This window comes from Triturus cristatus, chromosome 8, assembly GCF_964204655.1.
Source record: "Triturus cristatus chromosome 8, aTriCri1.1, whole genome shotgun sequence".
NCBI classification, from domain to species: Eukaryota; Metazoa; Chordata; class Amphibia; order Caudata; family Salamandridae; genus Triturus; species Triturus cristatus.
In genome coordinates, this window is record NC_140591.1 from 1,482,772,942 (window position 1) to 1,482,845,030 (window position 72,089).

Consider the following 72,089-nt stretch of genomic DNA (forward strand, 5'->3'; position numbering starts at 1 on the left):
GTGTGGTGTCCTTTTGTAGTGCTTACACTGTATTACTGTTGGTTATGTGCAAATGCTTTACACACTGCCTCTAAGATAAGCCTGACTACTCGTGCCAAGCTACCAAGGGGGTGAGCAGGGGTTATTTTAGGAGTGTAACTCCCTTATCCTGACTAGAGTGGTGGTTTCTGCCGGGTTTTGGCGCATGCCCTAGCCTACCAAAAATCCCATTTCTAACAGTGTTCTTGTTGAGAGGTTCTAGTGCAAAGCCTTTTCCATGAGCCTGATTCAGAAAAGATAATTTACACTTGTGTAAGTTTGCTATTTTTTCTGGCATTCACAATCTGCAAGATTAATTTTACTAATAGTAATGTTATGACTGAGGAAACCCCCCCAGTCGGAGCAGAGAACTCTGCGCATAAAAAGATAGGACAGGTCTATCTTTTTATGTGTAGACTTTCTGCTACAAGTGAAGAGTCCCAGCAGTCATATAATTACTATAGTAAAATGTAACTCCTAGTTTGTGGATAGCATAAAAAATTGTAAACTTTCACAAAAGTGTAGGTTTAGCTTTGTAAATCAGGCTCCATATGTCTGACCCTCTTCCTGTCTTATTTCAGATCTTTTGAGAACCAAAGTGCTGAGGTGTTGAGTTTTTGTATTTTAAGTTTAAATGGAGAGCCTCATCCACTATATCTCTCACAGTACGACTGTAGTTGGTGGCCTTATAGATCACACTGACGTCACTGTTGGGTTGTTGTAGTTTACAAGACATATCAGGTGCTAGAGAAAATGTGTCAATATGTTTGATGTCCCTAATCCATTTTATGGTATTTTTTCATGACTGGTTATTGTTTTAGTAGAGCTGATGGACAAAAGAATAAGATGATGGTCAGACCAGGCTATGGATGTATGAGTTTCAGGTGTTAAGGTATACCCTTTCTCAATTAGGAGAAGGGCAGACACTTTCACATGATTAGGACACCTCCTCAATTGAGAGAAGGTATTATTTTTCAATATGGACTTTAGTTGATCACTAAATGAGTATTTGGGGTCTGTCCAGTGGAGGTTTAAGTCTCCAATAGAGTGCTTTTAGGATTATAGTGATTTGTTGATTAACAGCTCACAGAGTAATCAATGAATGAGGTATTCTGGAGGATGGCAGATGGTATAAATTCTTTTTGAACGGTCAGCTCTGACTTCTACTCTAAGGCATTGGAAAAAGAGGACGTTTTCCTGCTGAAGGCATTTCACTTCGAGGAATCCTCTGAAGATGAATGCTACCCCGCCTACTATCTTCCCAGTCTAAATGCTTGATCAGGTAACCATTCGTGACAAGCTGATTCTTAGAGGGTTACAAGGCTGCTTTTAACCATGTCTTAGTTAGGAATTTCATATTTAGATAGAGATCAGTGATAGTTTCTGAAATATCTATATAGTGTTTACTTGGTGATCTGCATTTGTGAAGGAAGCATTTTAAGGGGGATTATACTAAGTTTGCTTGTAGATGTGATTAACATGATAATTATGAGGTTGCTAAGGTTAGAACCTTGTTTGGATGGTAGAGGTTTGGTCCTTCTATGGCCCACCATAGAATATATGTTGTGGTGTCTAGTAAGTCCACAGTGCTCTCAGAGGTTTCATACTCAATTAACAGCAATCTTAAAGTCATCTTATGAGAGATTACTGGCTGTTCTATTTGTTACCTGAACTTTCTGTCATGTCCTGAGATACAGCAGATGTGTGTTTACTGCTGACTCTGATGTTGTGTCAGTTTTGGTTAACATGATCACTAACTCCTTGCTGCTCCTGATTGATCTGTTAGTCATTTGTATGCCCATGCATGGGCAAGCTAAATATTTATCAATCATTTCTAATTGGGTGTGGTGGAGTTTTTTCTAAGTATTGATAAGCAAGTCATCATTCTCCAGAAGGCTCAATAAAACATTGTGGGTATGTGAGCTCTTTGTGTACTGAGTATGATTTCTTGGGTGGCAATGATGAGGGGGTGGGTGATTTGGTGAGGACATTTTGTGAATACACTCAAAACTTGGGTGATATGTATTGGCGGTTGGACACATGAGGGTCATGGTTGCTTGTGGGTTCACTATGGGTAACTTCGCTGAATGGGGTAGTGTAAATTCTTATTTCTATCTTCAGGATGGGGGAACATGCTGTGTAAAAATGGGAAAACTGGAGTGTAGAGTTGGAAGTTTGAAGATCAGATCCAGAGGGTGATCTCAAGCTGGAATCCTTCCCTCCATTGGCTCCAGACTAAAGTGGGGAGGGACATCTCAATCATTATTCATGTCATAGGTGACATGCCCATTAAACGAGTAAGGTAGCAAAATCTTCCAAGTTAGTATATGAAGAGCGTATCATGATATTCATGTGTTAAAATTCGGGATGGTTAACTCTGCTTGCAAAGACTTGAGAGGGAGATTTTCAGTTTGTGGTGGTAAGAAATGTGGAGAAGGAAGTTGAAAATTTTAGGCCAACCAGAGGTGTTGTTAGAGCAGAAAATATGATCAGTTTTCAAGCATCCTCTACTGATGCAAATGTATGGGTCATTATTACAAACTGGGTTTCTGGTTGGCAGAGATATGCACCCTGCCCAAGCCAGAATCACAATCCTTGTCAGGGTAAGTCGCCAAAACACCCTAAATGAATCTGTGCTCACCCCCTGGTAGCTTGGTACAGAGCAGTCAAGCTTAACGTAAAAGGCAATGTGTAAAGTTCTTGTGCAACACTTCATACAGTAAAACAGTAGAAAAACCACACAAAAAGATACCACACCTCGTTAGAAGAATATAGCTTATTTTAATGAACAAAACAAGACCAAAACAACAAACATCCAATTAGTAGAACCAAAGCTATGAATTTCTAAAGAATACATTGAAATACAGTGCTTAAAAGCATAAAGCCCCAACCGGGGCTGTCTAGTCACACTAGACCAGGTCAAATCCAAAGTTTCAGGCCCACTGCAATGGAGCGCAGGTCGGATACAGGGACACGCATTAGCCTGCTGCAAATTACCTTTTTTAAGTAGACATCGAGGATGAGATGTGATGCGCTAAGGAAGCAATGCTTTGTTGATGATCCTTGGGCTGAAGACAATGTGTCGACTCTGAGGCACGCTAAGTCAAGGATGTGTCGGAAGCGGGTTTGTGAACAGTGCAGTTGGCAAAGCATTGCAGTTGAACCTCACAGTGGCCGCAATGTGTTGTGGTTGATCCTTGCAGCAGCGGTGATGCTACACAGTCGATGGGCGTGAGTCGGTTCTGAACTACACAACGGCATCAATGCATGAATGTTTGCTCGAGCTGCAATTTTTTACCCACTTCCAAGGGTCCAGGACAGGGTTGGCAGCACTTGGCAGGGCAAGACTCAAAGATTGCACAGTCAATGTGGTGAAGCAGGGTGAGTTGGAAGTCTTTGATGTCCCTGAGACTAAAAAAGAGGAGGCAAGCCCTTGGAGTCACACTCTGGGTTCTGGATTCAAGTAATGTGGGTCTAGTCCTTCCCACCCAGTCAAAGAGGGCATCTGTAACAATGATGATCAATGCCCTCAAGATCAGTTCGATGCACAATAGGGTCCACCTCTTGATAGCCTCAATTCTGTCTGCGATTATAGCACAGAAGTTTGAGGTGATCAAGTGAGGGAAGGAAAGAGAAGGGAAGGGAACAGCTCGGAAGGAAACCTGGAATAAGCACAACATACATTAATCACTCCACAGATTGTTTAACATAATAAAAATGTTCCCTATACTTTAAGCTTTACCTGTAACACAACAAATATTACATTTCTGCTCTTGTATTTCCAAGATGAGGAAGAAGCCGTTTCAAAGTAGCATGCGTGTCCTTATGCTTGTCTAATGACCAAGCTAAAAAGATGAAAAGTAGATCTGATTTATTTATACTATTCGCACTCAAACACATAGTACCTTTATATGAGGGAACATTTACCCACCAAAAACAAATAGAAAATGTGCCTCAAAGGTGAAGAACCAAACTTCCTGGACTCCACTTGACCCCCTGTTAATTTGTGTAAAGCAACAAAACAAAAGAAACCAAATGCCAAAATCTTCACAAGAGAACACGTTTTTCAAGCACAGCTCTTCTTTCAAAAAAATGAATTACTTCTGGTAAACAATCCATGTACATTTCATCATACACTAAAGAACATAAAAAATATTTATTTCTCTATCATTGTTCCAATAATATGACCTCTTGGTCCAGAAAAATAGATAAGGCAATGTTATTTCAGGATGGAGTTTGTAGAAAACAAAGGGGCTTATTTCGATGTTGGGCAGATGTTGCGGAAACAGGACTGACCGCCTAACCACGATGCGACCATACATGGTGCAGTCGAATAATCCCATTCCTCTATAGTAACTCATGTTCTGTCCGTAAGCCAGTCATAACACAAACTCCCACAGAGGATTGAGAGTCTGTATTTATCCCTGCACCCCGTGGCAGGCAACTCAAGGTGCTTGCCACAAAGTGCAGGGATCTACAAGGGGTACCTATGGCGCCCCCTCAGCCCCAACCACAAGCCAGAAACAGAAGGGGGCCCCAAACATGCTTTCCAACAGGGCTTTTTCCGTGTTGGAAAGGCTGGCATGGAAACCCTGCCTGAAACCATGCATTGTAATCCAGAAGGCGGAAACGCCTTCCATTTAGATTACGGGCCGATCTTAGACTGACAGACATGCTCCTGGAGCCCATCGTAAGCCAGCCGGAATGACCATATTGTTCAACTCTTGATTTAATTAAGCAGTATCTGCATCCTTGCAGTTTGAGAAAGCCAGCAAATAAAATAACTCCTCCAAGATTTACAGCTTCTTATGGTGACCTCCACACCAATTATAGCTTTATCTGATTTCAAACTGAAGAATTTGGAAATGTAAAAGAAAACACTCTGTTGAATTGAATATAATTAAATACAGCTTTTCAAAAAATCTGCACTGTTATTGAAAGCCCGCCCTAGAAAAATCTTTACTCTAATATCACGGAGAAAGCACAGATTTAGACAGAAATCAATGAAAGTACCTTTACCACCTCACAAGTACGAGGATTTTCAGGAAAACAGCAGAAGTTCTGGATAGGATCCAGAGATGGAATAATCTGCCTCATTCCTTAAAGGTTTTCCGGGTTATTGTGAGTCATTAATTGCAAAAGGTTATAGAGCAATTAACCTCTACAATGATTAATGGGATATATAGTTCTGACCTTCACCATCCGAAATTCTGCTTCTATGATGCCCTATGAATTCTCTCATAAACTCCACCATCTTGCGAGCTTATGAAATAATGTCAGTACCTTCTGTTCTCCAGTAATCTCTACAGGTAGATATGCTATTATGGAGATGTTTTGCTTTGTGTCAGCGTTCATGTCTCTTTTACCCCTGACGCTTCTTTTAGCTGTAACTGCATCAGGCAGCAGGTCAGCACAGCAAACCAGGTGTCCAGCAGAGTAGCAGTCCAGCAGAGCTGCAGTTCGTTCAGCACCACAGCATTCCTTCTTCCTGGAAGAGTATCCACAGCTTCAGAAGTATATTCGGTGGTGTTAGAGGGTCAGTACTTATATGCACTTGTGCCTTTGAAGTAGAGGAGACTTCAAAGAGATGTCTTTGAATTTCATGGAGTCCAGCCATTCCTTCCCTGATTCTGGACTTACTTCAGGGGGTTATGTAGCCCTTAGTGTGGGGACAGGACACAGCCCATCCATGTGATAGTGTGAGGCTGTGTCTAGCCCTTCCCTCTCATCCTGCCCAGGATGGCCCATCAGGATGTGAATGGCCCATAAAGCCACAACAAGGCTCCATTTGTGTGGCTGTCTAGAAGGAATGCACAAAGCCCAGCTGTCACCCACCCTAGACATGTATTCAGAGAGTGGCAGCAAGTACCAAAAGGCTAAGTAATGTAAGAAAATGGCAACTTTCTAAAAGTTGCATTTTCAGATTTACAATTTAAAATCTGACTTCACCATAAGTTGTGATTTTAAATTGTGATTCCAGAGACACCAAACTTGGGGGTCCAATCGCTTCCCAACTGGAATTTACACTTATAAAATGTAATAAGGTAATCCCAATGTTATCCTGTGGGGCAGATACGTCTTGCCGCAGTGAAAAACGAATGCAAGAGTTTTTCACTACTAGGACAGGTAAAACTGAAAATAAAATGTCCTATTCAAAATATACTTCACCCTGCCCTTGGTCTGTCCAGGGCCTACCTTAGAAGTGACTTCTATGTAATAAAAGAAAGGTTTGGGCATAGCAAGTAGGTTAACTTGCCAGGTAGACATGCTAGGTGTAAACTGCATACACAGGCGCTCCAATGGCAGGCCTGATACAGGTTTAAAGGGCTACTTAAATGGGAGGCGCAATCAGTGCTGCAGGCCCACTAGTAGCATTTCATTTATTGGCCCTGGGTACAGGTAGTGCACTTTACTAGGGACTTATAAGTAAATTAAATGGGCCAATTGTGGATAAGCCGCTGTTACCATGTTTTAAGCAGATATCACATGACTTTAGCACTGGTGAGCAGTGGTAAAGTTCCCGGAGTCCTAAAGCCAACAAAAACAAATTCAGCTAAAATGAGGAGGAAGGCAAAAAGTTTGGGGGTGACCCTGCAGAAAGTGCTAATTCCAACAGTGATAAGAGTTTTAGACAGTTCTTTCATAAGTCTGGGTTTGCAATTTTTGGTAGCATTGTTTTGAGTAATTAGGAGCACAGTTAATCCTTAAGGAGTTTGGTCCCACTTTCTTTAAGGTCATCGAAGGGGAGCAGTTTTTGAGACCAGCTATTTGCCTGAGTAATGGGTGGCTAGTCCAGTGAGATTCTGAGTTAGGTCCAACATAATAAATCAGTGCCATTACAACGCAAGTTGTTACAACGACTTGCGCTAGATGGCACGCTGGACTTAGGAATAGTATGATTTACTATTCCAACTTCAGTGTGTGCAACAGTAGGGAAGGTGTTGAAATAGTAAATCATACTATTCCTTAGTCTAGAGCACCATCTAGCGCAAGTCGTTGTACTGACTTGCGTTGTAATGCCACTGCGTTGTAACAACGCAGTCGTTGTAACGACCACGTTGTGAATGTATCGCGGTGTAAAATCCGCGATGTAAAGGTTGTTTCCCATTTTGGTCTATCATATTCAGTTATATATACAATAAAGATCATCAACACTGTGTAACATGCTGTGACCCTTCCCTGTCTTGTCCCTTCCCCGCCCCCGTCCTGCCCTGTGTGTCCGTGCGCGTGCTTCCCGGCGCGCATTTGGAATGTTGGGGATGCTTGTGCGTAAGCGGTTATTCCAACGGCATTCCGTAATGTAATATGAATAAAGCTGGTCGCTTACTTTATTATCTCTGTCGTCACGTCATTACATCGTATTTTTGGCGACGAGGATGGGATCAGGACCTGTTACTGGATCACGGCAGATCACCAGAGGCTCCTGACGTCCTGTACACTCTCCCACCGAGTGTTTTGTGAGGCGGACTTCCTCTCTTCGCTCCGCCTCTGTGTGACGCCCATTAACCCCTTCGCCTCACACCATTTGCCTTCCTTCAACCTTGTCAGCCCCGGGCAGGAGCTGCAACGAAACGTGAGTGAAGTGAAAATTGTCTGCCAACTAAAAAAATACCACAAACGGCCACCGGAGGGAGCCTAACGCCTTCTTAATCTTTGCTTTTGAGATTTAAAGCATCTTCCCAACTAGTACCTGCACTGTGTCAAAATGACTGGAATAATGAATGCGGTGGCAATGCCCAGCACCTTCCTAGAAGTCCCTGGGCCACCCGCGGAAAATTGGACACAGTGGGTAAAATGTTTTGAGAAACATTTGGAGGCAATTGATGGGACTGAATATAATCCTATGAGAAAACAAGCAATGATGTACAATTGTTTGGGGGCAGAAGGAAGGAGATTATTCGACCACATAACTCCAATCGAAAAAGAGGAAGGGGATGAAGAATGGGATGTATTTAAGGAGGCCAAATTGAGAATGAAATACTATTTTGACACCACTATGAGCGTGATAATGGAGAGATATAACTTCTACTACAGGTACCAAGCACCAGGTGAGGCGATTGAGTCTTACGTCGCAACATTGAGAATGTTAGCTACAACGTGTGCATTCAAAGATGCAGATGAAATGATACGGGATCAGGTGGTGATGCGTACCACGTGCGTGAAGGCGCAGGAGAAATTGTTATGCCACAAGAATCCGAACCTAGAAAAAGTGGTTTCTACCATCAAAAGCATGGAAAGGTCGGCCAAAGGTGTTAAATTGCTGCGCAAACCAGATAATCAACAAGTGAGTGTCAATCTTGTGCGAAAGGAGGAGGAGTCCGCATCCAACAAACCACGCAAGAATTTCACTTGGCCTAGGAACCCCAGTACCCATGTTGGAAGGCCGAATTGTTATCGTTGCGGATCCATCGCGCATATGGCAACTAGCAAAGAATGTCCTGCAAGGGGCAGGATCTGTCAGGGATGTGGAAAAATGGGACATTTCCTTAAGGTTTGCAGAACTTCACGTTCTAAGAAAATTTACACGGTAAGCGAGTCAAAGACTGATGTAGACTCAGATGAAAGTGAGCTACTGGAGAACCTGGTGCTGCTGGTTGCCATCATCAACGGTGAAGATGCACAAAACCAACCCAGGTGTGATGTTGGTGTGAATGGTGAAGATGTCGAGATGTTGGTGGATACCGGGTCAAGAATAACAATTCTGTCTAAGGACACATACAGCGCACTCAAGTACAAGACACCGTTGGAATCTAGCAGAATCATTCCAGGAGCATATGGCGGATACAAGATAACATTAGAAGGGGTCTTCAAGGCGGATTTGTCGTTTAAGGGACAGAACACCTCCACAAAGGTTTTTGTAGTGGACTACAATGTAAACATTCTGGGTTGGCTGGAACAACAAAAACTTAAAATGATGATTAATCCTTGTCAACCACCGTATGTATTCAGCATTCAAGAGGATGGCCTGGAGACTATTCTCAAGGAATTTGAGGGGGTGTTCAACGAACAATTAGGATGCCTAAAGAACTTTGAACATCAGATTATCCTGAAGAGTAAAGCATATCCAGTGAAACAGAAAGTCAGGAATATACCCTTATCAGCTCGCACCGAAGTCAAGACAATCCTGGAGAAGTGGTGCAAGGATGGTATTATTGAACCAATCAATGCATCTGAGTGGTTGTCGCCAATGGTTATCGCGAGGAAAAGGAACGGAAAGATCCGTTTGTGCATTGACCTTCGCGAGCTGAACCGCCACGTAGTAGCTGATTGCCAACCTCTGCCCTTGATTAACGAAATGGTGATGACGTTAGGTCAAGCGAAGATCTTCACAACACTAGACTTCAGCGCCGCCTACCATCAAGTACAACTGCAAGATGAATCAAAAAAATACACGGCGTTCATCACACCAGAAGGAGCGTATCAATTTCGCAGGTTGCCCTTCGGATTGTGTTCGGCTTCGGCTGTATTTCAACGCATAATGAACCAGTTATTCAAAGGCATGGAAGGGGTCAAATCCAAAGAATAAGGATGAACTGGCATCTTTCTTGGGCATGTGTGAGTTCCATTCCAAATTCATACAACATTATGCAGCCAAGGTCGAACCGCTTCGGAAGATGGTGAAGAAGGATGCGGAGTTCATTTGGGATGAAGAATGTGAACGAAGCATAAAGACCATTAAGATGGAACTTGAGCAAGCACCGTCTCTGCAGTCATTCGACGAGAAGTTGAAAAGCACTGTAACAACAGACGCCAGCCAGATCGGGTTGGGGGCTATGCTTAGCCAAATGACTGAGAACGGGGAGAAAATCATCGCATTTGCGTCCAGGAAGCTAAGGGGCCCGGAGACAAAGTACTCAGTGATTGAACGTGAATTATTGGCTTGTGTTTGGGCAGTAACAAAGTTTAAAAGTTTCCTGTGGGGCAAGGAATTTACTATCCGCACCGACCACAAACCGTTGGTCAGTATACTTGAGGGAAAAGGTTCTAGCCAGCCTTCGCCAAGAATTGCGAAGTTGGCATGCAAATTGCAGGAGCATCAAGTTAAGATGGAATACATTCCCGGCCGTGTGAATATATCGGCAGATTATTTATCACGTGCCCCGAGCGAGGATGATTCTGAATGCGAAATGGATGATGATGATGTACTTGTTGCGTGCTTATTTGAAGGTCATGATTCAAATGGTACCATTACTAAATCAGAATGGTTAGAAGCTATAAAAGATGACGCAGTGTTAGAAACACTTAAAAAATATGTGATCAAAGGTTGGCCACGCGAGAGGGTACTTGATGAAGCACTCAGACCCTACTGGAAAATTAAGGATGATATTGGTGTTGTTGAAGATGTCATTCTCCGGGGTGGAACTTTAATAGCACCAATGTCCATGAGAAGCAGGTTGGTGGCTTTATCCCACGAAGGGCATGTAGGAATGACAGGCACCAAACAGAGGTTGAGGGAAGGATACTGGTGGCCCTCCATGGATCGTGACGTCGATATGTTTGTTACTCACTGCTCAATGTGCAATGAAGCTGACAAAACTTTGACGACACGCCATTGCCCCATGACCTCCGTTGAACTGCCAGAAGGTCCTTGGATCAAAGTTGGCATTGACTTCATAGGTCCCATGAATGCCCTGAGTCTAGAATTGCGTTATGCCATAGTGCTGATTGATTATTTCAGCAAGTGGGTGGAAGTCAAGTTTGTGTCTCAACCCACTACACGTGAGGTAATTAACTTCCTGAAGGAGTTATTTTGCAGAGAAGGTTTTCCTCATCAACTGGTCTCCGACAATGGAGTGCAGTTTGTATCCTCTGAGTTAGTCTCATTCTTTAAAAAAAATGGCATAGAGCACGTAAAATCCTCTTTATATCATCCACAGGGCAATGGTCAAGTAGAACGGGCCAATCGCCTGATTAAAGAAACCATCCAAATGGCTTTGAAGTCTCATATTCCTGTTGAGGCAGCACTACGCACCAGGTTGTGGTCATACCGTACCACCCCCCACAGTACCACTGGTAGAATCCCATTTGAACTCATCAGGGGCAGGGCAGCGATCACACGTTTGCAACCACATTGGTCATTGGCTTGGAAAAAATGGGAAAATGAAAACCATAAAGAAAAAGAGAGTAAGATGAGAAGTCTGGTAGATGAGCGCCAGAAGCGCATGCGCACTAATTATGACACAAGAAATGCTGTACGAAAGATGTCCGTGAAAGAAGGTGACGTGGTGAGAGTGAAGTATCCCAGGAAGGGGGCCAACATGAGCAAGTATAGTGAACCCAGGCGCGTGGTCAAAACAAAGGGTACTGCCGTTCTCCTAGACAATGGTCAGTGGTGGAATGGGTCGAAAGTTGCAAGAAGCAGGATATCTGAGCCTGTGAGCAGGCCCAGTGGCTCGCAGGACGCTGGTCTGGTGTCCTCTGCTGAGTTGTGCCTGGGTGGAGCATGTGGGGGGAAAACTACTCCTGTGTCAATAGAGGATATTCCCAGAGTATCTCTTCCTGGTGTGGCCACTGGTCCTGTTGATACCATTCGTGATAGGAGAACAATTGTTCCGCCTGTAAGATTCAAGGATTACGCAATGTATTAGCTCTTCTAGGGAAAGCATAAAAGTATGTGTTTCCTTTGCTTGTTTTGAAACTATGTATTCCAGAGTTACTTATGAAAAACGGGAGAAGATGTAACATGCTGTGACCCTTCCCTGTCTTGTCCCTTCCCCGCCCCCGTCCTGCCCTGTGTGTCCGTGCGCGTGCTTCCCGGCGCGCATTTTGAATGTTGGGGATGCTTGTGCGTAAGCGGTTATTCCAACGGCATTCCGTAATGTAATATGAATAAAGCTGGTCGCTTACTTTATTATCTCTGTCGTCACGTCAACTGCTCCAATTTAGGAAAGACTTGAAGTCACACATTATTGATGAACACTACATCACAATACATTAACCATCCACCACCCAGTTTCATCTGCTATTACTCATTGGCACTATGCTTATATTTGACCATGTACAGTATCCTTCGGCCTTTAGATAGCTTTGTGCTATAGAAATATAGAAGGAAGTACATATACATACACAAAGATCTATACAGGTAGAATTTTGAAATGTCCAAGAAAGAATTTGTGTCAAATTTAGTATGAGGCATGTCATTCATGACAATCAAGTTTGTATATAGTTTTGATGGGTCAGGAATATGCCACGGAGTAATACAAAAGTCTTTTTTTAGTGTTTGTTATGACCATATGTCCAAGCAAGTCAGACACTGACCAGTTGAAGTCTTTCTTCTTCTTCTTCAACGTGCTGCAGGCTCTCTCATTTTGGCTGCCTGCTGTTAAGGCTCTCCTATGAACCTAACACAGCTGTTGCCGTGAGACCACTGCTGCATGCCCAGCCACCCTGGATTCAAGTTGGAATACGGCAGGCGGTTGCACCACTGTCTTGGCAGTCCTCCTGGAGCGCCGCTGTGGCGGTCCTACAGGAGGACCACCAAACTCGTAATATGGTCCTGAGTCTCATTTGGTCTCACTGACTCACAAAGTCTCAGTCGTTCTCACTCAGACCCACTGAATCTCACTCATTGTCCCTCATTACGACTCACTCAATCTCACTGTCACTCACTCATTCTTACCCAGTCTCTATCTGACTCACTCTGGCTTGCTCAGTTTCATCAGTTTCACTAGGTCTCACTGCCTCACTCAGTTTGACCCACTCCCTGTCAGTCTCACTTAATATTACTCTGTCTCAAATAATTTCACTCAGTCTCACCTAATCTCGTCGAGTCACAGCAAGTAGAATGAGCACCTTAGTTAAAATTGAGGCAAAAAATAAAACTTCTCCCTCTGAGTCCACTAACTCCAATAATTCAACAACAAGAAAAGTTCCAAGGAGTTGAAATTAGTGAATGACATGCACAATGTTAATCAAAACACGTCTGTTCTTAGTACTCTTTCTTCATTTCTTCACTTCCTTTATCAAAAAGAGAAAAGGAACACAGCGGTGCGTTTCATCCTAACACATAGGGACTTCTTCAGAGCTGTTAAAAAACATGTAAGACAATATAATATAAGCAAAAAGACAATATAGATGTGTACAAAATGGATAATGAACACACATGAAGTGACATAACATTATGCAAGTGATAAAAACAACATAAAACAATCTGTGTCACAAATTACACCAACAGTGACCTTAATTGATAAAAACAGACCAGGCTCACATAAAAGTACACACTGTAAAGTTCAGCTATGTCGCGAGAAATGTTACAATTTTTGAAACATTTGTTAAACAAGATAGAGTGCTAGACCATATCCATTTTCACCCATAGTAAATGTGGACTTTAACCTGGTGTAGACCATACTTATTTCGTCAGATATAAGCGGGTGGCATAGGTAAATAGGATATTGACATAGCTAAGCCATAGGAATTTGTTTTTAAAGAAGAAATGGCTGCTGCATCAAGTAAAGTAGACCCACCACGCTATTTCTCCACATTATACAATATGGACTAGTTTCCTCTTCCACCAAAACTACATCTCATATTCTGCATATTGAAGAAAAGACCCAAGGTCGTAAAAGAGTAGTCATGCTTGCCAAAAGAATATGAATCTTGTCCTAGGTCCTTGAAATTCTATATAGTGTTCTTCCTTATTTTGATTCAGTGTTGGTAGCTAGAGAAAAGGATTGTGCATTCTGTAAGGACATGTGGTCTATTGCCAATCCACACTTCACCAACTACCACAGTACACAAAGACTAAAAGCTTTAATATGTACAGAGGAAGATTCATCCAATGTGACAATGTTCCAGATCAATTCTTAAAGTGTACATGCCAGGATATGCAGAGGGGAGGTAAGGCACACGTTACACATTTATTTTAGGGTGTAATTATATTGTAAACACCACTAGTTACCCAGCCCTAATTCCGTATAGGGCCCAAGAGACAAACTGGCAGGCACTACACAAATCCTCTCAAAGAAGATGCATATTATTTATGTACCTGTAGCCAAAGGGGTTGCACTCAGTAATTATAAAGGGGCACATAATGTCAGACTGCCACTGAACTTTGCATAAGAAGTACCTCAGTGGCAGTTCAATCCACGTGCAAAGAGAGGACCCTACGAAGCGCAAGCAAAAAACAAATGGCTTGAACTAACCAAAATCTCATAGAACCGAGGTCACAACCAGAGTCAGGCAGCATTCAGTTAATGTTTCAATATATAAACCACTAAAATTAAAGACATAAATAATAACACCATAAGACGATGTGACTTGAGTTCTTCACATGTTCCAGAGCACGATAAGTATGATGCGCCAAGAAGAGAGTTCCTCTAGCTTCAAGTCATATGAGTGCAGCACTTGTAATACTATAAGTGGCCCCTATAAGATAAATCAGAACAACTCGAGATGGCAAAATTCCCATTGTGAAAGATCATGACACCTAGTAGCACACACCATAGTGCCATTAATACAGTAGCCCAACATATGGATTCACAACAAATCTCCCCTTTCCCTCAACATCAAAATTAAGCAAAACTTGCAGGCATACCCTCTGATTGTGTTTCCTCAATGTGCACCATAAAAATAGAAAGACAGCGTGGCTCTCGTTCTCCACATGTTCCAGAGCGCTTTAAGTAATATGCGCCAAGAATGGAGTTGCACTTGCTTCAATTTATATAGGTGCAACAATTGTACTACGATAAGTGACCCCACTAAGGACAAACTCTATTAAATGCTTTAGATTTCGCTTATGTGCTTATTAATAATAAGACGTTTTTTGTTATAAGTTGTAGCTTGCTGAGTATTTGTACAATATAAGTACAGAAAGTCTGTAAAAGTTGTATGACTTGTTTATGTACAAAAAGGCAATATATTGTGCTGTTAGTAGTGGTACAGTGTGCGTAAGTAATAGCAGCATTTTGAAAAATTAAATGAAAGAGGGAAATATAATTAATTGATGTAATAGAAATATTATATGTTTAGAGGAGTTCTGACAACTTTTAGGCCCGGTGCCACTGCACCTGCCACACCATTCAAATCATGCCCCTAGTGCCTGCAAGATAACTGCATTTGTGACTGTCTGTTTTGAAGTAAAATATAGCAATATTTGGTGCTTAAGGGACTTTTGACAGTGAATGGGGCTTAAACAGTGTGAACAGCTTTATTAGAAGTATTGTATATACATGCAGCTTGGGGAAGTTAAAAAAAAGTTTCACACAAAAGTGAATGTACACAGAAATTCAAGGATGGGAACTGATTAGAGTCCCCTTTTAAGATATATAAAATACAAGAGATTTCACAAGCACAGCACAAGTGCTGTGCAGCTCAATCCTTCAAATATTGTGTGCTACAAAAAATGACATCAAACAGCTTTTCCTTTCACACTCAGTTTACCTCAGCAAGATTGGCACATCATTTACTTTACTTATGTTCCTCTGAGTGCAAAGTGAGAGGAGTTTTTAAACACCATTTCTCAATTTATCAGAAGACATAGCCTGACATTTGACCTCTGTCTTTGAAGCGCAGCAAATGTGAGAAGATAAATACAGTTTGGGAAACACCGGTTTAAAACATGAAAGAGCAGCTTCTACATTTCCTAATAAATCGTTTCCAAAACACTTGGTCGCTGGTTTTCATTCTAGTCTCTGCGAACAGCGCTCACTACTGACTAGTTTGTTGTCACTCTGAAAGTGATCTTTGCTCGCTGCATCATTTACTAGAGATGTGTGGAAACGAGGGATGGACTTTGCCGTGAAAGAGAACTTTACAGCACAAGCTTATCTTAGTGGTTACATTTGTAAATAAATGGCTTACTAGAACGTTGGGATATTTAAAAAAAAATCATTTAATTTTAACGTTTATCATTGACCCTTGGAACAACTTATTTCCAATAATAGTTCAGATCATGACCAAACCAAGGAAGAGAGTGTGAAATGACAAGTATGGAAATAATTTGGTTAAAATACAGATTGCCAGGTCAAAAAGTCAATGGTTTCATGTACTTGTTAGATGAGTTCAATTGTTCAGGATTCACATGTGCCGACTTCTTAATTCTTCACGAACCACTGAACATCCTTAGTATGTTATGTTCTATTACTATATGGGCACACAACTCGTTTCAATGACAGTCGTAAAAAAAAAAAACACTGCCATGTAGTATGAGGAGGGGCTAATTGGGGAGTATGATCAATTCATTAAATTGATAGTGTAGTATGAGAATGAACTGTAAACATATACATGAAAGCAAATATGTTTGAGTGATACATATACATACATATACGTATAAGAACGACATAATGACATCATAGAGTTATGTTTAAGTTACACGTTATACGGAAAGAGCACTTACTGGATTTGAGTTTACAAAATACAGTGATATCTCGTTAGTTAGATTTGGGACCTAGCTTATATATTGAAATTAAAATTAAAATCAGTTTTGATTTGTTGGGAATGCCTTTTCCCCGTCAGTCATTTTGTGCTTCATGAACTGTCATTTCCCGTTTGTGAATCTTACTAGGAATATATCTCCAAACCTAGGGGGCCAATTTTGCAAAGAATCACTAGAGAACTGATGCAGCTTATGAGTCACTAAGAAGAAACAAGTATTACGGGAGTGGGGAGGATGTGGTGCAGCAGTCAGAGCTGCTGACTAAAGAGCTGGGGATCCTGGTTCGAGTCTCGGAGGCACAACATCATGTGATTCTGGGCAAATCACTTAATTCGCTGGATGATACACTGCACCCTATAAATCTGCTACAGTCGAAACAGCAGAAAGAAGCAAACCTTTATTAAAAAATAGTTCCACCAAAGTGGATGTTAACAGTATTTCGGATACGGTAAACTGATAAGAAAAGAAAAGGAGGAACAAGCATTGGGAAATTCAGGAAAATATGCTACAGCTAATAGAAATGGAGGTAAAGTGAGTGGCAAGCATAGGAGCCAATGAAAGGCCAGGAAAGTGAGGGGGCGGGATGTAAGCCCATTTTAAGTTTATATTAAAAACAATAGATTTAGCAAGCGCTGTGCAGGTGAAACCTAAAAATGGAACAACCCGAGATGGTAGAATACTCATCATGAGAGACCGTGACAAACATTAGCGCAGACTGTAGTGTCATTAATTAAGTAGTCCAACATATGGAATCGCACAAAACCACCCCTTTCCCTCAAAATCAAAATTTAGCAATGATTGCAGGCTTATCCTTTGATTGTGTTTTCTCAATGATCAGCATCAAAATAGACATTTAAAATGGAAAGTTGCACATGCTCAGTGTGATGAAACGTTTTAACAACATCATGTAGCGCTAGGGGGCGCCGGACCAACATGGGCGCTTAGCGGTGCGGCTCCGGACGCCCGGCCCCGTTCCTCCTTGACTGCTCTGTCCCGAGCTGCCCTGGCCGAATTCCAGTGGGCGCATTGGGGCACGGAGCGGACCCGCGTCCCAGGGTCCAAGTTTGGAGGGATCCGGTCCTCCCCGGGCGCCGCCAGACGACATAGAAGCGGGCCCGGGCTGAGGACGCAGCGAGCCCGGAGTAGAGAACCGGGAGGGCAGCTACTCGAGCCCGCGGCGCCCACGAGGTGCCTGGGCCCCGGGACTCCGGTGGCAGAGGAAAGGCGTTTTGCAGCTGCGATCGCGGGGGCTTTCCCCCCCCACGAGGCGAGAGCTACCCCTGCCTGGGGTGCCCGGAGGAGCTTGAGGGGGCATGGAGCTGGTCCCGGGGGGCAACTTGGTACCAGAAGGTAGCTGGTGAGTGCGGCGCTGTGGAGGCAGGCAGCAGGCCATTGGAGCTGTGCGGGGGGTCTGGAGGTGGCCCTGGGGGGGACCGGCGTTCCTTATCTTAGCCCCCCGCCGGTGCTGCCTCTTGTGGAGGTGCTTGTCCCGGCCCGTGGGGGGCCGTTGAGCGGCGTGAGGCTGTCTCCGATGGTCAGGCCGCGGGTCGGCGGTCAGGAGATCCGGCTCCATTTCCCTCCTCCGCTCGCGCCCCCGGGGCCGCCCCACAACGCATGGACAACCGTCTGGAGTGAGGGGGCACGGAGGCTCTACTGAGGACGGTGGTACTGGCCGCGGGCAGCGGCGGGTGGCGGCATGCCACCCTGGGCTCTGGCGGGCAGCGGATCGGCGGCGGTCCCTGGGGGCTGATCGGCTGCTGTGTCGGGCAGCACCCCGGGAGGTGATTTGCGGGGCTTGCGACGACAGGCTGCCCAGGCGAGTGGAGGCCTTGACTGCACGCTCTCCCTCCTGCCGTCCATTTCCCCGGCTCTGGTGGGTTCGCCGAGATCTACTGTGGGGCCCACCGGCGGGCATGGCCGTCCCCCACTGCCTGGAGGGGGGCCACCATGGGCAGGGACAGGGCCTCCAAACCGACACCTGCGGCCACCCAAACCAGGATTGATCAATTTAGGACCTCCGAGAGGGGGACCGGCCTGCCCGGGGAGGCAGCATCGGCCCCTGCTACGGATCTGGCTGCCATCTTGCAGGCCATCAACGCGTCCCGCTCCTCCCTGGAGGGTATGGTAGGGGAGGTTAAGGTGGATGTTGCCCTCCTCCGACAGGACTTGCGCAATGCCACCACCCGCATCTCTGAGGCCGAATCGAGAATATCGACTGCCGAGGACGACATCCGCCAGCTACAGGATCAGGTACGGGAGCTCACCACCAACTCTAGGGAGCTGCATCGCCGGGTTGAGGATGCAGACAACCGGGCGCGGCGCGGCAACCTCCGCTTGGTGGGATTTCCGGAGGGGGCTGAGTCGGGCCGGGCAGATGACTTTCTGGAGCGCTGGTTTAAATCCTGGATGCCTGCGGACAGCCTGTCAGCCTGGTTTGTTGTGGAGAGGGCCCACCGCTCCCTGGCTCCTGGGCCTCCAGGGGCGCCCCCCGCCCCTTCATCCTAAAGAGCCTTAACTTCAGAGACAGGGACGCAATTCTCCGTGAGGCCAGGCGCGCTGAAACTCTTACATATCAGAATCACAATATCATGATCTTCCCGGACTACACTCGGGAGGTCCGGGAGCTGCGGTGGTCCTACACGGAGGTGAAGCAGAAGATGCGGGCTCTGGGCCTCCAATACCAACTTCAGTTCCCGGCCCGCCTCAGGGTCATCTTTCAGCACAAAGCCATATTTTTTGATACGCCTCGAGCAGCTTGGACTTGGCTGACGGAAGAACATCCACTGCATCGATCTGGACAGGGCTCACCGACGATGGGTCGCAAGGGACAGGCAGTGTCCAGACCGTCAAGACCCCGTCGCCGGCGGCGCACAGTACCCCGGGAGCGCGCGGAGTGAGAGGTGGTGGCCACGCACTCCATGGGACGGCCGCGTCGGGCGTCTGGAGCTTCACCTGCCTCTTCGGTCGCTCCTGCCAGTCCCGCTGCTGCTGGACGCTGGTCAGGGTCCCCCCTACGGGTGGGCTCTGCGGCTCTGCCTGCTGCACCAACGGACACCTCGGACCTCTCCCGCAGTCCAGTTATTTGACTCTCTGTTGCTAATTGTGGTTTGTCGGGGGGGCTGGGAGTGGCCAGGGCTAGCATTTGGACTTCCGTGCTCCTCTTTAGTTACAGCTCTCGGCCAGGGCAGGTGATTTAGTCGTGATCCGATCTACTGAGGGGTCCACTACGCGCTCAAGCCCGAGCGTTCTAGCTTGGTAGTTGTTCCACAGAGTTAGGGCGACAGATGCTTCCGTTTTTGAAGTATAGGGTGGGGGGTGGGGGGTTGGGGTTGTTTTGGGGTTGTTTCTTCCTCCTAGGGGGGATTATGTTGGTTGGGGATATCCTCCTCACGGTTGCTGTCCTAAGGCATCATGACATTCCTGACCTGCCCTCTGACCCGCTTTCCCGGTGTCTCTCCCCTTGGGGAGGCCCTGCGCCTGCGTACCCCTTGGTTTCACTGTTAGGGCTTTGCTCTACGGACGCCCCCTTTCCGCGTGCCCTGTGGGCCCCTGGTTGGGGATATGGCTGACACTCCCGTTCCTAAGGCTGCCATGCGTATCTTGTCTTGGAATGTCAATGGCCTTCTGGACCGTTTCAAACGCATGGCGGTCCTCAAGTATGCACAGCGCATGGGGGTTGATGTCCTTCTCTTGCAGGAGACCCATCTTCTTGGCAATAACTGTCCCTTTCTTGCCCGTTACGGGTATGATAGGGTGTGGCACTCAGGCTTTGCTAGGGGCTCCCGGGTGGCTATCCTGCTCAGGCGGACTATTCCCTTTGTTCTATCCCAGGTGCATTTCGAACCCAAAGGTATGGCTGTTGCTGTGTGTGGTACTCTCGAGGGGCGGCCACTCACCCTATTATCCTTGTATGCGGCGCCGTCCCTGTTGCAAGCCGCCCTCTCATACACCGCAGACTTACTTCCAACACTCCCGGCGGGCACGCTCGTCTTAGGGGGGGATTTTAACGCTGTCTACACGCCTTGCATGGATGCGACGGGCCCGATCTCCCTCGCTAGAGCCGCTCGCGTGAAGCAGCTGTCGAGCTGGGCCGAGGCCCAGGGCCTGTACGATGTGTGGAGGGTCTGCCACCCGCAGGCCCGCCAGTACACCCACACCTTGGCTGCGCACCATTCGCATGCCCGGATTGACTTAATCTTCGTCCCTTCTACCGAATGCGCAGGGGTTCAAGATGCCCGCATTCTTCCTAGGGGCCTCTCGGACCACTCTCCACTGCTTCTGGCCCTTGGCCCACCTCCCTTTTCCGCCCGCCCGGTGTGGCGCTTGAACGCTTGGTTCCTTCAGGACAAAGACTTTCGGAAGTCGGTAGGAGAGGAGATTTCTAGCTACTATCACCACAATGTGGGTTCTGTTTCTTCCTCGGCCGTCCTTTGGGAGGCCGGTAAGGCGACTATTAGGGAAGCTGACAAGGGGCTTGTGCAGGAACAGCGCCGGAGACGCCTCCAGCAGCTCACGGAGTGTGAAGCACAGGCCTTGGAGCTTGAGCGTGACCAGGAGGCGCGGAGTGATGCTGGGCGGGCGCGGCGGTTGACCTTTCTGCGGGACGAGATTCTTATGCACTCCATGGAGGCGGCGAAAACTCTATGGCGCTCCTCAGTGGCTCGGGTATACGGCTGGGGGGATAAGAACGGTACACTTCTCCACCGGCTGGCCACGTACCCCCGGGCAAACCGGATTATCCCTGCCATTGTGGGCCCTACCGGCGAGACTCACACAGTCTCCGTGGCGGTGGCTCAGTCCTTTACCAATTATTACTTCACACTATACCGGGCTTGGGCGCCGGGGATTCCCCTTACGGAGCTGCTGGGGACGAGTGGAGCGGGCCTGAAGTGCTTGGGACGGGAGGCTGGTGAGGCCCTTGACTCGCTCGTCACGTTGCAAGAAATTGACGAAGCAATCAGCCACCTGGCTCCCGGGAAAACTCCGGGTCCGGACGGCTTCCCACAGGAATATTATGCCCACTACCGTGAAACCCTCGCTCCGCAGCTTTTGGGCCTCTGTGATAGAGAAAGGTTCATTCCCATCGGAGACGGACACGGCGACGATAGTCGTTCTCCCCAAGACACAGCCCCCATCACAGTCCTGCTCTGACTATCGGCCGATATCTCTCATCAATACTGAGATTGAGATGTACGCTACCATCCTGGTGCAACGGTTGCGCCCGCATCTTACTTCATTGGTTCATCCGGACCAATGCGGATTTATGCCGAACCGAGGGACTCGGCACTGCCTGCGTCGCCTGCATCTCGCTATGGCTCACCGGGGGCGCCTCTCTCCTTACCTGGCCCTGTTGCTGGTCGACTTTGAGAAGGCCTTTGACTCGGTGGGGTGGGTTTACCTTGGAGAGGTATTGGAGAGGATGGGGTTCGGTCCCCAGTTTCGCGCCATGGTCCGGGTTTTGTATGCGGCTCCACGGGCCAGAGTATTGGTGAATGGGGCTTTATCCTGCCCGTTTCCCATTGGGCGGGGGACGCGTCAGGGTTGCCCGCTCTGCCCCTCCTCTTCGCCTTGGCAGTGGAACCCCTGGCCGTTCTGGTCCGGTCGGACCCTGCTCTTCGTGGGTGGGACTGGCCGGGGATGGCTCCTGATAAGATAGCTCTGTATGCGGATGATGTCCTCCTTTACCTCTCAGATCCAGCTGTCTCCGGTCCTCTTGTTCGTCGGATTCTTTGCCGGTTCGGTCAGGCGTCGGGTCTCCTTCTCAACCCCAGAAAATCGGTCTTAGTTCCGCTGTACCCATCTAGAGATTGCTTCGACTGGCAGTCCGATATTCCCCTCCGGAGACTCTCCTTTAAGTACCTGGGGATCTGGGTCACCCTTCTACCGGAGCTCTGCTGGACCCTCAATGTGGCCCCCGTGGTCAATAAAGCCAGATCAGACCTGGTGAGGTGGCAATCGCTCCCATTGAACCCACTGGGGAGGATTGCACTCTACAAGATGATGATCCTCCCCAAGTTCCTTTACATGTTGCAGAACACGCCCTGCTCCTTTTCTCGCCCTTGGTTCCGGGAGTTGGACAAGATGGCGACCAAGTTTCTCTGGGGAGGTGGTAGAGCCCGTCTGGCCCTGGGCCAGTGCCGGATTCCGTCATATGACGGAGGTCTGAGCATGACTAATCTTTATTTGTATTATCTTGCAACTCGGCTCCTGGTGGTCCATGATTGGTTTTCGGGTGGGTGGGATGACCCGGCCTACAGGCTGGAGGTACAGCTGATGGGGTTCCCCTCCATTCAAAATATGCTCTACGAGGCGACGGTTCCTCGGTCGCTCCCAGACGTTGTACGGGCCCCTTTCTTGGCATGGCGTGCCGCTCTACGACATACCCGGTGGTCGGGGAAACTGACTCTAGTTACACCACTCTGGCATGGCACTTGGTTGCGGGAGGTCGTGGGTTTGGGAGGGTTTCGAGCGTGGGATCTCCTTGGGATCTCTTGTTTAGGCGATGTGTGGCGGGGGAGTCACATGTGCTCCTTCCAGGAGCTCCGGGATCGGTTCTCGCTGTGCCCCTCGCAGTTCTATAAATATCTCCAGCTGCGCCACGCGATTCAGTCTCACGTCCCTCTGGATTCAAGGATCCCTGCCCATAGCCCACCCGAAGCTCAGGTGATGTTGGGGTATCTGGGGAAGGGGGGAATCTCCCGTATTTATCGGACCCTGGTCAATAACATCCCGGCGGACTGGGACGACATGAAGCGGCGCTGGGAGGCCTGGGTGGGACCATTGGACGAGCCTGATTGGAGGGACGCCCTTATGGCACCCAGGACGATTACCTCATCAGCCAGGTTGCGGCTCATCCAGCTTTTTTACCTGCACACCGCCTATCTGACCCCGGAACGCCTCTTCCGTGCGGGCCTTTCTCCAGATGCCTCATGTGCATGTTGTGGGGCAGACCCGGCGGACTTCTTCCATATGGTGTGGACTTGCCCGCACCTGGGCACCTTCTGGGGCGAGATTGAGCTTGAATTAACTGAGACACTGGGGTGGGAGGTTCCCCATGATCCCAAACTGGCCTTGCTGGGGATAACGGACGGATTGGACGGATCCCGCAATGAGAAATTCTTCCTAACTACTGCTCTGGTAGTGGCTAAAAGAGATATCGCTGCCACCTGGAAGCGGACCGACCCACCCACATGCGCTACATGGAGACGGGGGTGGACTGGTGCGCGGCGCAGGAGCGCATGATGTATTCGGCGCGGGGTTGCCCCAAAAAGTTTAATAGAATATGGGGAAAGTGGCTGGGGGGTCTAATCTAGGGGTGTCGGTGCGGGTGGAGGGAGTGAGGGGTTCGGGGAGGGGACGGGAGATCTCGCTATTGATTGTCAATGAATCCGGGAGATGTCATTTTGATGCCGGTTCATTTGGACTGTTGTATGTGTATTTATGTGTTCTTTTGCAAAATAAAAATTTGCTTATCAAAAAAAAAACAACATCATACTATTCCAAGCACTGCATTTCCATTACCGTCACAATGTCCCTCACTACCTTCCTTTATTCCACTTGGGTTACCTTCAAACCTTTTGAAATGTGTATTTGGATTGTAAAAAAATTGTGAGAAGTTGCCTTGCCATCTAAATACTACCAGACAAATGATCAGCTTAAGCACACTTGTGATTACTTGAGACGTTGATATCTAACATGAAAAATGCATCAGACATCTTAAAGTAAACCGAATACCTTTCGAAAATAGCAAACACTTCTGGCTCCTGTATCCTACTAGACTTCACCCTCAATAAAAGGTCTTCCATGCGTACCCACGCTACTGCAGAAGGATTATATCATACAATATTGTGTCCAGCCATTAAAAATACATTTTAATTTATTACGCAAAGGAAGTAAATCGATGCTATACTGCAGCTCATGATGGCTATCTTATAGTGGCCATCTGCCATTCACAAAATAGCACTATGCCTCCAGAATACGCGCCGGCCATCTTCTAATGGTAGGAAAAGCCATTCGGGAACAGCAGAAACCACGAGTCCCAATACCAGATGCCACAAAACTAAAAATCTCTTTAAAGAAGCCATAAAGCGGTACTTACTAGTGTCAGAGGCCCACCACTATAATGACCTGCAGGAGTTAGACTTGAATAGGTAGAAATGGAGGAAAAACCATGCATATGGATATCAGCTCTGGCCCAGTTTTCTTGGAGACAGATAAGTTGATATTTGGAAGTAGTGGATGCCCTGTTGCTGTCAGAATATATAGTATTAATGCCGGCTACGTTCCAAAAAGCTGCATTCAGTTCAGAAGGTACAGGGCATGTGTCCGCAAGTTCACTGCAGACAACTTCCATTGTGTGTAATTGAACATGTATATCCTTCCCCTTCAAAGGTGGATCAGAGAAAAAGTATGTACCAGAATCCATTATTCATAGTTTCACTATGGAGGGGCCAAAATCCATCACAATAGGTAAACACACAGGCAGAATGGAAAGCCGCCCCTACCTGGCTAAACTGGCTGAACTGCATAGATACTTGGATTACTTTGTATCAGTCAATCCACCTCTTCCAGGGGGGCAAAACGATTATTGGTAGGGATAGCAAAAGTATCAATATCAAGTTTGTGATCTGCAGAACTCAATCTAGGGCAATAGAAATAGCCCAAAGGAACTGGATTGATGCCTTGGACCGAACCATGACAATTCTCATACTGATCTAAGATAGACCCCACCAAATGTGGGTCTAAACATTTATCACCACAAAGTCACCAGTGTCAATTTTTGGGGCGTTACCCCACCAGTAAACCCTCCATATGCATTATATGCCAGTTTTCCCAAACCAATGGGTCATCTTGTTTTTTAACTGATATCAGATTCCATAAAAGAGGATTCCAGAGGTGGGATGTTTTTTAAACCGATAACGTGGCGTACATTGTGGAGAGAGCTTCAAGGTCTGCAGGATGCTGTTTCCATTAGTATTGGACATACCAGGATTAGGATTGGATACAATTCGATAAGGCTCAGATAAAGAAAGGAATCTACCTCTGGGCCAACGCAGATGACTCGGTGTGCAGAAGGTTGCAAGAGGAGCAGAAGGAGCGTCAACTTTGGACTGTGGACTCATTTGTTGGTTAATACTACCATCCACCACTGGCAAAAAAGATGAAACAGGGCTTGCAGGGTTAATCGTCCCCTCTAGCTGTTTCACATTTTCTAGTGAACTGTTTTAGACCTGGCACCATTGGTGTGGGTCTCCCTTCCATTTTTTGCTGTTGCCTCATGTGTTTTTGCTGGTTATAGATGCTTTGGGCACTGTGCCACTGCTGTTCAGTGCCACAGTGCAAGTGCTCCCTATGGTAAATTGATGTATGGATTAGTGACTCCATGATTGGCTTGATTGGTTTACTTGTCAGACCCTAGTACAGTGCACTGCGTGTGCCCAGGGCTTGTAACCAATGCTGCTGGTGGCCTCGCAGCACTGATTGTGCCACCCACCGGAGCAGCTTGTAAAGTGTGTCTCAGGTCTGCCATTGCAGAGCCTGTGTGCAGTCTGGTACTGCCATGCTGACTGGGCAAGTGCACCCACTTGCCAGTCCCTAAACCTTACCTTTTATACATATTAGTCACTCCTATGGTAGGCCCAAGGGCAGGGTGCATTGTAGGTAAAAGGTAGGACATGCCCTGGTGTGTGTGGCATGTCCTAATAGTGAATTACAGCCATTTTCATTTTTCACTATTGCAAGGCTACCTGTTCTCCATAGGCCGGAATGGGCAGTTTGATTATTACATTTTATACTTCTAACTTACTCAGGGAACATGGTGAAATTCGAGTTTAGTATGCCTGAACTCAGAATGATAAAATACATCTTTTAGTGAAGTTGGTTTTAACATTCTGTGTTTGAAAATCCCACTTTTAGAAAGAAGGCCTTTTCTTGTCTAACCATCCAAACCTGCCTCTGCTAGGCTGTGTATTCCTTGTCTGGAGTTTGAGTGACAGGGGCTGGGGGATTCCAGGAGACAGGGTGAGTCAGCACAAGGCTGAATAGAGAGATCTGAATCTTGATGAGTGGGAGGGGTTTCACCCGGGACCTGAATAGGGCTGGGCCTTCCCTCCACAATGCTGGCGCCACCTCCTGTGGTGTGTCTGATGTCCCTGCCCTGTACTGTGAAAGGAAAGTAGGAGACATGTCAACAAAGTGCTCCAGGACTGACCAGAACTGGTTTGGACTAGGCAAATGCCTCTCTGCCTTCAGAGAACAAAGAGAAAAGGAGTATAACTTTAGATCACTTCTGGGAATCAAGATGAACCTTTGCTGAGGAGAAGAACCAGGAAGCTGAAGGAGGAGACTACCCCTGTGCTGTGTGTTTGGGGGTTGGCCTGCAGTGGTTGCTTCATTACCAAAGAAAGGAGTAAAGGACTGAGTGTGCTTTCTATCAACTTGAAGAAGAATCTCCAAGGGCTTGAACTAGAGCTTGCCTCCTGCCTGAAGTCTCAGGGATACAAGACTTCACCAACCAGCTCCCCCCTGAATTCCCTTGCTGGGAATTGAAGTGCCTGCTGTTGTGCTGGGCCTTCTGAGAGACTGCGTGTCGCTGGGGGCTGGAAGCGTGATGCAACAACGAGAAGCGTGTCGTCGCCGCTGTCATCGCTTTGCCAAGGAAACGAGCCGCCGCTGCCATCATCGCATCGCCGAAGCGCGGCGCATCGCCGGAGACGCGGGATGCTGCCACAGAGGTCGTCGTCGCATCACCTGTGAAGCGCATTTCAGGGCCTGTAGCGGCTCACAAGATCACGTGTTGTACGGCCGTCGGGCGTGCACGCATCACACCAACGTTGTCGCATCGCAACCAAGACGCCATTTTGTCGCATCGCACCGGAGAAGAGTATCGTATCGAGGTGCCAGCGTGTCGCATCGCACTGGAGAACAGTAAGAAACCGACGCATCAACTCCCCACACAGTAAGGAAGCGAGCATCAACTCCCCTGCGCAGCAGTAAGGATCCGACGCATCCACTCCCCTGCGTTTAAGGAACCGACACATCACCTTCCCTGCAACCCTTTTTTTTTCTTTGCGCTATGCATCTAAGGTACATTGAGAGTAAAGTGTTGCATTTACAACTTGAGAGAACTGAGCTATTTTATAACATTTGAGAGACTATTTTTGAGTACAGTATTGTGGATTTTTGTCGTTTGGTCTTGTGTTAAGTCTGTATAAAAATACTTATTTTTATAATACAACCTGTGTGGTGTCCATTTGTAGTGTTGTCACTGTATTACTGTATGTGTTCACAAATGCTTTACACACTGCCTCTGAGATAAGCCTGCCTGCTCGTGCCAAGCTACCAAGGGGGTGAGCAGGGGTCATTTTAGGAGTGTAGCCCCTTACCCTGACTAGACGCCAGGGTCCCTATTTGTCACAGGTACCTACCTATGCCAACTAGAGACCACCAAATCTAACAAACTGGTTTTAACTTGAGCTAAGAGCTCATTCAGAGACTCACCACTACTTTGTAGCACCTTCACAAAAGGTGACAATGCTATGCCATGCACAGCTTCCAAAACATGAACTTCCCCTCCATCGTTTGCTGACCCGGGTGCCGCACGCGGATGCCCTTTACTTCCAGCTATCCGCCCCCTGCCAGCAGAAGGTACGGCCTCAGTGCTTTTCTTCCCTTTACCCTTCAAGGCATGTACCACCCTAGTTCCTGCTTTCTTCATTTTGCTCGGGCGAAGGCTGTATCATCCACCTGTAAATATTTCCAACAGGGATTGGGAGGGAAGGTTCCAAAATCACAAACCGTGTTATTATCTCAGAATCATCCACATAACACAGTTACTTGTGGCGTGGACAGTACTTCCTAATATCCATGACCCCCGTTGCAAGTTGTCCGCTGGGTCAGTTTGCTTTGGCTCACTAGGTGAGAGCAAGGATAGGGATAGTTTTGTCGCGCTGAGCCTATCTTATATTTGTACTTTTACAGATTTGATTGAAGTCATAGCACAAAAAACATAATCAGTTATAAGAGCCGACCTCTGCTTCACCTTATTAACAGTGACAATTGCATTAGCTTTTCTCTTACCCGTAGCTCGAAGTGTACTTCGTGCCTCTTCCATAAACGATATATCTGGAAACAATTGAGTCAAGGGATGTGGCCCAGCCCAACCTGCTCTGGGTTCTGATGGGCGCAGATGGGCCCGCCCTTGGCCCAGGCTTTGCCTGGGTGTATCCACGCATGTCCTGCGCTGAGGTAATATCTTGCCCTTGAAGGACGCCTCACTGGGGGTCAAGTTTCACTGCCTGGCCGCCTCCCGGCGGAAGCGTGCGGTGAACACTGCTGAACCATGTGGTCCGCTGGGCCAGCAGCAGAAGCAAGGGCAGTTATGGAGCAATGGCAGAGGTATGCAGAAATTTAGTTCCAGCTAATGATAGGCTGGTGACTCCTCAAAGAAGGTGGTAACCCATTGGTAAAGGGAAGGCAGTCTCCTTAGCCTTTGTGAATGTAAAATAATGTTTGGTAGATGGCAGGGGTCCAGGGACTACTGCCAAGTCTTAAATACATATTTTTAAAAATGTATTTTTTTAACGCGGTGTTGTTTCCTTTAGGGAAAATAGCTTGCATTTAAAAATGATTTAATTTAAAAGCGATCATGTACATTGTGATCTGCTGAGCCTCGCTGCCCACCATCCCTCTGATAGCCACCAATTGGAATAAGTTGCACTTTGCGACTACCTCATGAATAGCAATGAGGCAGGTCAGATTGTGACTCACTCAGAAACCTTATTTTGCAAACTGACCTATTAGTACATAGGTCAGTTTGCAAAGTAATTTAGTGGTCGCAGAAATACTAGTTGTAAATTGCAACCAGTTTTTTGCGACCACATCTACGTACATCTGGACTTTGATTACTATGATATGAACATTTTCATGCAAGGCGTTCTCCGAGTGCCCTCTGTGTAGAATAACTATGAAAGCCCTATTGTAGGAACTATAATTTAGCAGCACTGCGCTGTTCAGTGTATTTATATAACCATTTTGACTTGATAATACTTTTTTGACAAAATGCCGCTGTTTTTGTCCCATGCAGGCACAAATATATGAAGTAAGCTTCCATAGAAGAATCAAAAGCTGCTCGAAGATGGAAAACACCACATCAACAACCAGCAACACCACCCTGCTCTCAAGCACTGGGTTCCGCCTCACCAATTTTATGTTGCTGATGATTCTCTTGCTCTTCTTGCTTCTGGGCATCTTCTTCTTCTTTGTTCTGCTCATGCTGTATGCTTTCTTCTCCACTGTGCATCTGCGGGAGCAAACCCGCTACATCCTCTTCGTGTATCTGCTGCTCAATGACACCGCCTACCTTCTTGCCTCTGGAAGTCTCTTCGCACTTTCTGCGCTCAATTATAAGATTCCACTCCCAGCCTGCTTTGTGCTAGTGACCATTTCCTCTACTTCCTTTCTAAATAGCCCAAACAGCCTAGCAGCCATGTCTTTGGAGCGATATGTGGCAATCTGTTACCCGCTCCGACACGCCGAGATATGTCGGATGGAGAGGTCTTGGGTCGCCGTCATTAGCATTTCCTTCATCGGCTTCTTACCATCCTTCATCGACATTTTTATGATGCTTTCTGTGGTGGAAGTGAGCTACTTCTCAACGTCACTGATATGTCAACGGGATGCCTTGTTATTAATACCAGAGCAGTCCGCTCTACGGTCCGCCAAACACGGGGTTACTTTTTCCCTCGTGGCTTTGATCATACTCTACACCTACATACGGATAATGTTGGAGGCCAGGAAGATCAGTGGCGATAGAACCTCCTCTTCCAAGGCCAGCAGGACTGTGGTCCTGCATGCAGTTCAGCTGCTCCTATGTATGACCTCCTTTACCTATCCTCTGACAGAGACGCTAGTGAAAGGTCTGGGTGTCCACATTCGAGTCTTAAACATGTACATCTTCATGCTTCTTCCTAGGTTCTTATGCCCTTTAATTTTTGGCTTTCGCGATGAAACATTTAGGACTCATATCACAAAGGTTTTACATCACTGCACCCACAGGTGCCTGGGAGCACGCACTGCTTTGGATACAAAATAAAGTTTCTAGTATATTGCCACCCTCCTCACTTACGTTTCAACAAGGAATAGACCAATGCTTGTATGCTGTGCCATCTCTAGGTGTGAAATGTTATTACCTAATGAGTTGGGTAACAGCAACACCTAATAGTCATTTATTGTACTACAAAGTCACTTCTATGCCATGTTGTAAAAAAAAAAGAAAACTGTAATGACCATTAGGTAATAAAAGCATTTTGGTGCTTGAAGACTTGCGCTGTACAGACTAACATTTTAACACTTGACCTCGCGCCCAAAAATGAATGCTTTGAATGGTTGCTAATTATGATTATGGATATTGCACACCATCTTTCACAATCGTAATAAATGTAATTTTCCCATTCCCTTGTCTGTGGCTCCAAACCCATATTTTGGAAGAATGTCCTGTAGCACGTGGTGTGACCATGCTCCTTCGATTGAAGAAGTAGCATAATCGACTACTTCATCAGTTTAAGGAGCATGTCCTAGGGCAATACTTCTGTACTCTCCATCATTCCATTAATGTGTTGCCTATCAGTTGAAGTTCAGGAGCAATCCCTTTTCTTCCCACAACCAATATAGTACCTGAATATTCAGTTTTAATACCATACTACCAAAACATCATAACCAGAATATTGACCACAAAACTATTGTGGAAGTGTGTATCTACAGGCACGTATATTTTTACTCTACTTAACTCCATATCTATATGTGTATATTTTGAGGATATACATATATAGCATAGTGCCGGTCACCACTGTCTAGTTATACCTAAGTCAGAGTTGCCATGGAGTGTTTTCTGTTTTGCTAATAACTGTTAGAAGGCGACCTCAGAGGGGCCCGGAGGGGGCCCTGACTGCCCTGAGACCCACCCTCGAGGTATCGTAGCCGGGCACTGGCGGGAGACTCCTCAGGGGAGGAACCTCGTATCTAGGATCGCACACTCGGCACCACACGACAGAGAGACACCACACGAAGAGTTCTTACGAGCAAATCTTTATCAGATCGAAGTGGTGAGATCTTTATGATCAGCTAGGCAAATATATACAAGCAGAGCGTGGGCTCACAGAGTCTTGGAGGGGGTTTAGGAGGTAGCGGGACAGTCTTTGTGGATAAGAATCAAAATGCAGGAGAGTACCCGGCGCACAGCTCACAATCCTCGAGCTGGGGGATACGCTTGTCGTCGTGGCGTCCGGCGGGACCAAGAGAGTCTGTGGGAGCCGCGAGTCACTCAGCGGGGCTCGGTTACAAGTTCGGTGGTCTTACGATCTTCGAGGAGCCGCGAGTCACTCAGCAGGGCTCAAGCACAAGTTCGGAGGTCTTACGATCTTCAGGGAGCCGCGAGTCACTCAGCGGGGCTCAAGCACAAGTTCGGAGGTCTTACGATCTTCAGGGAGCCGCGAGTCACTCAGCAGGGCTCTAGCACAAGTTCGGAGGTCTTACGATCTTCAGGGAGCCGCGAGTCACTCAGCAGGGCTCAGGTGTTCCAAGGCGAATCTGCCGGACAGTCCCAGAGCACCCCTTGTTATAGGGCGACTCCTCCTTGATGTCCGGAGTCTGTGCAGGCAGGGGTCTTGTCACCTGGGGGTCGCTTGTTGGGGTTTCCTGCCATTGTCTTTTGATCCTTTCAGGGCTGGGTCGGGAGGAGTCCCAGATGCCCAGCAGGCGTGGAGCCAGCCCTCGGGGAGGCCGGCAGGTCGATCGAAACCCACCGTCCCAGGGAATCGCAGAGGTGTGATAGAAACTGCTCCTCCCTCTCTCATCCCAAGGGGAGCGTGGTGTCCTCCAGCCGGAGTGGCGCCTCTAGGCCCGGGTCGCGCTGGGGCCGGGCGGCCATCTTGATGCATGAAGTGGGCACGCGGGCCCGGTGTGGCCGAAGGGAGGAAGGCCATGGACGGGAAGTCTGGGTTGAGTGCGTGTGAGTTCTGGTGGGAAGGATCGGCTAGGCCGTGGGTTTGGGGGCTGGTGTGATGTGCAGGGGTCATGTCTAGCTATGTTACGAGGGCCGGGTCTAACAATAACTTTGGAGTAGTCGGGCGCCTGGAGGACGGGGGCAGTACACATGGCCGCTTTCAGGGCCTCGAACGCCTCTTGGCAGGCAGGGGACCATTGCACCTTCTTGGGCTGCTTTTTGGACGTGAGTCCCGTGAGGGGACCGACCAAGCTGCCGTAATTCCGGATGAACCTCCGGTAGTAGCCCGTGAGGCCCAGAAAGGCTCGGACCTCCGTTTGGGTAGTGGGGGGTTCCCAGGCTAGGATGGCGTCGATTTTGGGCTGTAGAGGGGCGACCTGCCCGCTTCCAACCTGGTGCCCCAGGTAGGTTACCGAACCTTGCCCAATCTGGCACTTACTAGCTTTCACGGTGAGGCCTGCCTGGCGCAGGGCGGTCAGCACCCTCCGAAGGTGCTGGAGGTGCTCACTCCACTCGGAGCTAAAAACTGCGATATCGTCGAGATACGCGGCACTGAATTTTTCCAGCCCGGCCAGGACTCTGTTTACCAGTCGCTGGAAGGTGGCCGGGGCATTTTTCATCCCGAAGGGCATTACGTGAAAGCGATAGTGCCCATCCGGGGTGGAGAAGGCGGACCGCTCCTTGGCTCCTTCTGTGAGCGCAATTGGCCAGTAGCCGCAGGTGAGATCGAAGGTGCTGAGGAACCGAGCAGCCCCGAGCCGGTCAATGAGCTCGTCGGCTCGGGGAATGGGGTGGGCATCGGCTCGGGTGACTTCATTGAGTCCCCGGTAGTCCACGCAGAAGCGGAGTTCTGGCGCGACCCCGGGGGCAGCTGCTTTCGGGACCAGGACCACGGGGCTGGCCCAGGGGCTGTCGGAGGGTTCGATCACGCCTAGGGTCAACATTTTCGAGACTTCGGCTTGGATGCAGGACCGGACCCGATCAGGGACTCGGTAGGCCCGGTGTCTCACTGGCAGACTGTCCCCGGTATCCACGTCATGGACACACCAGTCGGTGACCCTAGGGACCAGGGAGAAAAGGTCCAAAAACTGCCCTAGGAGCTGGCGGCAATCTTCACGTTGCTTGGGAGTGAGAGACGGGGCGAGGTTCACTCCTTCTACGGAGCCGTCCTTCTCTTTGGTGCACAGGAGATCCGGGAGAGGATCTGACTCCTCCTCGGACCCATCATCCGTGGCCAGTAGGAGGCTCAGCTCCGTTCGCACAAAGTGGGGCTTGAGGCGGTTCACGTTGAGGACCCGGAGGGGGTCCCGGGGGGACTGGACGTCCACCAAGTACGTGACCTGGCTCTTCCGCTCAACCACCTGGAAGGGCCCGGTCCATTTATCCTGGAGGGCGCCGGGTTTCACGGGGGCCATGACCCATACCTGCTGGCCCGGCTGAAACTCAACCAGAGTGGCATTCTGGTCGTACCAGCGCTTCATCTCCTCCTGACTTGCCTCCAGGTTGGCCTCGGCCATCTCTCGGAACCTTCTAGTCTGGTTCCGGAGGGCCAGGACGTAACGGAACACATCTTGGGGGGGCTTCGGGGCGCCGCCTCCCAACCTTCCTTGACCAGGCTGAGGGGCCCCCTGACGGGGTGCCCGTAGAGTAACTCAAAGGGGCTGAACCCCAAGGATTTCTGGGGAACTTCGCGGTATGCGAATAGAAGGCAGGGGAGCAGGAGGTCCCACTTACGCCGGAGGGGCTCTTCCAGGCCCGCGATCATCCCCTTCAGAGTCCGGTTAAACCGCTCTACCAGGCCGTTTCCTTGGGGGTGGTACGGGGTGGTGAACTTATAGGACACCCCGCATTGTTGCCATAAGGACTTCATGTATCGGGAGATAAAGTTGGTACCGCGATCGCTCACGACCTCGCGGGGGAAACCCATGCGGGAGAAGATTCCCATCAACGCCCGGCCCACCACGGGGGCCGTGACGGTGCGCAGGGGGATGGCCTCAGGGTAACGGGTGGCATGGTCCACCAGGACGAGGATGAACCGGTGCCCTTGGGAAGTTGGGGGGTCCAGGGGCCCTACAATGTCGATCCCGACCCGCTCAAAAGGGGTACTGACGACAGGTAAGGGTTGGAGGGGAGCCTTGCTCTTCCCTCCACTCTTCCCACTGGCCTGGCACGTGGGACAGGACTTGCAGTGGGCTCCTACATCTGCTTTCATTCTGGGCCAGTAGAAGTGGGTCACGAGGCGACTGTACGTTTTGTCCTGGCCCAAGTGGCCTGCGAGGGGAACATCGTGGGCCAAGCCCAGGAGGAGGTTTCGGAAGCGTAGGGGTACCACCAGCACCCGGCCGGACCCTAGCTCCACCGACTTCTGTTCGCTGTACAGAAGGTCATTCTCCCAATACACCTGGTGCGTCCCCGTCTGGTCGCCTGCGGCCTGGGCCTCTGCCTGTTGCCGGGGCCCGACCAGGGAGGGACAGGTAGCCTGTTCTCGGCAGAATTCTTCTCGGGAGGGTCCCCCTCGTGGCGCCAATGGGCTAATTCGGGCAGGTCGCCTACCTCGGTGACTGGGGTGGAGTCGGAAGGCGGGTGTTCGTCACTGGCGATCGGCTCTGCTGGTGGGGGAATGGGGGGACCCTCGGCTGGGACCATTCTATCTTCAGAGATCGGGGCATCGTCGACTTCCCTCAGGGGGGTCAGTCGAGCCGCCATAGATCGGGTGGTGGCGCACACCCACTCAGGGAGGCCCATCATCCCTAGGTGGGTCTTGCGCTCAACTTGTCCCCAGGAGGAACTTTCCAGGTCGTTCCCCAGGAGACAGTCGACGGGCTGGGAGGTTCTCACTGCAACTTTTAGTTTACCGACCACCCCTCCCCACTCAAAGGGCACCAGGGCTACCTTACATAGGCTTTCTGTGTTGTCAGCTGAGATGACAGGGCAAAAGACATTGGGGAGGACCTGGTCTTCGTGTACTAAGTGGCTGAGGACACCGGTGATGCTGGCCCCGGTGTCACGGAGGGCTTCTACTTGGTGGCCATTGATCTTTACGAGCTGCCCATATTTCTTGGTGTTAGAGGGCAGGAGGCTCCCAGGGACCATCTCCCTATCTCCTAGGGATACTAGGGCCATAGCTGCGGGTTCCCACTCCTCGGCCTCCTCAACCTCCTCCCCCAGGGCTACATTGGCTATCTGTCTAGCAGGGGGTGCTTCCGGAGTGGTGCGTGGGGCCATGGGGCATTCAGGGTCGTTGGCGTAATGCCCGGGCTTCTGGCAACGGAAACAAGTGATGGTTACCCGGTGCCCCCGTCTAAGGGGGGGGCCGGATACAGCTGGTGGGGGTGCCGGGAAAGGCGGAGGTTGGGACTTCGGTGGACTAGCTTGGGACTCTCTCTGCCCTCCCTGGTCCCCCCCCCTCTCTGGCGGGGTGGTCCCTGACTGTCTCGGGGGTACTCTCCTACAAGGCCCCGGGGGACCCGGGTGTTGGTCCAGCGATCCGCCTCGACAGCCAGCTTTCTTGGGTCCGTGAGCTTGCTGTCGAGCAGATGCTGGCGTAGTTCCACAAAGCAGTTGGCCGCCAGGTGTTCCCACAACATAAGGTCGGTTAGTTCTTCCATGGTGGATACCTTGCTGCCCTTGATCCACCCATCGAAGGCGCGGCTGAAGAAATTCACATATTCCACCCAGGTGGTACCCGGGATCTTCCTGCAGTCCCGGAACCGCTGGCGGTACATCTCCGGGGTGAGGCCGTACCTTGTGAGGAGGGCCGCTTTCATGTGTTCATAGGATGTTTGCATGGAGGTGGGTAGGTCGAGCAGGGTGTCTCTTCCTTCGCTCAGGAATCGTCCCCATAACCCAGCCCCCCAATCCTTCTGCGGGACCCGATGGGAGGTCATGGCGACCTCGTAGGCCCGGAACCACTACTGAATGTCATCATTTTTGTAATATTCTTTGACCACATCCTTGGGAATGTGGACCTTCTGCTCCGTCAGCGCGGCCGCCTCCCGGTTCCCCGAGGGCCGCGTTTCTTCGCTTCTCGCTTTCAATTCTATCTCTTTCAGGCTGCGTTCATGTTCCAGTTGAAGTCTCCTTCCCTCGTGTTCTCGTTGGAGTTTCTTCTCTTCTAGTTCTCCTTGTACTCGCAACTGTTCTACTGCTAGCTTTTTCTCGGCTAATTTCAACTCGCCCTCAATTTTGAGTTTGGCTAATTCGAGCTCGTGATGGCGACTTTTTTCTCTGTCTGCGAGTTCCTCCGGGGATAGGCCCCCGTCTGGTACGAAGCCTCGCACCTGGTTGCTGCTGCGTTCTCCTTGGGAGGGTTCCGCTTCGTCGTGGGGCTCCCCCGCTCCTTCTGGGCGGGAGGCTCCGGAATCCACCCAAGCTTTCAGTGCCTTTTGCATATCTTCTTTGGTGTTGAGACCAGTGGTAGCGATTCTGAGTTCCTTACAGAATTGTTTTAGTTCCTTGTGAGTGTACTCTTCCAGCTGTTCCACCTGGAACACGGTACTGGCGTCGTTTTCTATGAGAACCACGGCGTTTCCTTCTGCCATCTTTGTCGGTAGTGCGTCAGCCGTTCACGGTACGATCTCTAGATTATGGGCCCGAATCCCGTCGCTTGACACCAATGTTAGAAGGCGACCTCAGAGGGGCCCGGCGGGGGCCCTGACTGCCCTGAGACCCACCCTCGAGGTATCGTAGCCGGGCACTGGCGGGAGACTCCTCAGGGGAGGAACCTCGTATCTAGGATCGCACACTCGGCACCACACGACAGAGAGACACCACACGAAGAGTTCTTACGAGCAAATCTTTATCAGATCGAAGTGGTGAGATCTTTATGATCAGCTAGGCAAATATATACAAGCAGAGCGTGGGCTCACAGAGTCTTGGAGGGGGTTTAGGAGGTAGCGGGACAGTCTTTGTGGATAAGAATCAAAATGCAGGAGCGTACCCGGCGCACAGCTCACAATCCTCGAGCTGGGGGATACGCTTGTCGTCGTGGGGTCTGGCGGGACCAAGAGAGTCTGTGGGAGCCGCGAGTCACTCAGCGGGGCTCGGTTACAAGTTCGGTGGTCTTATGATCTTCGAGGAGCCGCGAGTCACTCAGCAGGGCTCAAGCACAAGTTCGGAGGTCTTACGATCTTCAGGGAGCCGCGAGTCACTCAGCGGGGCTCAAGCACAAGTTCGGAGGTCTTACGATCTTCAGGGAGCCGCGAGTCACTCAGCAGGGCTCTAGCACAAGTTCGGAGGTCTTACGATCTTCAGGGAGCCGCGAGTCACTCAGCAGGGCTCAGGTGTTCCAAGGCGAATCTGCCGGACAGTCCCAGAGCACCCCTTGTTATAGGGCGACTCCTCTTTGATGTCCGGAGTCTGTGCAGGAAGGGGTCTTGTCACCTGGGGGTCGCTTGTTGGGGTTTCCTGCCATTGTCTTTTGATCCTTTCAGGGCTGGGTCGGGAGGAGTCCCAGACGCCCAGCAGGCGTGGAGCCAGCCCTCGGGGAGGCCGGCAGGTCGATCGAAACCCACCGTCCCAGGGAAGCGCAGAGGTGTGATAGAAACTGCTCCTCCCTCTCTCATCCCAAGGGGAGCGTGGTGTCCTCCAGCCGGAGTGGCGCCTCTAGGCCCGGGTCGCGCTAGGGCCGGGCGGCCATCTTGATGCATGAAGTGGGCACGCGGGCCCGGTGTGGCCGAAGGGAGGAAGGCCACGGACGGGAAGTCTGGGTTGGGTGCGTGTGAGTTCTGGTGGGAAGGATCGGCTAGGCCGTGGGTTTGGGGGCTGGTGTGATGTGCAGGGGTCATGTCTAGCTATGTTACGAGGGCTGGGTCTAACAATAACTTTTTGTAGAATCTTTCCAAAAACAGTTCAACCACCTCAGCTGCATCTTGGAAGGTTTCGGGGTGATCGGTCTAGTGGAGACTGAAAAAAGGAGGGGGGGGGCATGTCTAAGATGGCTCCAGTGCGGGAGTAGACTTTCGGAGCACCGCCGCACCGGAATATTTCTTGGCCATTCTGGGGGGGGTATCCACTCCCACCCACCAGTATAGCAGGCTAACGGTCAGTGGAGCAGACCCAAACACTCAGGGACGCTGACCGGGAAGGCAGGGGCTGCAGCGAAGCAGATCCCGCGACCGCGCGGGCAGTGAGGTGAAGATAAGATGGCGGCTGCATAGGTGCCGCGATCGCGGACACTGGCAAGCGACGGATGAAATTCTGGCAGCACCTGATGAAGCAGCGGAGGTCACAGACACACGCTGATTCCTAGGTTGTGGTCTGGAGGCCGTTTGGGCCCCCAGGAAGACCTGGTTGCTGGTGCAGTGGAGCGCATGGAGGAGGGCACAGGCACCCGAGGCGCATGGACTTGGGCTCCTGGAGGCTCAAAGAGGCGGCGCGCAGTAGCTAGCCCCAGCGTGGCTCAGTTGAAGTAAGTGGAGACTCCAGAGGAGCCTGGGCCTTGGGGACAGCAAGGACACAGCTTGCCAGAGCGAGACTGACCCAGGTGAATGAGGGCCCTGGCGGTGGGGGCCTGGGCCCACCCGGGGAGCTTCATGGTGGGGGCCCAGAAGAAGGCACAGAGATTGTCCTACTGAGGTGAACCTTCCTGGCGCTGCCGCTCTCACTTGCTGCGTGGGGTCTCCTATCTGGGGACGCCGAGGAGTTGGGCCCGCTGAGGTGCGGCAACATAATTGAACATCGACTCCTGCTTCCTGAACTCTCGCATACCGCTGTCCTCGTGGTGGCCCTATAAGGCCTCTGGTCAGCCTAAGAGTGTGAGGCCAGCAGTGCCTCTATTGACCCATCATGGTCCCAAAAGGAAACCGCCACTATCAAAGACTTCCTGAGCAAGGGCTCCGCCAGGAAAGTAGGGGCCACCGCGGTGTCCCGTGACACAAGTGGGGCAAGCTCGCCGATACGCCAAGAGGCGAATGAAGAGGCACCAATCACCAGGGGCTTCATGGAAGCGCTTATTGGGAGTGACATTGCAGCCCTGCGAGCAGACATTGCCATGGAAGTTAAAGATCTGTGACATGACCTGGGGGAACTGGAGCAGAGGGTGGACTCGATGGAACGCACTGCGGACTCCAGAGAAGAGGAGATGGAGGAATGCCGCAGGCGGATCTTGGAACTTATAAACTGCAATGCGGACCTCAATTTACACTTGGAGGACTTGGAAAACAGGTCACGTAGGTCAAACATCTGCATTAAAGGAGGTGGTGGCCATATCCGACCATGCCCCTATTCAGTTGGATGTTCGCCTTCCGACCACTCATCAGGTCTGCAAAACGTGGCACCTAAATCCTAAAATGGTTATAACATATGACCCCATAGTAAAGGAAGTAGAGAAGGCCATAGTAGATTACATTTCCATTAACGATACACCAGATACTGCAATCACGACGCTCTGGGAGGCAGTTAAGGCGGTCGTTCGAGGGACATATATCGCAATAGTGGCTAGGCTTAATGGGGAGCGGGCCTCGAAACGAGTGGCTCTTGAAACTAATGTGAAAGAGTTGGAAAGTGAACATCGGCGAGTAGCCACACACCACAATAGATGGCGACCAAATGCAGCATGGACACAGCTTAGAGCGCTAGATATGGACGAGGCGGCACACGCCTTGTTACGCACACAATGGCAATACTATGCAGGGTGCAATAAAGCAGGGAAACTACTGCCACATAGGTTAAGGGCGCAGGCTCATTCTAGACGGGTCCAGACTATCGTAGATGAAAATGGTCATCAACTTGCGAGAGATGAAGACATAGCAGCGGCATTCGGCTGCTTTTATGAAAAATTATATACAGCAGAGGAAATCTGCCCGGTTATTAGTGCATCATACATTGAACGGTCACCCGTCACAACACTGCTTCCTCCCCATGCCGAACAGCGGTAGGAAGACATCACTGAAAGGGAAGTGCTAGAGGCAATATGTCGCCTGAATGTTGACAAAGTGCTGGGGCAAGATGGGTTCATAGCTGCCTTTTATAAACGATACGCACCCCTTCTAGCCCCCATTTTGACTCGCTTATATAACTCTTTTAGTGAATGAGGGGAACTCGCAGAATCAATGCGCATGGCGATCATCCCGCTGTTGTCAAAGCCAGGGAAAGACCCCCAACATTGCGCCTCCTACCGTCCCATTTCTCTTTTGAATGTCAATGGTAAGATATTCACTGGAATTTTGACGGGGCGACTGGGTAGGCACATGCCGTTTTTGATAGAGCCCGATCAGTCTGGCTTTATACCGGGTCGAACCTGTAGCGACAACACTAAGCGGCTTTTCCATCAATTGGATAAAACTCGGTGTTCCCGGGTCCGGATGTTGTTTCTGTCCATAGACACCGAGAAGGCCTTTGAACGCGTGCACTGGCTTTTCCTGCACAGGGTGTTGGAGGTGGTGGGTTTCGGACCCAGGTTTTGGCGATGGGTAGGGGTGGAATATGTGGACCCCACTCAATCTCCGATTTTCACAGTGGCAAAGATGACGGGCCAGGGTTGCTCTCTCTCGCCCCTTCTGTTTGCTCTCTACATAGAGCCGCTGGCAGAGCGCATCCGTCATCATCCGCAGATAGAGGATGTCTGGATGGGAAGCCAATCACACAAAATAGCCCTATACGCAGATGATGTCTTATGGACAGTTACTAATACGTGGGACTCCCTGCCTCCCCTGTTAGAAGAGCTGGCCTGGTTTGGGGAGGTCTCCGGTTTTAAAGTAAATACAGCTAAAACACAATCCCTGAATATCACCATTTCCCGGGAGGAGCAGGCTCACTTAGAATCGACATTCCCCTTTAAGTGGTCACAGCAAGGTATCCAATACATGGGCATTCAAATACTGCCCACGATAAAGGGGTTGATTACCCATAACTATGGAGCCCTGTTGCACACGGTAAGATCACTCATCCAATCATGGCGGGGGGTCCCCTCTCTTGAGTGGGTTGCATCGAAGCGGTGAAAAAGACCCTGTTGCCAAAAATTCTTTACTTAATGCAGGTGATGCTGTTGCCACCACCCCCAGCGATGTTGAGGAAATTGCAAGCTGCACTGGAAGCCTTCATATGGGAGGGTAAGCAAGCTTGGATGGGGAAGGCCCGAACATACCTGCTGCTAGCCAAGGGGGGGTGTTGGGATACCGAATCTGGTGAAATATTACCCGGCTGCTCAGCTAAGGTATATAGTAGAGTGGCAATGTTTGATGACAGAAAAACACTGGTGCTTTCTGGATCAGGCAGTCGCGGGCATCCATATTGGGAAGATCCCGTGGCTACAGCGGAACTATTGCCCGCAAGGGGTATATATTTCGCCTGTGGCCAGGTCAACGATTGGGGTCTGGGACAAAGTGTATACCACTCACCAGCTATCCTCGCTTATCTAACCCCTCACACCGATCATAGGTAACCTGGAGTTTCCTCAGGAAATGTCGGAGAAAACATTTGCTCCCTTGAAAGAAGCACAATGTAAGAGGATTGGCGATCTGTTGGATGTGCATGGCTTGTTGGATTTTAAGGACCTCCAACAGGACTTTGGACTCCCGGACTCCGAATATTGGCACTACCTAGCGGTAAGATATTGGGTGTCACTTCCCACGATTAAGCCCCATGCCAGTAGAAGATTCATGCTGTTTGAATGCTGGCTCTTTACTCTAAAGGACGGCTCTCGTCTCTTGTCGGACATATACTCCTTTTTAAATACCCACCCCACGCCGCTACACACTCCGGCTCATAAGAGATGGGAGCGGGAATGTGAACGAAGCTTTACAGATAAGGAGTGGTCCGCTATATTGCACAGAGCGCGCACTTCGGCCATGAGCGCCTCAGGAAAAGAAACTCAATTAAAATTGGCTCACTACTGCTACTATACCTCGGCCCGCTTGGCCCGGTGGAATAGGGGGAGGTCAGACGAATGTTGGAGTCACTTCACCCACTCGGGCACAATCACCCACTTACTGTGGCACTGTCCTAAACTTCATAGATTTTAGAAAGAGGTTTTGACGGACATCAACACAATGTTCAACACCAAAATACCCCGCTTTCCATCTTACATACTACTAGGACTGCCCAATGCCTTAACCTATCCACTATATTCTGAACGAGGCAAGGCTATCACATTGGCATTGTGTCCTACATAGCAGGTCCTACTGTGAAAGTGGGGCACAGATGTGGTTGCGATTCATGCAGATTGGCTCCATACATTTTGGGGCATCTTGGGGATGGAGAAGTTGACGGCCACTGTTAATCATACACTACCCAAATTTCAACAAGTAACATGTCCGATATACCTTTGCATACTGCAGATCACAACACTCATGCCCCCCACCGGATCCAGGGACACAGGAAAAGTGAAGTCTATACCTTAGTATGGGGTTTTTGTTTAAGGTTTAATGTGAATCTGAATTCTGTTTTCCTCTCTCCACCTCCCACCTTCCGTCCCTCCTCCCCCCTCCCCCCTCCCCTCCCACCCATTCTCAGCTTGAACTTATGACCACTGCACAGGCCGATGGATGTAGGTGCAAGACGATGTAAATGTATTGAAGCTTTAATGCCTATTCCTCGCCGGCCAAATGGATGTAGGCGACGGCTAATGTTCCTTACCTTCTCCTGCCTTAAACTCAATAAAAATTTTCAATCCTAAAAAAAAGGAGGTGGAGGGGGAAGGGATTTCCAAAACATTTTTATCCTCATTTAATTTCTATAGGAGATTTTTGACAAAGATACAGAAAAACCGGTGCATAGAATTTCTCCACATTTGACCGAAATTTAGAGCTTTAACCACAATGTGTGATTTTTGTGTGTTTTATTTTGTTGTGTACATCTGTTTTGTCATTTTTAAGGCAAAAGAAGTATAGATATCTAGATGGTCAGTCTTGTGGACCTCCAACGAGACCACAAATTAAAAAAATAGAGTGATCTGATTGGTCGCAAGGTTTTTTTTTTCTACCTCCCTTCTTGGTCCTGTGGGTCTCAGTGGTCCAGGAATCTGATTGGTGATCAAGAAAAATGTTGTGACCCACATTATAGTACAAGGTACTCTTGGAGGAGATATTTGACAGCTTCTCATGAATTCCTCAGGACAAAGCTGGACTGCCTGTTGCCCCATGTGTCTTCCTTAGGAGCCTGCACAGACCGCCTGCGCATTTGTGGCAGTTCCACAGTACTGGAAAACTAAATTAAAAGGAAAATGTGGGGTGGGGGTCATTGAACGGTTGGCCAATTGTGGGTGTTGGCTGCAGGGCCTGCCCACAAATTAATGGCTATGAGATTTTACTTAAAAAAAAAAAGTCACTGAAAAAAACAACGGTTAAAATGGAATTAAATATAAGTAGTGTTAATGTTAATGTTAATGTTACTGGGTATTTGTAAAGCGCACGGCTACTCCCAGGAGTGTCCCGGCGCTAGTGACAAGAAGGACCAGTGACAGAAACACATCTGTGGCGTCTCAAAGCCGCCGATCATGCAAACAGCCAAGTTTTAAGCTTGTGATGGAAACACAAAAGGTCCTCCTCCCGACGCAACTCAAGCGGTAAATTGTTCCAAAGCCCGGAGGCCACCACCTGGAAGGAGCGACCACCCAGACGGGAGCGAGAGAACCTTGGGATCCATGACAAACATGAGGTTGAGGACCGTAGATTAGGAGATGGAACATAGAGCTGACATCTGTTTCTCAAATACAGAGCCCCAATATTGTGAAATGCCTTGAAAGCCAATACCAGGGCCTTAAAGATCACCCTATTGCGTACTGGGAGCCAGTATATAGATCTAAGATGTGGGGTCATATGGGTCCTAAAATCGACCATAAGTATGGCTCTAGCTGCAGCATTCTGAACCACCTGAAGGCGGCTAATCAGATAGTCTGGCAGGCCAAGATAGAGGACGTTAACATAATCAAGACGTGACAGTATCAAAGCTTGCACAACTATCTTCCTGTGGGAAACTGAGAGTAAAGGAAGAAAGTTACGCATCATCCTCAGGAGGCCAAAACAAGTGCCAACCACCAACTGGACCTGGGATTTCATTGACATATCTTTATCCAGTTTGACCCCTGAATTTTTGACCGTGGTGGCCAAGGTAGTGGGAGGAGACATATTGGATGGCCACCATTCTCGCCATTCGTCCCCAGGGTTACAGCCAAAGAAAATAATTTCAGATTTTTCAGAATTGCAGAGAAGTTGGTTCTGATTAAACCATCCAAATACTGCGGATAGGCAAAGATTTATCATATTCCCATCAAGAACTTCACCCTTACCGCAGGTAAACAATAGTTGTGTATCGTCGGCGTAAGAGACAATCTTAGCACCGAAAGGTTCAACCAGTAATGCCAAAGGTGCCATAAACACATTGAACAAGGTTGGGCTCAAAATGGATCCCTGAGGGACACCGACATTCAAAGATAGAATAGGTGCCGCAAAAGGGGGGGACCAGACTGTTTGCTGACGGTTTTCTAAATAGGACCTGAACCACTGAAGGAAAGTGCCGCCGATACCGCATCCATAGGATAGTATGCTTCTAAATTACATTAAAAAGCCTTACAAATTCACTGAAACAAATAAAGGTTAAAGTGTAGCTATACATAGGTCTAATAATAATATCAAAAGTAATGTTTAAAGAGAAAAAAAACACTGAGATTCACTGGTTCTAAATAACTAACTTAAGTACAACTTGCTCCTTCCTGGAAAGTTTCCGAGTGATCCATCAAGCTCGGGTAGAGAAAACGTGCTGCCCAAAAATGTTTTTTTTCCATACAGTTTCCCATAGGTATTTTGGGAAGTCTTTTGTAAAATAATGACTGAACAGAATGGCATCAAATTTGGCAGAAAGCTAGATCTTTCCTCAAAAAGTGTGCTTTGTGTGATTTGGTGTAAATCCATAAAGTGTTTTCTGAGAAATTGGGGTTCTAAAGTTAGTGATATCTGAACGGTTGGTCCTGAGCTGGTCCAGTGGAATGCATGCAGAATTGTTCATACAGGCCGAGAGAGCTTTTTTACCGTCAGCTATCATGGTCTTATGGGACAACAGCAATCAGACTGGCTGGCTGCAACATCAACAGAAATATTTGCCCACTATTACAGAATATGACAACTCAGTTCCCGTGTCATGAAATTAAGAACAAAATAAGGTATAAAGGAGGAGGAGACCCCTTGGCCCTAGTGTAGTGTAGTCCTAATAGTACCCTGTCATGCAGGACCTACGCTATTTACGGATAACATATAATGTGGGTCTGGTGGCAGACTGACTCCGTGCACCCCCGCTGCATATTTTAGCCTATGGTTTGCATTAGCTAGCTCGCAGTGCCATGAGAATCTCCTACTATCAGAGAGATTAGTTTTTGGCAACCTCAGAACACAATAACCTCAGACTCGTGGAAACAATATACTACTTTCCACCCAGTCACTCGTGTTTGCTTGTTTTGCTCTCAGAGAGATACAGAGAAGAAACAGTCGAGCGTTTTTACAATAAGAATTTATTGTACTGTAGTTCTTCTCATGTAGAAAAAGTGCGGTGTTACAACTGTAACACAGTAGCAGAGATATAGAACCAGCAGTACAGTGAATAAAAAGGAATAGTATTGTTCTACCATTTTACAATAGTCACGAACATATACATGAATATGAAATGCATTTATAAAAATAAAGTGTGTACTCCTAAGATGCTTAACTAGATGTACCTAAGTGTACCTAGCAGGGCAGTAGGTGCTACAGAGCCTAAGCCTAAGAGCCTATGAGCCAAGAATCCAGCTAGGATTGAGTCAAACCCCCATACCTGAATAGTGAGAGTGTGGGACTTCGTCCTGGACTGGAGCTGGACACCCCGTAAGGGATCATCAGACCACTGTCAGCTGGAGCGATGGCATGCCGGAGCTGCAGCGTCTCTGGTCAGTGTGTTGGTCTTGAAGTCTCGGTTCCCTCCCGCCTTCTGATAGCAAGAGGTGCTGTATTTATACAGTATATGTACATGTGTTACCCAATGTTCAGTATGAGAATGAAGTTGGGGATTTAACCTTGTGCGTTGATGGGAGAGGTGATGTATGCCTCCTGGAGAGTGTACTAATCAATTATTCATATGTGCTAAGGATGACGTCTCAGCAATATCGATTGGGAAAAACCCACCCTCGGCATGGAACTAGGTGAAAGGTTTAGTCCATAATCAGCTACAGTCATAAGGCATGATGCCCCTATAAGGCATTCTGTGCTTATTTGGAGTTATGTCCTTATAAGGCTCGTTCATATGACATAATGGGAGCTGAAGTAGGGAAAGTGTACGATGTTCCCTGGACCTATATTATGGTAGCGATATGAAATATAACACCCTCTCCACCTTATACTTAACAATAATGATACACATTCTGAGATACACATTTTCATAACAGTGTCAGTGTATAAAATTATCAAGCAGTCATTTAAAATGTTTCTAAAAATGTTTTAAAAAATCATTTAAAAGCAGTTTAAAAAACGAGGAAATGTTCTTTGGTAAGGTTTGACATTGTCATAAAGTTCCGCAAATCACAGTTCTAAACGAGTTCGATCACACAAGTTGAATTACTGCAAGCGTACTTCGTGATAAAAAGTGTCAATTTGAAAAAGTTATTTTAGAAATATAAAGGGAAGGAAAAAGTTCCATATTCGTTCCCAGCACACAGTGAGCCAGATTCAGATTAAATGGCCTGGCTGGGAGACATAATATTATCACTGCCTGCTACAGCAGGGGACAAACATTGCAATACCTTGCATAGCACGTCAAGTGTGCATAGATGAAACTCCTAGCTGCCAACAGCTGGTGTGTAGGCTTCCGGTACCGGACTCGAAACCTCGGTGTCAATGCTGGAGCTGAAATTTAATTCAGTCGTGAAAGGAACATGTGGTTCCTCAAGGAAGGTATGCATCAGGATGGGAATACGCTGGCTTCTCCGTCAATGGTGTCAGACAGATGTCCAACTCGCATTTGCCTCCGCAGAACAGGCATTGGAAGACAGGTACGATACAGTCCTCAAAGACTGGTCTGAAGGATAAGAACCAAGAAGCACTTAGTTCTCATAAGTGAGGTGCACCGAGATGCTGTACCATGCGCTCACGGTAATGTCTTTCCAGGAGAGCCTTCGCAATCTCGCTGGCGGATGGTCCGTCCATTGTGCAGCAGGTAGACAATAATCAGTATTCCAGCTACAGTGAGCAATATCAGAGGTAGACCCCCGAAAATACTTCCAAACACGGAGTGTATGAAGTTAGGAATAACTGCGAGGATGGTCTGGAAAGTGCTAAGGAATCCGGACCCTATGGTCTTAAATAGGTGTATAATGCCACTTGTATTTGACATATTAAAGATACGTTCCACCATTTCTACGAAATGTAGGGGGCAGTTTGTTCGAATTAGCGCCTGTATTTCGGTCGAGGTCCTTGCAACTTAAAGTTCAAAGGTTTCTCGAACGGAGGTCAGTGGCACGGTTTTCTGTAAAAGCATGGCTTTCATTCTGCTCAAAGCATCAAACTGTATCAGTGAAGGCCATACTAGCGCCTCCCTGACTGTATTTGTCAGAGGAAACAGTACTTACATACAGCAAGTAACCCTGGTGTTCATGGTGGCCAGATATGCAACGCCTGGAAGCATGCCACAACAACCTTGATCGTTCAGCATCAAGTAACTCTCATTCGAAAGTAACTCGAACACTGCTGATATTATGGCAGCTGGTGTTCCTTTCATGTGGCAAGACAGATTTGAAACTGAACGATTACAGGCTCCATGCAAAGTGACATCTTGGCATATGAGACAACCGCTAAAAGCGTTCTTGCAGTTGGTACCACTAAGAAACACTTCTCGATCCCCACTCTGGCATCTGAGTCTATATGGTGAATCCCAGAATTTCTTAATGTATTCTTTACCCAGTTTTTTCATATTTGCCTGCCTGCCTTTGCTCAAGGCAATAGTGAAACTGAAATGTAGTGACCGGGAGAGTGATTTGGCCTTGGATTAGCCACTCAGTTGATGGTAATTCAGATACTGTAAATGGTAGTCTGTCCAGTTTTTCAATTTGCAGCATTGTATATTTAGCTCCCCTTTGTGCCATTTCAATCTGTGCATCAGTTAGATTGTATTCTGAAAACAGGGTCGTACTGTTTATAAAACGCCAAGGCACAAGGCCTGCAAGCAAAGATTGTAGCCTACAGCTCAATAACATAATAGAACGTCACTGTGATTGGCCGTGCTGTAATATGACTAAATCCTGTTCCAGTATGTCAATAGCAGAAGATACAATGTTGCCCAATAAATATACTCTGGAGGTCAAAGTAGTTGACCCATTATCTACCGCAGCAAAAGCTTTTTCTAAGTTTATAGGGTCTATTTTCCGTATTCTCCCTGCGGCTTCTTGTTGGGAAATCTTCCAGATTTCATTATAGGCAGCATAAATGCCTGCATATATGAAACGTTTTTGACGTTGTTTCCTAGGTCCTAGTAAAAAGTCCCTAAGATCCATGTCTTGTGAGAGTAAAGATAAGTGTTCTTTCACTTCTGTAAGTGTTGAGGTTTCTAGTCAATCTAGGCACAACTTCCCAACACTATATGATGTCACTACCCCTGGATGTTCTCTCTGTACATATCATGGATCTGGCCTATGCATACTGAGTCCCTTGGTGATGTTCAGGAACCGTTTATGACATATGTTTGTGTCTTGGGGTCAAACCACCCACTCTTTCCAATATGGGTCTGATCTATTGTACTGTAGTGTGTCATCAACTGTAGCCCCTTCCTTTGTAGAAGAATTCTGCCACCCCTGTGTTGGTGTAGGTAACCTTGGAGTGTTCAGGTCCTTTATCTTGGCTATTCCAAGACAGGATGTCTGTTACACAGTATCATTTAAAAAGATCATCTGCTGTGGAATGAGGCATGCTCTAAATAGTGCCTCTGTACCCTGGACTTGCCAGTTCCTCGAACCCCAAATTGATTTAAAGTCAATTTTGTCTTTCCATAGGTGGAAATCCTGTTCAGACAATTGGGCCAAAAAAGAAACAGAGTAAATCTGTTTGGCGTTTGTCAACATAATTTTCGGTGATGATGTTGATGCAACCTTATAATAAAATGAAGCTTGATCTGTTGTGTTAAATCCTGAAAAGTATGCAAATTTTTGTGCAAAGACTTGTGAACTAGTTTTTGGTGGTGTTGGGCAATGTTCCCACTGATGGCACTCAAATACATTCCTGGGTGAAATGGATTTGTGTAGGAAATGATGACCAAAATATTGATAACAGTACAATTTGTCATAGTCTGAAGAACCCTTTAACATTTCATTATTAGAAAATGCACCAGTTTTCTCTAACTCAGACAACATGTTATTGACTGTCTCAGTGTACCAATCATCAGAAAATGTACAGGAGGTAATGATATCACTTAATGATAATTTTAAATACATGATTAATTTTAAATGTTCGGTCGGGCCGAAAATGTTGAAATCAACCTTGTCCCATATTATACTATCGGGTATAGGACCTTCTGTAGTGTTCACTGATGACAAGTCTATTCGTTCACGATGTGACGATGTGTGTGGCTTCAGGAGGATGTTGACCTTTCGGGCTGTGGAATCTTTTTGAAGATAATGTCCATTAATAAGCATACTAAAAGTCAATACTAAACCTAGCCATAAAAGAAAAACATTATCCCAGAAAGTACCCAGAGTTCAATCCAAGTTGATACCAGGTATGTCTTTTGAAGAAAGAGGAGAAAGTTCTTTAATTCTTGCTTGAATGGTGTTTTGACTGGTGTCGTTTCCGGCTTGCTTGGATCCAGAGAAAACGTATCTAAGTTAATGAAATAGCCAGAAGCAGTTCGATCAATTTAGAACTGGAATTGCATCGGGATTAGTTGAAATGTTATTTTCCTCTTGACCAGCCATGTTGATGTAGACATCTGTATTAGGTCTAATTGCAACTTGTTAATTATCCTGTTTTAGAATTTGAATGTCTTGTTCAAGTGGAACAAGTTCCATAGCATTGTTGCTTAGTCCTTCATTCCTTACAGATGGCTCTTCAAACGTGATGAGTCTTTCTGTTTGAACTTCTTGGATTGTAGCTAGAGGAGGACGTCTGCTACGTCGGAGCCCACTAGGCCTGCTGTTTAGTATCGGCCACATAGTGTGGTTTGATTAAATCAATTGAGACAACTCTTTTCTCCTTTTTACCGACAAGAGGCGGGAGCAGCACAGTTCTTGTTCGGTGTACTGCAAGGATTGGTACAGGTTTTCTGTAAGAGGTTCCAAATTCCTTTTTGTCTGCAATTTTCTCTCTGACCAGATCCCCGACTTTTGGGATCCAGACAGGTCTTGCCGTGACTACCTTGACTTCCTCAGTGGCAGTCTGCTTTAGATGGACATTGCTTTGTTTTGTCCTGGACTCTTTTAGATCCTGTAAAACAGCCAAACGATCATGGATGTCAAATGGTTTTTCATCCGCCACTGCGCCTTCACAATCAAGATCAGGTACCCACATTTGTGTCCCAAAGAGGACCTCATATGGAGTGACACCCACTAGAGAGCTTCTTGGCTGGTTATTTAATGCCCGCTGTACCCCATAAATGTGTGTGACCCAACTACCGCCCTTGCCTTATACCCTAGCTGTTAAAGATTGCTTTAAGTTTAGTTTTTTTCTCTCCACAACAGAATTTCCCTCAGGATGATACGGAGATGAGAACCGTAATGCTGAGTCCATTCCTTCCATGGTCTCTTTGTAAGCCCGAGATTAAACGCAGGGCCGCGGTCAGAGTGTAACGTGTTAACTGCGTGTGTACCGATAAAGACTCACAAATCTTTTATAACAGTTCGAGCATCAGCAGAACGCTGAGGCCAAAACTATAGGAATCTTGAGCATGAATCCACTGCCACCATGATATACCTGTATGCCCCGTACGTTTGTAAGGGGCCGCAGTGGCCCAAGTACACACATGTGAGAGGTTTGTCAGATTTTACTAATGGCGTCTGTGCCAGGCGTGTAATGGTGGAGCCTTTCATCTGCTGACAGATGTCGCATTTCAAGACATAATCTTTAGTTTGCTTGGATAACCCTGGCCACCAATAGTGCTGTTTCAGTAAAGAAATAGTCGCTGTAACGCCTGTGTGCGCAGAGCCCAAACCCTTGTGTGCAGCTAATATTAAACCTTGCCTACGATCCATATTTGGTATTATTCTATCCCCCACTCCAGGAATCTGAGCATATGGAATGTTTTGTGCATCTAACTTGTAGGAGAATTTGAGTGGAAATTTTTTAGGTACTGCTGTGCTGCGTGAAGCGATGACAGCTACCATTATATCTCCATAAATTCTTGTTTCAGAATGACTCAGCGCAGCTACGAAAGCCGTGCAAACAGCCCCCTTTGCGGCTTCATCAGCCTATGAATTCCCTTCAACGTGAACGCCATCACGTTGATGACTCAGTGTATGGATCACGTGAGTCCTCGGTAGCTCGGTTTTCAACTCTGATACCTGTTCCTATTGTATTTTGTGCTTAATTGTGCCACCTTTTGCATCCTTAAACCCATTTTGTTCAAAATGCTGTAAGTATTCATTGTTACGACTGTACACAGTAAAAAGAATCACACATGATTAGTGTGGGGAATTTGTGATCCGTATTTACAAGTGCCAGTATCAGTGCTTTTAATTCTGCCAACTGAGTCGTGCAGTCTCCTAGAGATTGCGTCTTTGTGCAGCTAGGATGGAACTTGCCATCACGCATGCGACCTTTAACGACAGCACATGCCGAAAAATATTGCTACTTACTTCCAATCGCCAGTTGAGCAGATCCGTCAGTGTAAATAATATATTCATATTGGTCAAGAGGCAAGATTTCATTTGGTAGAGGATATTCTTGTTCATATTTGAGGAACTTCGATTTTCGATCACGATCGTATCGACCCGCCATTTTGTGCTCCGCCGCCATTTTGTGTTGCCCTCACTCAGGCAGCACGGCGAACGAAGTCTTTTCTGCTTTTCCTGTAGTACCGTGTTGAAATAAGGCTTCTGCCTCTATTTACAAAGCTGGTGTTAGGACTGGCCGAGTACACTAATCCCTGTCTGGTTTTCCTAATCCTTGTCTCAACTATCTGTTGGTTCACACTATTCTCTTCTGACTTTATCTTATCGTCTGGCCTTCGCTGTCCTCTGCTCGTATTCTCTCGTTTCACAACTGTCCCCCAAAACACACAAAGGTGTCTTGCCATCTGCAGGTCAGTTACAAATTAGTTAATACCCTAACCAGTAGGGAGGGGTGGCAAACACGGTTGGAGGAGAGGCTTCTTCGAGTTACCCGATACTTTGTTTTCCAACTTTTCCTATTGGCTCTATCCTATTTTCGAACTATTCTTATTGGTTCTTCTTGTATGTTTTAGGTGTGTTCTTGGTTAATGTATATATCACCTATGTACTATATAAGATTGTGCGCCACGGAGTGAAGTGGCAGTCTCCTGAGAACATACAGTGTGTACTTTTAGGACAACTGTACTAGCTGCAGCTAATAAATCTGATCTTTTACGCCTGACAGAGTGTCCCGTGTCTCTGTGTAGCTGAGCAGGAGAACCCGGAGATTTTAGGCGTACCCTGCACCGCCAGGCCCATAAGGTTCTGGTTCTTCATATTGCAGGAATGCTTGTGTTTTTAAGCTTGGATCAAATCTGTATTCAACATATGTTGCAGTAAGAGAATTAGCCCATTGTATCCATCTTGGATGTAACGCTTTCGCATTCGGGATGCTGGCTTTTGTAACAGCTTCTAAAGCCGGTACCCGGAGTAACGACAATAATGCGTTTCCCCTGAGCCAGTGCTCTTTCTTTTGCTACAGCAGTCTGAACGGCTGTCAGGATTTTTTCTGTTGAAGTGAAACGAATTTCTGCATTTGTGTACAGGTGTGATTTGTATACGATTGGTACAGTTTCTCCTTCATTGAAGGTCAAATAAGTGTACCCGCTTTGACCCGCAATTATTCGGATCACCAAGTGGCGTACGTTTGCGCGTGTTTGTAAGTGTTTGGAAGCAATAATGTCTTCCTGGAGTAAACAAAGAATATTAGTATGTTCTTGTGTCCAATCTCTGGCTGAAAAGTCATGTTTGATTAATTTATAGAAAGGTTTTACCCTTTGTGCATAATCTAAAATGTATGTTCTGCCAAAATCTAGAAATCCTAGTATTGATTGTAAAGTTTCAAGGATTTTGGAGGCTGGAGCAGTGCACACTTTTCTAAAATGTTAGCTGCCAGATTTTTGCCTTCACTTTACAGCTCATATCCCAAAAATAGGACATTGAGGTGGTCTATTTTAGATTTTTTAAAGTTGAATTTGTAGCCCTCTGTGGCAAATCCCATAATGATGGTACATACCCTGGTCAAGTGCCTCTCTAAGTAGTCGTCTGTCAGATAAATATCATCCACATAGGACATTACTTCTTCCTTAAATTTTTGAACTAACTCTGTTACTCTTGCAGAAAATTCCCCGGGGCTATTTTTGTACCATTGGGCGAGTCGACAAAATTGTCGTTGGGACCCTAACGCACTGAAGAATGTTAGATACCTGCTTTCAGGTGGTATATTTTGGCAGAAAAATCCATTTGAGGTATATAGTGTGGTTTTGTATTTTTTGCGCACAATGTTATTCATTAATGCGGCACTGTGTGCATTTTGGACAGCAAATGTCTTTGTGCAGGAGTTTAAATGTCTGTAATCGATATGTAGACGATATGTATTGTCAGGTTTAGCTACAGGAAACAAAGGATTGTTCATTGAAGAGGTACATTTTTTAATGACCCCTTGGTATTCAAGTTGATCTAAGATCTCCCTGACCTGTTTTTTAGCTTCTTGCTTTATCGGGTATTGCCTCTGAGCATTAGGTGAAACGTTTAACGGAATCACATGGTAGGTTGAGTTCTCATCCCACCCTGCATGATTTTTGTACAATGCCGGGGTTTGGGCTACCGCCCACTCCTGTGCATATGTATGTTTAAGGTGAACGGGAACGTGGTTGGAAAATGCAGGAAAAATTACACTTTCTTCCCTAGGGCACTCTATTACGAATGCAGGCAGCCAATCTTGTTCTGCTAACAGGATGTCATAACCAGATGATAAGTTCTTCCAAAAAATACCTTTTACTTTCCTGGGCTTGTCCCCCTCCATCCAAAGTGTTATTTTAAATAGCTTAAGTGGGACGCTCACCCCCGTGTCTGGTGTTTCCACTGTGATGTAATCATTCAACTCCGCTGTCACCAGAAATTGCTTCAGGTTTAGGCGAGCTATTGTTACTTCTGCCACACTGTCTAGCATTGTCAGAGCCCATTCCCCATTCAGAAGTTGTGTCAGAATTCTGGGCATGTCTGATTTTCAGACCAGCAACTTTCTTTTTCTTAAACTGAGGTTTTGGATTTTGCTTATCTTCTTTTTTAGAAGTAAACTCTTGAGTGTACTGCTTGTCTCTGGACTGTGTGCGCTCCTCTCTGTGTTCTGACTGTCCTTCTCTTTCGGAGCCTTTTTCACGAACCCTGAAGAGAACGAGAGGAACGTGTATCAGTATCCTGATACCGGCCAGGTTTCCTAATATTATCCCTTTTCTTGAGGTTGTATCTCTTTTCAGAGTGCTCCCGTTGAGGAGACCTACCTCTGGACTGAGATCTCTTATCTTTAGAGTTTTCTTTTTTATTATCCCACTTCTTTTTAGAAGAAGTAGGTGCCTGTTTAAAAGTGTCCTTCTCAGGACTGCCTTGTAGTTGAGGTTTTAAAGCTTTTCCCCAAACTATCCCTGCTTAATTCTGCATACGCAGTGTCAATTATTTTGGGTAGTTCATTCTCCTGTTCTAATGGAGAGAACTCCCTTGGGCGTTGGTGGATTGCCACTGATGCTGCTTCCCCTTTAATGTTAGCTAGTATTATGGCTGATACCTGGTCATAGTTGTTTAACAACTTCATCCCTAAGTTCAGGGCAGGTTCTGCTCCATAGTCGTTTTGTATTTGTCTTAATACATCTGGTACTACTGCTAATGAAGGAATACCATGAGTTCTGGTATATATGGCAGTAAAGACTGTACCCCAAGAGGTGTGTTTTTCAAATGGTGTGGTATTTGGGAATACTGCTTCTAACTGGGTTATTTTCTGAGCTACCCAGAAAGGAATTTGTTCACGTTTTGTGGGCACTTTGCCCATTACCACATTTAATGTTTGTGGAGTAATTTTAGTAAATTAGCTCTGTGTAGGAGCTGCAGTAGGTGTAATTACTGTAGGTTGGACCGCTAGAGTCCTCAAAACAAAGTGTGTCATGTTTCTGTAGAGTTTTATCAACTCCTTGTGTTGAACAAGTAGTTCATCCTGTGGCATTGTGTCAATGTCTGGATGTGGTGCATAGGTCGCTAATATCGGCCATGTTGCTCCTGGAATCCCTAAAGGACCAAGCCTTGCTCTTGTTTTTATGTGGGTAGGGCGCCATTAAACCAGAAAATATGTTCCTGTAAAGTAAGCGGAATCTCAGTCTCCTCAAAAGGAGTGTAGACCGCTGGAATGTCATCATGTATGTAATAATGAAAAGTTTTTGTTACAGCATCGGTTGCTGGGAATATAACGCAGGCATAGAATACCTCTGTTTTTAAATCTTTGTGCGCCTCTATCACGAATATTACTACACCTCCTCTGGGTTGTAACCCATGTTTGAGTAGTTTTACTGTTAAAGTTTGTCTTACTTTGGGTGCAATTTCTATTGCATCTGCATGGACCTTACCAGTCTGATTAGGTCCTTGGTTTAAAACTCCTTCCTTGTCCGCCATCGTGTTTAAGACACATAATTATTGTTCAAGGAAAGGATAAAAAGGTTGTATGCTATGCAAAGGTTTTATACAAAGGTTTTATGGACAATTTTGGGAATGTTGTCCTTTCAAGCTTGATTATCCAACAGCCAATACATAGGATATCTCGCCTACTCAGCTGTGGCAGAGTTTTTTGTGCACTTACTCCAGACGTCTCTGGGTTTTGTAAGTAGGGTCTCTGAGAATAAGCACGACTGGGCTACTCACATTCTACTGTTGAGTAAGTGTGCCATCAATATACCACATTGGGCGCCATGTAGTGTAGTCCTAATAGTACCCTGTCATGCAGGACCTATGCTGTTTACGGATAACATATACTGTGGGTCTGGTGGCAGACTGACTCCATGCTCCCCCGCCGCTTATGTTAGCCTATGGTTTGCATTAGCTAGCTTGCAGTGCCACTAGAATCTCCTGCTATCAGAGAGATTCATTTTTGGCAACCTCAGAACACAATAACCTCAGACTCATGGAAACAATATACTACTTTTTACCCAGTCACTCGTGCTTACTTGTTTTGCTCTCAGAGAGATACAGAGAAGAAACAGTCGGGCGTTTTTACAAGAAGAATTTATTGTACCGTAGTTCTTGTCATGTAGAAAAAGTGCGCTGGTACAACTGTAACACAGTAGCAGAGATATAGAACCAGCAGTACAGTGAATAAAAAGAAATAGTATTGTTCTACCATTTTGCAATAGTCACGAACATATACATGAATATGAAATGCATTTATAAAAATAAAGTGCGTACTCCTAAGATGCCTCACTAGATGTACCTAAGTGTACCTAGCATGTGAGTAGGTGCTGTATAGCCTAAGCCTAAGAGCCAAGAATCCCACTAGGCTTTAGCCAAACCCCCATACCTGAATAGTGAGAGTGTGGGACTTCATCCTGGACTTGAGATGGACACCCCGCAAGGGATCGTCAGACCACTGTCAGCTGGAGCGATGGCATGCCGGAGCTGCAGCGTCTCTAGTCAGTGTGTCGGTCTTGAAGTCTCGGTTCCCTCCCGCCTTCTGATAGCAAGAGGTGCTGTAGTTATACAGTCTATGTACGTGTGTTACCCATTGTTCAGTATGAGGATGACGTTGGGGATTAATCCTTCTGCGTCAATGGGAGAGGTGAAGTATGCCTCCCGAAGAGTGTACTCATCAATTATTCATATGTGCTAAGGATGACGTCTTAGCAATATCGATTGGGAAAAACCCACCCTCTGCATGGAAGTAGGTGAAAGGTTTAGTCCATAAAAGGCTACAGTCCTCATAAGGCGTGATGTCCCTATAAGTCATATTGTTCTTATTTGAAGTTATGTCCTTATAAGGCTCGTTCATATGAAATAATGGCAGCTGATGTAGGGAAAACGGAAGATGTTCCCTGGACCTGTATTAGGGTACCGATATGAAATATAACACTAGTTGTTGTCTGGGATTGCCCCGCGGCCAAACAAAAAAACAACTATGCCACGAGTTCTGCGGTACTCACATAAGACCCAGCAAGGTCATGCACAAGGTACTCAGGACTCCTGCAGAACACAGCATGGACTCCCAAGTTGTCGTACAGACGTACCGTGATACAGCAGACAAAAAACAAAATTTTAAAAAGAAGGATAGGTGTCCAGGGGAGATTATGCAACTGTGAGGAGGTGGGATGGTGGTCAGCAATGGGGCATTAGCTGCCTGTATGGGGTTAGCTGCAGGGCCTGGCTACAGGCAGTACCTGTGACCAACCACACGCTGTGCAGAGGCCTGGATGGCTGCACACAAACTTCCTGTACAGCAGGGGAATTGGGCGCAGGGCTTGGCACAGGCCAAACACTGTGGCCAGCCGCACACAGCCTTTAGCCTCCCTTTGGTGTTGGGTGCAGGGCCAAGCCACAGGCCAAGCTCTGTGTCCATTCATCTAATGCGCAAGGTCAAAAGGTATGCTAAGTGAGGGAGTTGGGTGAATATGACCAAAACCCCCAGAAATTCACTGAAAGAAAGACAAAGAATAAAGTGATGTTATAGTTAGGTATGGTAATCAAACCAATGGTTAAAGTGACATTATAGTTAGGTCTCGTAATAATTTAAAAACACAAATAAACATTAAAATTGAGCAGTTGGAGTTTGCTGAGCTAACTATAACTTGAGCCTCTGCCATGCACTGCTTATGGCCTCACATATTACATCACTCATAACATGTTAAATTACATCATTGATAACATCACTGATGACATCCCAAATTACATCATTGATGACATCACTGCCATTGTCAAATGTAGCATAGAGTCACTTACTGTACGTGTGTGATCAATAGCATCAAGATAATGTAAGCCTTGGATGCAAGTATGATTGTGCATGTTGAAAGTTATATGCTGCACTGTTTACAAATCTCACAAATTCGGCATGCACGTATTACTCCATGTTAAACAAGATAAAGGCTTAGTGCACCTAATTTGGGTTGCAGATCTATGTTTGAAAGGAGGTTGAGCTAAAGCCTGTTCCAAAAATCTGTGAGAAAGGCCAAACCTACTGTTCACAATCGACAATCCTTCAGTGAATATGTGGGCACATGCCCAAAATAAATAGCTGTACTGCTATGCCATTGAAAAATTCCATGTAACAAGGAGGTTTACAAAGTGTGAGCATGTATTTCCAGAACTTCTGTGAAGATTTTCAGGTTGAAGATTGTTCAATAATGTAGGAAGTAGGGGTGTGTCATGTAAGGGTGTCCCACTTGCAAGTGATTTATCTCTCACTGATGTTGTAACCATGGCTTTATGGTTGTATGCCACTGTACCCAACTCAGGAATGTGCGTAGTTTATCTTACTAAACGACATAGTGTAGTCGATAGGACCTGGAAAACAAATGTCTTTACAGTGGCACATGTATACCTGTCAACCTCCTTTTGTGGATCATTTGAATATTTAAAAGGGTAATTCCATTAGGGTGAATAGAACATTGTCCACATCTGAGGCAAGTTTAATTATTTAAAGGCCAGACCCTATTGGATGGTGTCATAATGATTTGATGATGTCATCAGTAATGTCATCAATGAAGTTAAACTGCTCTGAAACTCAACCATACGGAATCTGGGCCCACTACAGATATCACTTGTGTAGCAAATGTGCTGTGTATTGCCTTGCACAGAAAATCACGGAAAAATATTTGGGTCAACAGACCCCGAGGCAACTTAAGCAGTTTACCAACTGCATCTCTACACATGTGGGTAAAAACAAAAAGCAAAGGTGCACAGCAAGAACAAGGAGAAATATTAAATCTGTGTCCACAGTTTGTCCAAAAATGCTCTAATCCAAGGGAATCAGGCCAACTGGTTATAAAAACGGCTGATGAAGTATGGTCTTTTTCTGGGATTTCTTCCAAACAATTAGCGTATCTTTATGCGAACATTTGTATTATAGTTCAGTAGAATTTACGCCATCAAATCATAATTATGTGACATAATGAAAACATCCATGGAGCGCTATTAGATCAAAGGTGATAAGGACCCTTGGTACATGTCAGATTTGCATACTGCATGACAAATAGTTGATGGATCTGGGTCCTCTTAGTTTAATGTGGGACCAGAAGGATATCTGTAAGCTATTGCCGGTCTTAATAGACCGCACAGCAAAGTAAAAGCGTCTCTCGTCAACTCTGGTCCAAGAGGACCCAGATCCATCAACTATTTGTCACGCAGTATCAGAGTTGACTTGAGATGCTTTTTCTTTGCTGTACAGTTTATTAATTATGATGACGTAAATTCTACTGACCTATAATACAAATGTTCCCTTGGATTAGAGCATCTTTTTTACCCATGCCCTGAAGAAGTCCATTTGTATGGACGAAACGCGTTGCCTGCTCAAAGCTATCAAGATTATTGTGTTTATGCTGTTTGAATATAAGAAGAACTTTGAAGAACAAACTGTGGACATGGATTGAATATTTCTCCTTGTTCTTGTGGTGCACCTTTGCTTCTTGTTTTTTCTGTGATAATTCTGTATTGGATTGCATTGTGGCAGTGGGTGTGTTGTCAGTGTGCACACAGATCTATAGATACTCCTAGTAGATGAACACATCAGACTAGGGATAGTGTGTCAGGTGCTGTGCCTTGTAGGGTTCCACTGTCTATTCTTCTTTCCTCTACACATGTGGGGCCTGATTCACAAAGGTCAACTGACACTTCTGTGTAAGTTTACACTTGCTGTAGTAACTTTACTACGTTTTGGCTTTCAAAAACAACGAGGCTAATTTGAATACTAATAAGTTTACTAGAAGTACATTTACACTTGTTGTTTGTGAATACCAAAAAGTAGTAGTAAATTTACTACAGCAAGTATAAAAGTATACGTTTGCCTTTGTGTATTGTGTATATAATCTTTTGTCCATACTAATATATGCAACTTTCCTTTGTTTAGGACCAAGGCGAAATCATTGCTGCATGTCTTCCTGAAAATGACACTAGTACAGCTGTAACTTTTTTGGTCTACCTTATAATAAGACGCAGTGGTGTCCCTCAACATTGTAAAACATTGCATCAGCAAGGCTGTCTGGCATTGCACAGAACCTGGTGCATGCATATTCAAAACCTTTTCAAAGAAGTTGGCACCCATGTGCCTATGTAAAGAGTAGTGACATGATGTGGCTAGAATGTTACAAAAAAACAGTGACTTAGTAAGTAACTGCTACTTCTCAAAATGTGGAAAAAAAAGAATTAACTAAAACAGCAGTTTCTGAGTGACAGAAGCAGGGCTTTCGGGATGCTGATGTGGAATATCACTTAAGTGAGAATGATGTCAGAGCTTGCATATTCATTTATCTCTCTATATATACCTCTCTCTGACTTAGGCAACCACTCCAGAGCTCTGTCTGTAACCTACATGTTACTCTTACCTTAACTATACATGTTCTGTGATCACTAAAAGCTTGTTCGAGTCTACCATGATGAATCTGTTGTGCAGGGAATGGAAGATAGCACTTACTTCCTTCTGTAGAAGAGGGAAACTTGCTTTCCTACTGCCATGTTGTACCTGTTCTGTAAGGAAGCAAAGCTTGCACTGCTTCTGCCCGATAGTACCTGTCCTGTGAAGGGGAAAGCTTGCACTGCTGCTGCCCGATAGTACCTGTCCTGTGAAGGGGAATGCTTGCACTGCTGCTGCCCGATAGTACCTGTCCTGTGAAGGGGAAAGCTTGCACTGTTGCTGCCCGATAGTACCTGTCCTGTGAAGGGGAAAGCTTGCACTGCTTCTGCCTGATAGTACCTGTCCTGTGAAGGGGAAAGCTTGCACTGCTGCTGCCCGATAGTACCTGTCCTGTGAAGGGGAAAGCTTGCACTGCTGCTGCCCGATAGTACTTGTCCTGTGAAGGGGAAAGCTTGCACTGCTTCTGCCCGATAGTACTTGTCCTGTGAAGGGGAAAGCTTGCCCTGCTGCTGCCCGATAGTACCTGTCCTGTGAAGGGGAAAGCTTGCACTGCTGCTGCCCGATAGTACCTGTCCTGTGAAGGGGAAAGCTTGCACTGTTTCTGGCCGATCGTACCTGTCCTGTGAAGGGGAAAGCTTGCACTGCTTCTGCCCGATAGTACCTGTCCTGTGAAGGGGAAAGCGTGCACTGCTTCTGCCCGATAGTACCTGTCCTGTGAAGGGGAAAGCTTGCACTGCTTCTGCCCGATAGTACCTGTCCTGTGAAGGGGAAAGCTTGCACTGCTGCTGCCCGATAGTACCTGTCCTGTGAAGGGAAAAGCTTGCACTGCTTCTGCCCGATCGTACCTGTCCTGTGAAGGGTAAAGCTTGCACTGCTGCTGCCCGATAGTACCTGTCCTGTGAAGGGGAAAGCTTGCACTGCTTCTGCCCGATAGTACCTGTCCTGTGAAGGGGAAAGCTTGCACTGCTGCTGCCCGATAGTACCTGTCCTGTGAAGGGGAAAGCTTGCACTGCTTCTGCCCGATCGTACCTGTCCTGTGAAGGGGAAAGCGTGCACTGCTTCTGCCCGATAGTACCTTTCCTGTGAAGGGGAAAGCTTTCACTGCTTCTGCCCGATAGTACCTGTCCTGTGAAGGGGAAAGCTTGTACTGCTGCTGCCCGATAGTACCTGTCCTGTGAAGGGGAAAGCTTGCACTGCTGCTGCCCGATAGTACCTGTCCTGTGAAGGGGAAAGCTTGCACTGCTGCAGCCCGATAGTACCTGTCCTGTGAAGGGGAAAGCTTGCACTGCTGCTGCCCGATAGTACCTGTCCTGTGAAGGGGAAAGCTTGCACTGCTTCTGCCCGATAGTACCTGTCCTGTGAAGGGGAAAGCTTGCACTGCTTCTGCCCGATAGTACCTGTCCTGTGAAGGGGAAAGCTTGCACTGCTGCTGCCCGATAGTACCTGTCCTGTGAAGGGGAAAGCTTGCACTGCTGCTGCCCGATAGCACCTGTCCTGTGAAGGGGAAAGCTTGCACTGCTGGTGCCCGATAGCACCTGTCCTGTGAAGGGGAAAGCTTGCACTGCTGCTGCCCGATAGCACCTGTCCTGTGAAGGGGAAAGCTTGCACTGCTGCTGCCCGATAGTACCTGTCCTGTGAAGGGGAAACCTTGCACTGCTCCTGCCCGATAGTACCTGTCCTGTGAAGGGGAAAGCTTGCACTGCTGCTGCCCGATAGTACCTGTCCTGTGAAGGGGAAAGCTTGCACTGCTTCTGCCCGATAGTACCTGTCCTGTGAAGGGGAAAGCTTGCACTGCTGCTGCCCGATAGTACCTGTCCTGTGAAGGGGAAAGCTTGCACTGCTTCTGCCCGATAGTACCTGTCCTGTGAAGGGGAAAGCTTGCACTGCTGCTGCCCGATAGTACCTGTCCTGTGAAGGGGAAAGCTTGCACTGCTTCTGCCCGATCGTACCTGTCCTGTGAAGGGGAAAGCTTGCACTGCTGCTGCCCGATAGTACCTGTCCTGTGAAGGGGAAAGCTTGCACTGCTTCTGCCCGATAGTACCTGTCCTGTGAAGGGGAAAGCTTGCACTGCTTCTGCCCGATCGTACCTGTCCTGTGAAGGGGAAAGCTTGCACTGCTGCTGCCCGATAGTACCTGTCCTGTGAAGGGGAAAGCTTGCCCTGCTGCTGCCCGATAGTACCTGTCCTGTGAAGGGGAAAGCTTGCACTGCTTCTGCCCGATAGTACCTGTCCTGTGAAGGGGAAAGCTTGCACTGCTTCTGCCCGATAGTACCTGTCCTGTGAAGGGGAAAGCTTGCACTGCTGCTGCCCGATAGTACCTGTCCTGTGAAGGGGAAAGCTTGCACTGCTGCTGCCCGATAGTACCTGTCCTGTGAAGGGGAAAGCTTGCACTGCTTCTGCCCGATAGTACCTGTCCTGTGAAGGGGAAAGCTTGCACTGCTTCTGCCCGATAGTACCTGTCCTGTGAAGGGGAAAGCTTGCACTGCTGCTGCCCGATAGTACCTGTCCTGTGAAGGGGAAAGCTTGCACTGCCTCTGCCCGATCGTACCTGTCCTGTGCAGGGGAAAGCTTGCACTGCTTCTGCCCGATCGTACCTGTCCTGTGAAGGGGAAAGCATGCACTGCTGCTGCCCGATCGTACCTGTCCTGTGAAGGGGAAAGCTTGCACTGCTTCTGCCCGATCGTACCTGTCCTGTGAAGGGGAAAGCTTGCACTGCTTCTGCCCAATCGTACCTGTCCTGTGAAGGGGAAAGCTTGCACTGCTTCTGCCCGATAGTACCTGTCCTGTGAAGGGGAAAGCTTGCACTGCTGCTGCCCGATAGTACCTGTCCTGTGAAGGGGAAAGCTTGCACTGCTGCTGCCCGATAGTACCTGTCCTGTGAAGGGGAAAGCTTGCACTGCTTCTGCCCGATAGTACCTGTCCTGTGAAGGGGAAAGCTTGCACTGCTGCTGCCCGATAGTACCTGTCCTGTGAAGGGGAAAGCTTGCACTGCTGCTGCCCGATAGTACCTGTCCTGTGAAGGGGAAAGCTTGCACTGCTGCTGCCCGATAGTACCTGTCCTGTGAAGGGGAAAGCTTGCACTGCTGCTGCCCGATAGTACCTGTCCTGTGAAGGGAAAAGCTTGCACTGCTTCTGCCCGATAGTACCTGTCCTGTGAAGGGGAAAGCTTGCACTGCTGCTGCCCGATAGTACCTGTCCTGTGAAGGGGAAAGCTTGCACTGCTGCTGCCCTAGCTTCACCTGCCCACTGAAGGTTGGGAGTGTGCACTTTTTGTGCCCAAGGTGTACTTGTTCTATGACGAAGGGGTGTTTCCACTGCTTCTGTCCCATCTTATAAAAAAGAAAAAGGATATTTTGAATGCACCTGCATAATATGCCCAGGCCAGTAAGAAGCATTTTGGGACCTAGGGCAAAAGTTAGCTGCTGGGACTTGATTTAGAACTCCTAATCTAAATCCCGGCTACCTTGACCAAACTGTGTGACTTGGGACGCTACTTTTCTTTACTGCGTTTCCGTTTCCATGATCAGACATTTAAAATAAATCACTTCAGGTTGTACACTGTACAAAAACCTCCCTTGTATATGTTTTAATGGACCAAAATGTTGCTCTACATATGTCAACAATAAAAGCCTTTTGTACTGGCACAAGACCACTGACTTGCCTCTTTCGTCATTAATAACATTGTCATCACGGCAGAAGGGGTAAAGAATGTGAAAACCATGAGGGATCTGAATTGCACAATGTATAATCAGGAAACCTGGTTTCAAACCCTGCTTCTCTGCTTCGCCAGATTGCGTGACCCGAGGCAATTTCTTTCACTGTGCCTCCTTTTCCATGACCATCACATTGGAGTGCACCTTTAAATAACTCATTTTAGGATGTGCAATGTACTAAAATCTCGCTAGTATTTTGTTTAATAGTCCATAATGTTGCCCCAACTACGGCAAAAATGCTGCGATCAAAAAGGTTAACAAGCAGAAGAGGTGTGGTTTACGGATTGTAATAAAAGCCATTTTAAAGTCAGGCTCAGTGGATGCAGGGGCGTGAAAGGGCATGGTGGCTGTACTACTGCTCTGTCCCGAAGGAGACCCTACTGCAGTGATGAGAGGCCTCGCTACATATACATCCTCACGGAGGCTGATTCTAGGGATCCTGGCCTGTGGTCCTGCCCTTGGTGCTGTCAGGTTTGAGGTCAGGAGGCAGAAAAGGGGTAGGAGGGCTTGATCGTATCCCTGATGGCAGGTTATTCTCAGATTTACGTTGATGTATGGCACACCTGCAACCGAAACATTTAGATACACCCAGATTAGACACTGGGTCTGCACCCTGGTATAAATAAAGAGGCCTGCAGACCCATGACCAACTTTGAGCACTGGCTATTATCCAGAGAAAACAACAAAATGCTGGTGTCAGAGCTTTGCAAGCTTTGGCACAAGAAACGAAGGTGTCTGTGGCAAGGCAGCACCAGGGCTGCAGCAGAAGTAAAGGAGACGTGGAGACTTCTGGCGCTTTCAGACTCTCCACGAGCGTTAGTCGCGAGGGCAGGGCCTTTCTCTATTAGGATTGCTCCTTGACATGGAGTGCGTGCCTGTCAGCCATCCACCGGGTCTTCCCTGTGGCGTACTACTACCCTCCAAACTTTCACATGACAAGGATTGCAAATGAAGTCACAGCACTGAAAGTTCTGTTGCAGCCACTTCCAGTCCCTTGGATTCTCTCACAGGCCTCGTCCTCCCGTGTTTTAGGTTTCTTGATGTCAGGTCTTGGGTGATGTGGCTGTCCTGGTGCAGGTGCTTACAGTGCCCTGGTTTCTTCTGAACAGGGCTGGGCCACCTGAGGTTGTAGAAGTTGAGATCTTACTTTGCCAGTCTCTTGCTCCTCCTCCCGTTCTCCCACAGAAAGCTACCCAAGTCAAAAAGGAAGATCATCCTGGACTCATTCTAGCGTCATCCGATGACTTCAGCCAGGCTATTCCTGTAATTATCTGGGGAAGTCATCCCAAGCCATCCTGAAGTCTGCCCACAGGGCAGAATATTTAAATGAGATGACTCTTACTGTAATCACAAAAACTACTCCAGGATGGTGTCCTGATGACTTCAATTAAAAATGCGTGATGATCCTTTACAACTCCAAGAATACTAATTGACAACTGCAGGATGAGTGTGAAATACTCAAGGATGGTGTCCTGATTACTTCAATTAAAAATGCGTGATGATCCTTTACAACTCCAAGAATACTAATTGACAACTGCAGGATGAGCGTGAATTACTCCAGGATGGTGTCCTGATTACTTCAATTAAAAATGCGTGATGATCTTGTACTTCTCAAGGAATACTAACTGACAAGTGCAGGATGAGTTTGAAATACTACCGGATGATTTCAGGACAACCTAATGGTTAGTTTACAACCACTGGATTATTTGCTAACATCTTCAGAATTATTATGCATTACTGTAGTATGATTTTATGACAACTTCAAATTGGAGTTAATGTACACAAGGGTATTGGGAAAACACTACAGTACATCCCCTCATCACTGCCAAACAACCAAGAGTACTCAGTGGAATTATTTAGAAGTAACCCCAATTCGTAACATCCAAGAGTATCCACTGGATGGGCACTCTTGGCTATTGCAAATGGGGATTACTTCAGAATGGTTGAATAAAATGTTCTCGATGCTTGTAGATCACTCCTAAATGTTTAAATACAGACTTTCCAAATGTCCTTTCCTTCATCCTGGATTACTCAAGTCTATTTTAAAAACAAATTTGAAATGAAATACTTGGGTGAAACATGGTGTCCCTTTAAAAAAGAAAACTGTATGGGTTTAAAACATGATCCTTCTTTAAACAAGGACAATGATATAAAATGAATTTGTGAGGAGCGTTGGTATTGGCAAGAATACCATTTGCATTGAGTAGCAGCCTTGCAACGTATGACCTTTCCCCATACTAATTGTGACAGATCTTCATTTGAGCTAAACGAAGTCACTCTAAGTTTTGATATGGTGACCTGTGGCAATACACCGAACAAAGAATTGGTTCAAATAAATGGATCTGAAATTACTTTTCACTGTGTGCTTTTATTTCGCCAAAGCATGTACATGACCTCAAAGAGAAATAGTATACTGTTCAGGATAACATTGAAAGTAAGGAAAGTGAATTTTAAAAAGTCAACAAAAGAAGCAGCTCTATTGTGTGTTGCCAGATTCAGAGTATTTTGTCCTCTTTTGCAATTGCAGATCCTTACGACAAGAGCCCTTCGCGTAGTTTGGTTGTTGAGAGGTAGCCAGCTTGCACGAAGATTTCATAACATTCTGAAAAGATAACAAAAGACTATATTAGTACACTTTCTACAATTAAGTTACTTTAGATTTTCTTTTAGATTAGCTGCCTTCATAAATCACTGGATTCCCCTCCACCATAAAGGGTGCCTTATGAGAGGTTTTAACACTGCTTTGCTGATGCTTCAGGTTCACATTTGAACTTAGGCCATTGATCAGATGGAAGGTGAAGAAAGAAAATATCCCTTTCTCAACTGTAAGAGTGAAGGGGCAAATTAGATTCAGAACAGTCCCAGAGTTTCAATATTATTGTAAAACCTGCTTTTTATCCTCAAGAGAGGGGGGAATTTTACGTTTTAATCTCTGCCACACATTGACCACATAGTTTGAGAGTATTGTGTCTTTAATCACTGCCCCTCTAACATTCAGGATAAATTACAGATGTCCAAAGGTTAAAAGCAGCAAGAATGTTTTCCCAGTTACCAGAATCTGTAAGCCACTAGATGTAGCCTGTGCAAACGGAGTAAACTACCTTGGGTTCAACGTATGTTGCCTTCAAGAAGGATATTGGCAGGAGGTCCACTGAACTAAGCTTTCAGCATGCCCGTCTGCAAAAAAAAGTTTCAAATTCCCTTGCGGCCAGTACATGAATGCAGACAAGCAAGTGTTTGGACCAGGGATGCAGATGAAAGGAGAAAGTAAGGCTGGAAGCACTGTGTGCTCTCAGTTCTATCACAAAGATTTCTGGTTTAAGTCCTGGATTGCCTGCTTATTTGGAGAGAACTGACTGAAGGCGTAAATAGGCAATACAAAACAGCAAAAAAGGAACACTGCAGCAATAATGTGAGCTGCTAGGGGACCACTTAGGCCTAAAGGTTTTATCAGTCAAAACAAAATGTTTAATGTTAGTTACTGTTTTTACACACACAAAATTGCAGCTTTAACCTGAATGTTCCTTACCAGAAGGGCAATTAGGTTATTTGGAATATCTTACCAAATGAATCAGCACTTTCCAGTTGATCCTTTGCCAATGCTCTCCTCAGCTCACAATAATTTCCATAATGAATAGGGTCCAATAGAACCTTCACCAGCTGCTGCATATCATCCTGCAGATAACAACAGAAACCATTAATATATATGCCATAATATATACATGCTTTGAAAAGTAAAAGTTTTTGTTTCTGGCTGGCTAATTGACATTTATAAGTACCATGTGTAACAGTGATCAAAAACTGATGCATTAGTGCCAGAAATACGCATTGGTCATGTCAAAAATGTACTCCAGAACCAATTTCTTTTTGCACAGGACATAGTGTTTGTCAAAGCACACAGTGATGCCTGCAAATGATAAATAGCCTACTGAATTCCACACGTACTTCAGCTGGCCTACAATTCAGTAGGTGTTTTTATTATTATTTCTATTTTAAGGCACAGCATTTGGTGAACAGAAACTTATTTCTGAGATATACAGGTGAGGAGTATAAAGTGCAGGAGAATTCGGTGTTTTAGGTTATGTGGCCATAAAGTTGCTGCTACTCACTTGGTTTCAAAAGAGGAGTTTCACTTACCTTTTGAGAAATCATTCTTAGCTTGAGATTTTCTTACTTTTGCTTGTATTAGTTCGAGCTCCTCATTAAGTCCCGTAGCAGGGTAATCTGATGAATAGCTATAATTGCCAGTAGTAATTGACAAGCAGTTATAAATGATTTACTTATGTAAAAAAGTATTTTGTAAATAGGCACATAACATTGGGAATTAAACCTCTTAAGCATAAACAGAGAATGTGTGGTTGAGTTTCACTAATTCTCAAATTAAAGGATTGCCCACGGTGTTGCATGTTAGGAAATAAATTAAACACACCCACACACAACAGATGAGATAACACACTTGAGCAAATCAAATAGGAAAGGAAACCCTATGTTTCTTTCAACTACACCCACACCTAATTATTCATGGCACGACTGTGGAGTGCAGTGGCTTAAAGCGCAGGGGTATAGTGTGGCGTAGCATGCAGTGACTGAGTGCAGTCGTGCAGAGTAGCGTGGCATTGAGTTTAGTGGTGGAGAGTGCAGTCTTGCAGAGCATCAGAGTGCAGTGGTGTGGAGTGCAGCAGCGCAGAGTAGAATAGTGGTGCAGCTTAAAGTGCAGTGTTGCAGAGTTCAGTGGCAGAAAGTGCAGTGTTGCAGAGTAGACCGTCTTAGAGTGCAGTGGTAAATAGTAGAGTGGTGTAGAATACATTGGAATACATTGGCATGAAGTGCAGTGGCCTAAAGTGGTGAGTAGAGGGGCACTGAGAACAGTGGTAGCACAATGGTGGTGTCAGAGTGGAAGCATCAGAGTGGAAGTGTAGGGTGGTGTTGTTGAACAGTGGCGAAGCATAGAATGCTGTGGAGGGGAGAGGGTGGACAGGCAGAGAGTAGAGTGACGTGGAGTGGCATAGAGTTGAAGAGAAAACTCAGCCTACTATACTTCCGAGATTGGTAAATGGAGAAAGATGAGTGTAATAGTAACTGTAAGATATAGAACTTAAAAGAAGGAAGTATAGTATAAAAATGATTTATACTTTGGTGATAGACATTTAATGTAAGTAATCACCATATGGTACCCTAACTTCACTGCAGAATCATTGACACTAACAGAACTCCCTGCCACCAAATGTGTTTTCAATACAAGGCAAGGAGCCTACCTGATTCACAGCTCTATTTTAAGTCTGGCAATAGCCAAGACCAGGGGTCACCAAAGTCGGTCCATGATATATTTTTTAGCATATCACCATCTAGATACATGAATTTATCTTAAAAATCTAGCGTTGATCCAGCCCTCCAGGACTGACTTGAGAACCCTGACTAAGACCTTTTGAAATTATATATATATATATATGTCCCACCTTGCTTCCGATTTCATCCACCAGATGGGGTTGGTGGCGACAGGCAAGTGCTGGACCCGCTGTAATATTTAATTCGCCTTACGCTGCCAGAACGCAAGAATAGTTGCAGTCCGGATTTGCAATTCAGGAGTAGTTTAGTATTTATTGACTTGACGCGCTTCGACAGCACGGTCTTTGTCAAAAAGTCATATGACTTTTTGACAAAGACCGTGCTGTCGAAACGTGTCAAGTCCATAAATACTAAACTACTCCTGAATTGCAAATCCTGAGTGCGATAATTCTTGCGTTCTGGAAGCGTAAGGCGATTTATATATATATATATATATATATTACCTACTGGCGGTCGCCAGTAGGTAGTTATAGTTAGGACCACGTTTCCATAGGAAAACCTCAACATTCTATTTTGAATAACTTTGGCGCCGGTCGACGAATCCTCGCGAATTTCTCAAAATAGGTGGGGCGCTACGCTACGCTCCTACCCTGAAAGTCTCGGGGGGATCCGTCAAGCGGGGGCTGAGATAAAAGGGGGGTCCCAAAACGCGTTTTTCCCATGCATTTTTCCATAGGACCTTTAGAACGAGCTACAGCCCGAACGGCTGAACAGAATTACTCAAAATTTGGCAGAGAGGTAGTCCCTAGGTCAAGGAAGTGCCTTTTGTAGGTCTGGTGTAAATCTGTTCAGTATTTCCGGAGAAAATAGCATTTAAAAGCATATATATATATATATATATATATGCGCGCAGGGTGCGCGCACCGTGCGAGCACCGTGCGAGCACCCTAACGTGCGCGAGCGTAATTCTGATTGGTGGTTACATGTTAGTCAACGTTCGAATCGGTCGAAATCAGGAAGTGTCGGCCGCCATTTTGTTTGTTTTCCGTGCGAGAGTGAAAAAGGAAGGTGGCGAACGTGAAAAGGGGGCAGGGTAGAGAGTTCCTGACCCCCTAGCCTTTGTCAGGGGGTCCCTGAAGGACCTCGAAGGCAAAAAAAAAAATTTTTTTTTTTTTAAATCGCGGGGGTGCGCGCACAGTGCGCGCACCCTGAAAAACACAAAAAAAAAATTTTTTTTTTTGCAAAAAAAAAAAATAATAATTCGCAGGGTGAAAACCAAAAAAAAAAAAATAATAATTTTTAATACGTAGTTTATTGTAAAATAAATATATAAAAAATAATACATAAATAAATTAGCATTTAAAAAACCGTACAAATTCACTGAAAAAACCATAGGTTTCACACACGTTATAGTTAGGAATTAGCATTTAAAAAACCTTGCTAATTCACTGAAAAAACCATAGGTTTCACACATGTTATAGTTAGCTGGACATTTTACTGATAAAAAACCAATGAAATTCCCCCGTTATAGTTACTGTAGGCAACTATAACTCACGCGACCGTAATCCTCTGCTGATGACATATGTGTCTTTATGAAAAAAAAATATTTGTAATATATGTATAGCTAAAATTTAATGGAAGAAGACATGGGCAAATAAGTGTCTAAATACAGTATTAGCATCAGCAGAGGATTGCGGTCGCGTGAGTTATAGTTGCCTACAGTAACTATAACGGGGGAATTTCATTGGTTTTTTATCAGTAAAATGTCCAGCTAACTATAACATGTGTGAAACCTATGGTTTTTTCAGTGAATATATATATACACACACACACACACATACATACATACACACACACCCACATACTTAGCTACAGAAGCTTTCAGCCAACCCTCTTCATCAATTGGTCTATTATTGTGTCATTTGCATTTTTCATCCATCCACTGCAGCATACAGCTTGGGACAGGACAGTGGGCCAGCCCACTACATCCAATGGCTAACTTTACTGCAAATGATG